Source organism: Psammomys obesus, unplaced genomic scaffold, assembly GCF_907164565.1.
Source record: "Psammomys obesus unplaced genomic scaffold, mPsaObe1.curated_primary_1811, whole genome shotgun sequence".
In the NCBI taxonomy this organism is placed as follows: Eukaryota; Metazoa; Chordata; class Mammalia; order Rodentia; family Muridae; genus Psammomys; species Psammomys obesus.
In genome coordinates, this window is record NW_026596079.1 from 2,172,464 (window position 1) to 2,242,988 (window position 70,525).

The 70,525-nt window shown below is 50.3% G+C and overlaps 2 long non-coding RNA genes across 2 annotated transcripts in view; both read left to right on the top strand.

Annotated features, from left to right (window-relative positions):
* The first annotated feature begins 18,668 nt into the window (after positions 1–18,668).
* On the top strand, positions 18,669–59,272 carry LOC129690706 (uncharacterized). Its single transcript, XR_008722357.1, has 3 exons — positions 18,669–18,703; positions 19,146–19,325; positions 56,950–59,272. It is a non-coding gene; the product is annotated as an uncharacterized LOC129690706 (long non-coding RNA).
* A 7,651-nt stretch (positions 59,273–66,923) lies between these two features.
* LOC129690704 (uncharacterized) overlaps positions 66,924–70,525 on the top strand; it is an 18,673-nt gene continuing 15,071 nt past the window's right edge. The window contains exons 1-2 of the long non-coding RNA XR_008722356.1: positions 66,924–66,973; positions 67,530–67,620. This is a non-coding gene — a long non-coding RNA (uncharacterized LOC129690704). The remainder of the gene's footprint in view (positions 66,974–67,529; positions 67,621–70,525) is intronic.

A 70,525-nucleotide genomic window follows, 5' to 3' on the forward strand; every position in this document is an offset into this window, starting at 1 on the left:
CAGCTCGGACATCTGAAGACAGCTGATAGTCCAAGTGCCCTTTATTTCCTCCTACGACATCTCCAACCCAGTCCCTCACAACACATTCTACCAAAGGCAGGGCAGCCCATTCCAAAGGACTTTGCTGATCTCTCAAAGGACTACAGAGAATTTGCATGTTCATTTGCATACTGTTTTCATTCCAGTCAAAGGCAGAATCTTCCAGGTTCAGAGGTTGATTCCTGGAACCACAGCCTCCCAAGTCCCACAATGGTGTAAGTGCTAGGAGGGGCTGAGGAAAGATGTGGCTGGGAAAGGTCCTCACTGGGAGCAGCGAAAAGCCAGAGCCTTGGCACCCCATTTTAGAACTCACAGAACACATTCAAACAATTCCAGTTATTCCACTCTCAGAACATGGGAAGTAGAGAGGGGTTGGGGAGCATAATTTCCTCTTAAAAGTAGAGAAACTGGGGTTCAGAAGTAACAGATCTGTGCACAAGGTCATATGGGGATCAGCTAGCCAAGCAACCCTTTCATGTGCTTCTAGAGTAGTTCTTGTCAAGCCATGGGTCCTGGCCCCCCACAGGGGTCAACGATCAGATATTTGCACCACAATTCATAAGGGTAGCAAAATTACAGGTATGAAATGGCATATAATAACTTTATGATTGGGGGGTCACCACAACATGAGGAGCTGTATTAAAGGATTGCAGCATTAGGAAGATTGAGAGTCACTGCTCTAGATTAAGCTGCCAACACAGACCTCCAGGGAGTCTGTGCAGTTCTCCGTGCATAATTTTCTGGGGAACATTGGTGGTGGTGGTGGTCATGGTGGTAGAAGTGATGACGTTAGTGATGGTAATGATGATGGTAATGGTGGTGGTGATGGTGGTGTTTGTGGTGACGCTGAGAGTGATAATGGGAGTGGTCATGGTGACAGTGTGGTGATGCAGGTGGTGATACTGTGGTGATCGTGGTGATGGTGGTAGTTTTGATTGTGATAGTGGCGATAGATGGTAGTGATAGTCATGGCAATAGTGGTGGTGGTGGTGAAAGTAGTGGGGATGATGACATTGGTCTTGAGAATGTTAAAACAATGGCCCTTCCTGGTTTGAATGAGCCAGGAGTCTGATGATCTTCTACCTGCTTACAGAGATACCTTTTTAATGCCTTTGTCAGTCTGCTTGTGGCCATCTCAGCATATTTGTGGTGGTTTGAATAGGAATCGCCCCATAGGCTCCTGAGTTTAGATGTGTGGCTCATAGGGAGTGGCACTATTAGGAGGTGTATTGTTGGAGTAGGTGTGGCCTTGTTGGAGTAGGTGTGCCCCTGTGGGGAAGGGTCTGATGTCTCAGATGCTTTAGCCCAGGCTCAGTGGCACACAGTTCTTTCCCTGCTACCTGTGGATCAAGATGTAGAATTCTCAGCTCCTTCTCCAGCACCATGTCTGCCTGAATGCTTCCCTGCTTCCCACCATGATGATAATGGACTAAACCTCTGAAATTTAAGCCAGCCCCAATTAAATGTTTCCCTTTATAAGAGTTTCCATGATCATGGTGTCTCTTCACAGCAACAGAAACCCATACTAAGACCATATTCTTCCACAGTCTGAAGTACCAGGCCCCGCAAGCCCTTGGCAGTCCCCTAGCTGGTCAAGAGTACACTTACTTCTGCATTTATCACAGTCCTTGACACAGAGATGGTCCAGGTCATCTGATTTAGCAACTGTAGAGAAGTTGGCACATAGATGAGAACAGATATAAGTAGACAGGACAAACCCTTAGATCTTCCACTGCTCTGCAGCCACTTTCCACTGTTCCACAGCTATGGCCCAGAGCCAAGGCCTTCCATTTCTCTCCATTCTCAACTAAAACTGAGCCCAAGCAGCTGAGCTGGGTTCCACAGGTCCTTAGAGCCTATGGTTATCTGCCTGCACTTGGCCCACTCTGAGCTGAAACTCCCACAGCCTAGATTCAGGGATGTTCATACGTACAAAAGCATGCAAAGGTGCACACAACAGCTCACATGCATTCATATATGTACACAAATCCTTATGCAGGTGGGAGGATGGCTTGGATCATACAAGTCTTCTCCTGCCCTACACGGTCCTGCACACGCACCATACCTTACGTGTCTTGAATACTTTCCATCTCTGAATGGCCCAAATGGGGCCTGCCTTGGCCTATGATTCCCAGAAAGGGAGCTCTGGATGCAGCAGGGTCTTGTTGAGGCTGAGGTACCCAAGTTCTGTGGGCAGTCAGAGACTCAGCAGCACAAGGAGCAAAACAAGGCTGTTGTCCTTTCAAGGGGCTGTGATGGAGAGACAGGACATCCCTGGGCACCGTCTGCCTGAGTCATTTGACCAAGCCCAGGAAGATGACCTTCTGGATTTCCCACTACTGGGTGGTAAGGCTTCTTAGGATCTCAGGAACTTCTTCAGGGCAACCGTATATATCCACTTGCCAAGGCTCAGGTGCGTGCTGGGCGTTACAGGATGTGGTCCTCCAGATGAAACAGCTGCTGTCTTCACCAGACCATGAAGATGTGCCTGCTTGCCAAGGGTCTGTTCCCATCAGACTTACTGGCTGTCAGCAAACCTCCTAGAAGAAAGCGGGGTCCAATTGGACCCTCACCTCAATTTCCAGTTGTTCTTCTAAGTTACTTGTATGCAATTCTTCCTGACCTGCAGGTGGCCTGAGTCTGTGGAGGCTTTAGAGTATTTAGGCTAGGGGAGGTTAATCGAGAAGGGGTTCCATCGATGTGGCTATGAGGAAGCCATCATCCATGCTGGGTGAAGACTCTCCATAGCTGCTGCTTTATCATCACCCATGCATCTGCAAGTATCCTCTCACCCATATTTGGTAAGTGAGCCCAGTAACTTAAGGGTAAATTTGGGTGGAATTGTTCTTTCGTTGCTTGTTGGAATCTTATAAGGAGGGAGTAGACATTTGTGTCTCTCCAGGGAAGAAATTCTCACAACTCCGGATCACTGAGTACAAGCTTTCTTTTGAAGTTTACATAACATTTCAACTCTACTGAAAAGCAAGTGGGTTGCATGGCCCACCTCCCACTTTCTAATCCAGCCTCAGGATTTACCGTGTTCAGGTCTCTCTTCCTGCTGTCTTTGACTAAGGCTTTGGGACATTCCTTGCCTCCTTCTTTGCATCTTCCTTAAGCTGCATCTCAGTCAGAACAGCACAAGGAGAAGTCCTAGAGTTCCTGAGAATCACTGCTATAGTGTGTTTCCAGATCACACTTCTTCCACATGAGGCTTTTCTAGTATCTGCTTTGTAGGAAGACAATTTCCAGCAAAGTTTTGGTTCTGTGCTTATTCATTCTTGTGGCTGAATAGTAATCCACTGTAAGAATGCATACCAATTCTTTCACCCAGCTCAGCCCCTGAATGTCATTCTTGCATGGTCAACTTAACCAATTCTTCCATAAACACAGTAAATTATCCTATGTGGCACACTGAGAATGGACGAATTTGTTTTGCCAGGTTCCACATCTGTCTTGCTCCCTAGAACTCACAGCACCATATCCTCATCTACCTCTCATTTATATGGGGTTCTCTGACATCCTGGGAATAAGGGTTTGTGCACCCCGAATTTGTAGAGGTTGCCAACACTTCATCAGGAGGGCACATGACTATCACTCCACATCCGGCAATTGCTGCATCCCATTTTAGCCAACCCTTCCAGGGGGTGTGGACACACATCTTGTTGCCATTTTCATCAGTTTTTGCCCATCTGATATTCTTATTGGTCTCAGAGGCTGAGAGGGAGAGGAAGCAGGCTCAGGTAAGCAGAACCTGATGTCTATGCTATGAAAAAAAAAAAGGTGCAAATAGTGGAAGTCAGGGCCCGGCCTGAGTGTAACTTGATGCAAGATATACCAATGCGCACCGGTTGAATGAACAGCAGCCCTGTTCATTCAGAGAGAAGGATGCTCCCATGCTCCCCGGCCCAAGCTCTTGGGAGTTGGAGATGTTAGATGACTACCATCCTCCATGTTTCATTTCTGAACTTCAAAGGCACTTCTCGCTTGGCCAGGCCTACCCAGAGAAAGTAAATGAACTGTCTGAATGAGGAACACAAGAATGAAAAGGTCAGTCATCAGAGACTCTACTTCAAGGTGAGCCTTCACCTAGTTGGGTGGTTCACGTCAGCCATTAGGTAAGGTGGGTGAATGCAGGAGCGTGGCAGGTGGAGTCCCGGGACTCCCCTAGAGAAGCCTTCTCAGGGTTTCAGAGCCAGGCTTGCCCAGGTGGCACAGGATGAGAGATTCCACTTCCCTTGTCCCTGCAGGTATCTTAGTCCCTAAGTAGGCTGGGTGGCAGGCCTGGGACTTCAATTCTCCAGCCTGTCTATTAGAGCTCATGTCCGGTCCAAGGATCGGTGTGATGTGTGTGTGTGTATCTGTCTGTGGCAGGAGGGACATGGTCTCTAAGGAAGATGTGGCTGTCAGCAGTGACCTCTGGGATAGCACGAGGGACAGTTCCCTGCGTCCACCCTGTTGGGGAAAACAAGGGGGTTAGGAGGACATTCTAGTACCTGAATCGCCTGATCACTCTGCTATAGAGCTTTGGTAATTCATGGGAAGTGCTTTCTGCCTATACAAACCAGAACCTAGATACAGGAAGGAAAGAAAGAACAGACCAGCTGGGGTCCAGGGCTCAGGCCAGAGACCATCTGCCTCAGGTCCGTGGTCTCAGGCTTCTCTCTGCCTGTGTCCACTGGCAGAACAGCAGAAGGAGAGTGGGTCTGGAGATGGGTGTTGCAACTCACACCCAGAGGGGCCTGTTGGAGAGCAGGGACTGCTGTCTGCCAGACTGAATTAGGCGCCTTGAAATTAAAACACATATTTATCTTAACAGGTTGGGATGTTTGGAGGAAGAAGAAAGGAAGGGTAGATGGAATATTACAAATTAGATAATTAAGCAGCAGAGTAGAGCCAAAAGGGGAGTGGGGAGGGGGTGAATTATGAATTCCCCACACCATGCCAGTTTAGGGGGGGAGAGAAGAAATTCATAGCAAAGAAGAAAAAAAAAACAAATAAACAACCCACAAGGCCAACTCAGCTATCCTGAGCAGCTCCCATTACTATTTATTTAGAGAATTAGCAAGGAGTTGCTAGATCCTGTGTAGCCTGGGGTGGGGACAATATGCCCACTTGCATCCCTGGAGCTGGGAGGCCAAGCCCCTCCCTAGGCAGGGCCATCACAGGTCCCGAGAGCTTCCAGGCCAGCTGCAGGCAGCTGAGTTCGAGCCTGTGATGCTCATGGAGGCCATAAGAATACATGGAGGCGGGCAGAGATGGCGATGCCACGGCCTTTGGTCTGGTCCTGTTGCTTGAGGGTAACAGACTTCAGCTCTGGTGTTCCCTGATTCCAGCTGGACAATTAAAGAAAAATGAAGGTGGCTGGGCTGTTGGGAAGTGTCCAGCCGTGGTGAGGAAGTTATAGTGATCAGGCATAGACGTACATCCAAGGCATGCAGCTGTGGGAAGTGTCACTACGCCATGCTATCTGTCCGGTTCTGGTTGTAACCCTTCAAGGTCAGAGGCTGGGCTGATCCCCACAATTCTCTGGGCATCTCTTCCCTTAAGGTCTCACTCTCAGTAAGTCCAATTTGGGGATGGATACAAGGATCTGTGGGTGGTGGGGATGTGGCAGGCTGACTCAGGAGGGAAGTGAGGTGGGGAGTTGTATGGGAGTTTAGGGGGAACGAAAGAGGGTGATGTGTGGAGGATGTCTGGGGAATCTGTGTTGTGCCTAGAGCACCAGGAACCTGGTAGGAAGGATAAAGCCTCTAAGGACAGCATGTCAGGGACCATGTGTGCCCCTGTGTACAAAACACACAGTCTCACACACCCACACATTCCCTGCAAGCCCAGCATCTCACCCTGCCTGTGTGCACTTCCTGCAGAACCTGGAGGGGACAGGGAGGAAATGTGGGTCAGGATCTGGGGCTCAGCTTGTATAACTAGGCCCCCCTGGGCTGACCTCTTTAGTGCCTGTAGTGGTGGAGACCTGTGGGCCCCAGATTTAGATGGCGTGAAGAGCACCAGCTCTCCAACCCTTAGAAGGTGGGAAAGGCCACCTTCTACAAAGAAAAGGAGAACAGGACATGAGGCAGGATTCACCCATTTTCATCCCCTGTCTATGGCCGTGGAGGAAGGGCAGCTGTGGAAACCTGAACATTCTGTTTTTTAAGGCCGAGCTGAGACTGCTTGCTTTAACCCTCACTCCCCACCCAGCACAACTGATCTCCCTCAGCTGTCACATGATCTGAGTAGTAGGGTACCTGGGAAATAACCTGATCAAGATGGATCTGGCTTTCATTAGAGAGATCTTTTCAAGAGATCCACACAGGGGTTGAGTCCCCCTGGGCTCCAGAAGGAGCCATCTGATCTCTTTTAGAGACAAGATAGGTAATCAAGTTCCTGACAGACTACCACACCAGAGTCTCCAGGACTTTGACAAGACAGTTAGGCTATTGTAAGGTCCCAGGAATGCCTGTGGTCTACCTTGACACATCAGCTCAGGGGTCTGGATGTCTTGGGTCTGGATCAAACACAGGAGAAGGGCAACTCCTCAGAAGTGAGTGGGGTGAGGGCTGGATAGCACTCTGAACTGAGGACACACCCCTAATCACCCTCATGCACCTCCAGTGACCTCTGGTCTTCCTAGAGCCTGAAAGGGAGGCAGGAGAAAAGTTGAGTTAGAATGGTGGCTGGAGGCCAAGGCAGGATAGAGGGCCTTTGCTGCAGGCCTTAAAGTCTCCTCTCTCTCTCCATTCAGCTAGTCTCCATCCATCTACCTGAGCTCTCACTCATCTCATGCCCCTAGCCCCAGTGCTTTAGTCTTTGATGAATTTCTAGAGAAGCTTGTACTGCCATGTATGGAGGAATTTTAATTCAGAACATGGCTGTTCTGGCAAGAGATTACATCCAAAGACCTTCTAGGTCTGTGTGATCTGGCTGGAATGCAAACACGCCTTTAATCCAGGAGACAGAGGCAAGCCAGCCTGATGTAGAGCAAGTTTCAGGTCAAGAAAAGCTTAGGTCCAGGCATGGTGTTTAATTCCAAACAAAGAAGGTAAAGTTAGTTTGTAGAAGGAAGCACTCATTTTTGAAAGTGATGTTTGAGTGGTAGAAAAAGTGATGAATCAAAGACAGATTTGACAGAATAGAATATGTCAAACTCTCAGGAGAAGAGAGAGGAAGGGAAGCCGCTTAAGGGGCAATACAGAGAGTGAGAGAGAAGAGGCAATTTTACTGGGAGAATTTTACAGAGAGAGGTTGAGTGAGAGAACAAGCTAGACACAGGTGAAGACAGAATGAGCCAGAGATTTAGAAGGAGCCAGGAGATTAGAGCAGATTGTTGGCGTTAGTCTGAGGCCAAGCAGAGCAATTCAGAGGCTGAGAGAAAAGCCAGTTTGAATAAGTCAGTTGGCAGAGGAGTCTGAGCCAGAACTGCTGAGTTGAACCAGCCAGCCCAGGGCTCAGTGAGAACAAGAAAGAGTGAGCATATTCAGCAGTACATCTCAGAGGCTAAAAACATTCTAGGCCTAGGTTAGTTTGTATGGAGTCTAGAAGCTTCCAGGACTAGGCCTAGGCTAGTAGACAAAGGCAATAAGCCTTCCAGATACCAACTGAAGTAGGCAAATAAGAGTGCCTTTTTCAGCCATGTGGCTTCACATGCACCCTGTGTGTGTGTGTGTGTGTGTGTGTGTGTGTGTATCACATGTGGGATCACACATGAACATTCACAGTTATGTGCCACTCATGAGCGTACATGAACCCTACTGTAGATGAGCACATAAATGTGTTTTTGGGTGTGTGTAGACCACATGGGCACACATGTATGTGTGCATAAACACATGTCATGCATATAGTGTACACATGGGTCATACAGATGCACATTGATATGCATTATGTACCATGGGTCTGGATATCCTTTGTGTATGAACTTAGCATGTGTATATACAGAGAGGCTGGAGGCAGGATTATGGAAGTAGTCCCAAGGATTATAAGGGCCACACTCACAGCTTCAGGGTAGAAGCAAGTAAGCAGCCACCTGAGCCTATTAAATTGGGCAAAAGGGGAGAAGTAAGGTACCCCAGCTTGGGACTCTGGGGCCTCCAGGTACTCAGTTCTGTTCCAGGACTGAGGACATGCCCACGACCTGCCTGGCCAAACCTTGCCCCAATGACATGGAGGCCCCCGCTGTCATCCACTTAGCCTATCTCCTCTGTCATCTCTTTGTGTCCAGGCTCTTTTCCCTCCCGAGGTCCCTCACATGATGACAGGACCACAGGGCAAGACAAAACACGTGTGTCTTCAGCCTGTGAAAGAAACCCAGAGCAAGGAAGCTCGCCACCAAGGGAGAAGACTGGCCCTGAAAACAGACTGACCAGGCTGCTGTAGCCTTCAGGCGATGAATCCTGTCAGATCTCTGACTCTGTTGCTTGGGGTCTCTCCTGGCTCTGCACTATCTTCACGTTTTGACTTGTCTGCATGATGGCTCTCTTCTTGGAGCAAAATGACTTCCGTCAGTGCCTTGTCTTTCCCCAGCAGGCCGTGGCCTTTACTCATCCTGTGTCTTGTGCCTCCTGGTTCAGCGAGACTTCTGGAGCTCCAGCTGTCCAGTTTCTCCTTTGACCATCAGGAAGCAGCAGGGAATAGAAAAGGTTCATGCTGTTCTTGAAGCTTACTTCCCATTTTCACTGGTCAGCTTCAAGGGAGGCTGGGAGGCAATGTATTCATTCTACAAGTTTCTTGCCCAATTCTACCCCTGACAAGGAGAACCTCCAGGTAGTGAGTTTGAACAGTTCTTGCTGAAAGACAGGGAGGCCTTAGTAGATGTCTTCAACTTGCAGCTGGGTCTCGGCACCCCACTCTAGTGTCTGCTGAGAGTGGCAGCTTCTGGGGTGACCCAAACATCTTCTATCTATGTCAACACAGTCTGGTGAGGTGAAGATGAGCTTACATGTGGGGCAGAGGACAGTGAGAAGCTCAGGGACAGGGGGATGTGGAATTAACGCTGAGGATGCTGACAGTCACTGTGGATTCTTGGGGTCACTGTGGATGTTTGGGTTCACTGAAGATGAACACTCAGGACCACTGAGAAAGCTCAAGGTCACTGTGGATGTTTGGAATTGTTATAGACACTTGGGGTCACTGAAGATAGTTGAGGTTGGAGGAGGTCATGGGCACAGTGGGTGCTCAGGGTCACTGAGGAAGAATGGGCTTGGATTCTCTGCAAGTCAGTGTCACTGTGAAAACTCAGGGGTACTGTGGGTACTCACGGTCACTGTGAACTCTCTGGGTCACTCTAGACGCCCATGGTGAAGGCAGATGCTCTGGACAGGAGCAGCAGGCAGAGAGCACCAGGGTGGGAAGAATCTGTGTTTGATCCAGGCTGTGCCTAGCGGATCAGCTGACTTTCAAGTGTGGTGCAAGGCAGATTGTTCAGAGGAGGAGACAGTGGCCTGCAGCAGACAGGGAGCACAAAGCATGCAGGATGGCCCAGCTGCCTGCCAGGTGGCCATAAAACCAACAGGAAGGGACAGGAACAGCCCCTCTCATCCCCCAGCCTGCGGCCCTCCACACTGCTAAATCCTGCCCTCTGTCCCCAGCCTGTGGTCACCCACATTGCAGACTTCTGCCTTCTGTCTTGCCCTAGATCCCTGGGTGCTGCCCCAGATCCCTGGAAGCAGCAGGGCCATTCACACTCACTGGCCACGAAGGTGGTGCTCAAGTGTTATTAACTAATTAGCAAGTCTCTGACTCTAACACTTGAGGGATTTTAGCACAACCTAGTTAGCCTTCTACACCTGGCCTCCTCTGGCAGACAGGAGCTTTCCTACTTTCCCAGTGATGGAGGGACCTCCGCCTTGGTTTCTAGCTCCCACCAATCTCGCTGGCCCTGCTCCAGCTTTCTGTGACCTCCCACAGTGACCCCCTAGCCCAAGTGTCTACAACAACCCCAAGCTTCCTCAGTGACCCTGAGCATCCACAGTGCTCTGATGTGGTCAGAGTAGATGACTGTAGATGACTAAGTCAGCGGAAGACTGACTTAGGAGAGGAGAGATACAATACTAGGCCAATACTAGGTTCAAACACCAGTCAGATGCTGCCATACTCTGGCTGCCTCCTCCATCTGGGAGGCCTGATGACGTTCACCTCAAGGTGTGTGTGGGTTAGAATCCTTGGGAGGTAATCCAGTCTCATGATCATAGAGGAGCCAGGGTAACCTGGGAGGGTGCAGAGGTGAAGGCTGAGAGCAGTACCGTAGGGCCATGTAGTGTCAGCACCTATGGGATTATAACAATGACAACCTCAGGGCTTCCCCAGCACCTCTAAAGAGGCTTCCTGGGCTTTGGAGGCTTTCCTGGTCTGGGGCCATCAACTCTGGCAGCCGAACAATTTGATTCCCTTGTGGGCCTTGTTAGAAGTTTTTCATAGCTGTAACCAATAGATAATAACTTGAGGCTGGAAGGATTCTGCTTACGGAGGCTTCAGTGTGTGCTGCTTCCATGACAGAGCATCAGGGTGGTGGTGACAGTGCATGTGTGTGTGTGTGTGTGTGTTGGAGCAAACTGATCACCTCATGGTAGGCAGGAGGCAGGGGCAGGCAAGGCGGACAGACAGGAAGGGACCAGGGACAAAGTATATCCCTCAAAGGCATGACCCCATAATGGTCCACTTAATGGTTCATCTATCTCTGAGTGACACGGCAGAAATGAAGATATTCTGGGTTTTGTTTGTTTTGAGGCAAGGTCTCCCTATGTAGACATGACTATGTATTCAAATGCGCAGAGATCTGCCTGTCTCTGTTTGTCTCCCAAGTGCTGTGATTAAAGGTGTATATCACTATGCCCAACTTGTTAGAAATGAAGATGCTTGAAAGAAACGCTTGTGTCTCTCAATGTGACTCTCAGATTATTAAAGCAATGGACCCCAAATAAATGGGAATTTCCCCAGAAATCTCTGCTGAGAAGGAAAGGGTGCTAATAGGACAGGAACTTGTTTCCTGGGAAGAGATATAACAGTTCTAATTACTTTTCAGACCAACCGATAGGATGAGGCTGAAGCTCAGAAAATGATGGGTCAGTGGTGGGCAGGACCATACTTTGCCTGCTTAGATGCTTAGATGTGCACATCCTTCATTCTCTATTTAAATTCTCATCTTACTTCAGGATCCAGAAGATGGACTTGAGGTAGTCACTGGATCTCTTTGTCCCTTTTCTGATGGGTTAACCTCTTACTAGGTTAACAATTTTTGATCCAGCCAGCTGTCAACAGCACCACCACCTAGGGACCAAACCATCAACACAAACCTTTCTGAGGGACATCTCACATTCAATCACTAACAAGGGGTTCTATGATCTCCTCATACTTTTATGTATAATGATGAGTATATTCAGGACAGTGAAGACCTCTGTTGCCCCAACCTTCCCTGCCACTCACTTTCCCAGCCTTGCCTGACAGAAACAAAGATACTCCTTTGTTCTTCTGGGCTAGGTTCATTACTCTGAGACTATCAGACCAAAGGAAGGTGCGGAGGGCCACCTTCTGAGATGGCTTCCTGTTCCACTGAAAGCCACCATCTTCCTCATGCTTCTCTGTCACTGATGTACTTCTACACTGGTGCATGGCACAGATGGGCTGACATCGGCTCAGCCACCCACCTGCATAGAGGTCCTGGCAATTCTGAGCTCAGGCTATTGCAGATGAAGGCTCTGTGAAGGTCCCTGTGTGAGTTTCTGTGAACACAGATGTCATTTCACGCAGAAGAGTGCCTCAAATGGGATTCCTGGGCACTGCAATCTAACTTGGTGAGGAACCACCAGGCCACCCAGAGTGACTGGGCCATGTTGCTTTCCCATGGGAGTGTGGGAGCCTACAGCTTGGCTGTTTTCACTTTACCTTTTCTAAACGTGTTAGATGGTTACTGATTGTGGCTGAAATCTTGAGGCCTTAATGACTGAAGGTGTCAAATATCACACCAGTATCCCTTTTGGTAAAGTGTCTTTCTATGACTTTTGTTCGCCTTTTCTTCTTATTTTAAAGTGATAATTGTCCTACAGAAAATTGCAAAAAAACATTAGTGTTCTCTCTTATTGTGCAGGGGAGGGGCGTGTGTTCCAGGTGCATGGGTGGGGGTCAGTTCTCTCTGTCCACCTTTACATGGCTTCAGTCCCAAGGACTGAACTCAGCTTGTTAAGCATCAAGCATCTTTACATTGGCATCATATTGTTTGCCTCAGTAGTGAGGTCTCTTGGAAGCCTGACCAGGTTAGAGAGCATCAGGAAGAAACCATGAAAGGGCCCAGCAGGAAAAAGGGGCTCCTATCAGGAGGCAAGTGCCGAGGGCATAGTTTACTGGTCGCTCACTGGGAATGCTGAAAAGGCGGAGGAAGACACTGAAAGGCTAGTTCTGGGGTCCTGAGGTCTCTGCCAACCTGAGAGGATCCTGAGAACCTGGGATAGCCCTGTCATCTGGGGTTAGCAGTCCTGGGGTGGGGTCGTCCTGTGGCTAGCAAGTGGGTTCCTTTCATCACAAGTCAAGTGCAGTGACGATCCACGATGACTGTGAGCTGGGAACACTTGCAGGTGCTGGGAAGAGATTCCTTAGCCTAATGGGGATCAGTAGTTCCTATGAAAACACCTTAAGCCCCGAGGCCAAGGAAGGGACAGGATTGGGACCAGAAGCAGGAAACTGCACTCCTAGGAGGCAGTTTTAGTAGAGAGACTCAGCTTAGCTGGATCCACTGGGCAGTTCCAGGTACAGGAAGAGAGCAGGGCTATGTGGGTGAAACACAACAGGAAGGCCTGAGAGGGTAAGGCACATCCGCTGACGGCACAGCTTCTTGATGGTGAACTAATCCTTCCTAACAACCCGGTGACACGAAAGCCTATGTACACTGTGGGGGAGGGGATAGACACTTCAAGGCTAGGTAGGCTCTGAGAACCTGGGAACCATCCCACGTGGGGTTCAGTGTTGCAGCACTGTCTCCTACTCATGGATTAAGCTAAGCCTTCATCCTGACCACACATTGAGCCCTGGTCCTAGTCATACACTGAGCCCCAACCCTAGTCACACTGGGTACTGAGCCTGCTCACTTACTAAACCCCATCTCATGAGGCTTCCCATTGACACAGACCTTGAATCTGAGAAGCAGACGTTGTGGCTGTGGAGACCTGGCTCTGGGCTTGGTGGAGTGCTTGCTATGGGTGCCCAAGGAACACATCGCTGCCTGGATGCAACAGCAGGTCCAACAGCAGGTCCTCTTCTCTTGCACTCTCACACATCCTGGCCAAGGCTCGGCATCAGGCGAAAAGCAGAGACCACACTGCGAATGCTGCTGTGACTCAGCGGGCTCCTCCTCACTTTATTTTTATCCCCTCCAAACCCTATAAATACAGCAACGATCACCCAATACCGTCAATACTCCCCAACGCCTCCCGCCTCCCGCCCCGGTGCTGGCCCACTGTCATGGGGGTGGTACAGAGGGAGGCTGCTGAGCAGACTTGAGGCAGACATCATGGCGGGGTGTCGGGGGGGGGGGGGGTGTTCGGTCCTCAGCCCTGATCCTTGTGCTTTCCTTGGCTGGCAGTCTGCACCTGTTCTTTGCCATCCATGGTGGAGCAAAACAAAACAGCTTGATTCTTTCTTTCTTTCTTTCTTTCTTTCTTTCTTTCTTTCTTTCTTTCTTTCTTTCTTTCTTCCTTCCTTTCTCTCTCTCTCTCTCTCTCTCTCTCTCTCTCTCTTTCTGTTTGTTATTTTTTTATTTTTTATTTTTGTCCTGGAGATTTAGGGTCCCAGTCCTTTTGCCTGAGACACAGAGGGTTCATGTCTGGGTATGTGCAACATAGCCCTCATTGCAGTATCTGCTTAAGGAGAGGTTAGGGATCTGATGGAGGCTTGCAGATACCTGACAAGTGAGTGAGGAGACAGCTAGATTGGAGCCTGGTGCTGCAGGGCAAAATGTGAAGGAATGCGGAGGTGACACCATGAGGCTATCTGGAGGCTTTCTTCTCTCTGTCATCCAGGATGAGACATAGAGGGCCCTAGCCCACCTTGTAGATGGAAAGGCCCCACACTGCCATCATGGCATGGATGGGAGACGGACCCTCAGGGAAAAAAAAACAACCTGTAGGGCTGTGGGATGAGATGGGGGTGGGTGGGTCATGAAACCTACCAGCCAACCTTGTATGGCACTTACCACAATGCCAGGCTTCTTGGAAGCACCTTCCCATTCTGCTCTCAGGTATGTGCTTCTCCTGCTTGGAGCTGAGGCCCACCCAGCAAGAGTAGCAAGTGCCCTAGAGTTGCACAGCAATACAAAACAAGGATGGCCAGTGTTTACCTCAGGCCAGGCTGGGCTGGGCAGTGGGACCAACTGGTCATATCAGAGCTAAGACTTCATAGGCCACTGAGCTGTCATCATGATGATATTGTAGCTGGGGTCTCCCTCAAGCCACCCCAAGCTCTCTTCACAGTGTTGGGTGAGAAGCTGGTGATACAGGGTGCCAGTTGGAGGACTCCAATGCCAGAGGGAGGGGTTTCTAAGTGATCCTCTTGTCTTGAGGCTACCCGTCCCCTGCAGCTCTAGGAGGGTAGCCAAGTCTGCAGCACACCTGAGGTCTGAGCTCTGGCCTCCAGGATGAAGCCAGCAGCAGCGGGTTCTTCCTTGATTCCAACAAGGAACTGGCTATGCAAGTAACCTCCCTCCCTTCTGTACACGTGTGATCCCATTGTAGGCATACACATGTTGGGGTACAGGTCAGGGAGCTCCAGCAAGGTTTGATGGCACCTTAGATTTTTGCAAATACTGAAGAGATGCTCTGGGTCAGAGAGAGGAAGCTGAGGGTGAGGCAGAGATGCAAAGGATGGGACCCAGCAATATAGTTTGCGGGCAGAGAAAGCTTGGCCCTCCTGTATGGGTTCCCTGAACAGAGACAGGCTGAGAAGCCCAACAACCTTTTCAGGTTGGTTCTGGGAGCTCCTTGGCACTATCCTCTCTCATGGCCTCTTGCCTGAAGGCTCTTCCTCTCACTCTGCCTGCAGCATAGGTATTGAGTGTGAATCTACTCAGGAGAGCCTCCCGCCTTCACAGGGGTAGGATCCCAGGAGGCAGAAGCCATCAGGTTCTGGAAGTACAGTGTATAGACTTGTCCTTGGGAGACTGGAGTGGGACCTACAGGGATGAGCCCAAAAGGATCTGCTTTTCAAGGATCTGTGGGACACTCAGCAAGGGGACCAGAGACCAGCCAGGATAGCCTCCTCAGCACTCCCCACCCAAGAGCAGAATGAAGACCCAACTTCTTTCCTTTGAGGGGGAGGAATACGAGGGGTACCCTTGCCCAGGACCCAGGGAGACTTGGTGTTCCAGCTTAAGCCTCCCACCTTTTGACTTGTTACCCAACATCAGCAAGGCCTGACTTTTCTAGGGTAGGGAACAGAATTGCCACAGTGGCTGTGAGGCTACAGCCTGGGGTCTAGGTGCCCATTACTGCTCCACCTGTCCTGGTTCCCCACCTTCTGTTAACCCGTGGCTTCTCTTATATGTAATTCTTGTGGCCAAAGAGCACAGCTCAATGGCTGATGGGATCACTAATACCAGGACAGCCTCCAGTCATACCCACTACTGTGGGCCTTAAGGCCCTAGGAGTTACTCATAAGTGGTACAGGGGCATAGACAGTTATGATCTAACCTGGGTTACCTTCTTACTGCTCCCGAGATACCTGATGGCTCTGTTTATGTATACATCCTGGCCTCTCCACAGGTCTCATTGAACTGGTAAGATGATGGTGCTTGGGCTCCGGGGCCATGCCCCAGTGCTCTCAGCCCTTGCTTACTTGTTCTTCATTCAGAAACAAGTGTCAGGATGGAGAAGAACAGCTGGAATCTTGGGCTGCCCACCCAGGTGGCGCCCTACCTGGGTGGTGTGAGGAGGCACCCTACCTGGGTGGTGTGGAGGATGGAGTTCTGTGGCCCTGGAGCCCCTTCCCTAGTTTTAGCCCGTTTTCTCTAGAATATTCTCAGCAAACACACCATGAAAAAGACTCACACACGATGGCCACCAAACAAGGAGCTTCACTTTGGGGTAGGGAGGCCATAGGGTTGGTGTTGTGCTAGAGGAGGGTAGGCACTTATATAACTTGGAGGATATAAGGAAGGCTGCCTGGCCTGGTGCCTGAGTAGGTATGGAGGCAAAGCTCTGAGTGGGAGGCACTTCCAGGCAGGAGGTCCAGGCTGGAAGATGGGACATAGATGTTGGCTGAGTGTGACAAGGTGCTGTCCTCATCCCACGGCCCTTACCTGTGACTGCTCAATACTTGGCATGATGGCTGTGGTACCTACATTTCAGATTAGAGGAGAGAAAGAGGCAGTGAGGTGGTCTAGCCAGCTACCTCTGTCCTTCTGAAGGGTTTGAAGACTCTGTATTTCTCTGCTGTCACTCCTGGCCATGACTGAGTCATACAGCCAGCTAAGCTGGGCACCTGTCAGAATGGAGAAAAAGTGTGGTTCTATTGACAAGGGGACCTAAGGTAAAGGATTTAATGAGTGAATGAAGGCTGTTGAGGGAACAGAGTGAGAGGCTCAAACACCTTACACTTGGGAGTAGGACAGGACAGTGTATGTTGAAGGGACAGTAGGAGGAGAGACCCTTACTCAGTAGCTTCCTGAGTACTGGGTTTGGAGATACAGTCTAAGCCAGGGCCACTCATGTGGGTGGGGTCCTCATGAGCTTCTCAAGCAGGTGAAGTTGCCGAGCCCAGCATCCCTCCAAAGATCTTGGAACTATTCCAATCTGTTGTCCCCAACCGAAGGTGCCAGAAGCCAATCCTGGCCCCCAAGTATCAGAGTCCATCCTGCAGAGGATAGTCTCAGACACTAGCTCTGTGGTGTCTGTGGTCTGAGGGGATGGGATCTAGACCTGCTGGAGACCTTGTGTCAACTCTGCCCAAGGGAACTCTGATCCTGCGCCTACTCCCCAAGCCTTGGGCAGGCTGCCTCCCTCCCTTCTGTTCGAGTCTTTGCTGTGCTTGAGCTGTAGGAGTGAGTACCCTGCCTCTTTGCAGGAGGCAAGATGGCCTCACCGCAGACTTGAAAGGAGGCATTGAGCCCTTCTTCTGGTAGCTCTTGTTCAAGGTAGATTCGTTCACAGGCCCCAGAGACCACATAGCCCATGACAAAGGAGAGGAGGCCACTCTGGAGGGGTCACTCCATGGAAAGCACACTTCATTTTCCTCTTTTTCTGTGGTATTGGGGATGGAACTCAGGACTGGACAACTGAACACACACCCAGCCCTCCCCTCCCTCTTCTTCATCTTGGAAGAGACAGGAGATTCAGGGCCAGAGTGACTACCCATCCCTCAGACAGGCGTTGGCCTTTGGTGGCCCTTCCTCCCAAATGTCTGAGTCTAGCCCAGCACAGGCAGAGCTGGGCGTGTGTTCATCTTAGCCCCAGTCTCCTCTGTCCTCCTCATGCATGATGGTACCATGAACAACTGTTCCCATGAATGTGCCTGGACACAAACTTATGCCAATGTGTGCTGAAATCCACATTCACACCCAGTGCCCGCAGGGACACTCATCTCCTGCTCCCTCACATGGCCACACTGTCTGCTCACATACCCTTTCATGGTGGACACACACATTAGTGCCTCAGTGTCCAGAACTCATGACGGTATCTGGGTTCCTATGCGAAGCGCTCCTTCACACACCTCTCTGGTACCCACTTGGGTTCAAAAGCCGCCTGGCACTCAGCACTGTTCACATGCTCAGTCTCCAGCACACACATTACTAACTATAGGATCAGGAGCCAGGGGTTGCTTCACAAATCTCAGATGACATTGAGATCTACAGACGGGTGTCCGGATGCACACAGACCCTTCAACAAAAAGTTTTTGGTGTGTGGTCCTATTTCCGATTCTGCTAGTCCAGGTAATCCCCCATGTCTTCTGAGGTTGCAAAGGGCGAGCTCAGTGCCTGGCAGCTCAGCAGCCTATGCAGATCATGACGGCAGGTGTTTGACCCTGCTGAGAATGGACTCAAAGAAGGATTCACTAGGTCGGACCACATGATTAGCAAGGGCCAGGGCAAGTCATATGCTTCCGATGCCCATGCATGACCTGGGCTCCTCAGTGATCAGCAGGTGGCACATCGTGACCCACGCTCCTCCCCAGTCTGTCTGGCCCTTCTTCCCGTGTACCCACTGGAGAATGAAGGGGATGCCCAGTGCCAGGCCGAGATTGAATATCCAGGTAGGATCCCCAAAGGGCCACCCGGAGTCAATCCGCAGCTCCCAGGCACAGTCCTTGCTAGGGTACTTCAACTGCACTCATCCTCAGATTTCCGGTCTGTGTCCCTGTGGGAAGTTCATGCCCAAGCTTCCGCTAACCAAGCTGCCCCGGCTAAGCACACCTGAGGCAGGGTCCCACTTCCTCCTCTCACTTCACCCTCAATCTTGTTGGACTTGACTCCCTGCTGGCGTCTTTTGGCCGCTCCAGCCACCGTCACCTTGCTTCACCCCAACGGGGCACGCTGGGACTCGTAGTCCACCGGCCGGCGTGTAGAGGGCCGCCCACCATTGGCTGGTTTCCTCATCACGTGATGTTTGGAGGGCTAGCTTGCGGCTTGCTGCCCTCCTTCCGCGAAGATTAGAGCACGCCCCAGAGGTGAGGCAGGTGAAAGCAGGTGGAGCAGGTGATGCAGCCGGCGCGCTCGCCGGCACCCGGGCGATCTTGGGGGAGAAGGGAGCGGCTCGGGCAGGCGCGCGGGGCGGAGCCTGGAGGCGCGGAGTGGGCGGGGCCGGGTGTAAAACCAGCTTGCGGGGCACGGGATGGGGATTTGTATGCCCGATGCGGCGCTAGGGTGCGTGGCTTGGGCATTGCGTGGGCAAGGACGGCCCTGGCGGCCAGAGTGGCTCCGGGTCTGGCTAGGATCCTTGCTGCCCACCCTCGAGGACCGCGCTTTACCTGGAGCGCCCGCGAACTCACTTGTTAGCTGCAAGAGGTGTCCCTGAGGCTCTGAGGGAGGATCAGCCCTTGAGCCCTTGAGCTGGAGATCACGATCTTATGTGTCTTGCCTTATTCTGTTCTTCAAGTTGTACACGGTGCCTCACCGGGATCCCTTTTGGGGCTTTCAGGTGGTCTGGAGCTGCAGTATCCCCGCGGAATCCCCCACCCGGGGCCACCTGTTGTTGGTAGAATCCTGTCTCAGCCTTCTCTCCACCGGGAAGCTTTGTGTCAGAGGTCCAAGGTGGCAGTTACTAGTCACCTGTAACTAAATAAGCCTCGAAGCCACTCCTGCAGGTTGGACAGCGAAGGTAGGGACCTTTACAGTCTTCCCAGGAAGTTCCCTGGGCCGTGGTGCAGCTCCTCCACCCCTCATCCCGCCATGCATCTTTCCACTCACACTGTGGCACCCCTTTCTTCTACCCCTTCCTTCCACCCTTGCCTGCCTGCCTGCTTTTCTCTTAGGCCCTGGCCTGGAGCCAGCTGGCTTAAAGTCACTTCCTGACCTCTCCTTGGATATTTCCCTGCTCCTCCTTTTCTTCCCGGTACCTGCTATTTTCACACTGCCATTGCTTGCTCTCTGTGTTACCTCTCATGTCCAGGAGGCAGGGATTGGATTTGCTGCATGGCCTGTACTTGCACTATGGCTGTACTCTTAGGCTGGAGGCGAAGGTACAATCTGCTAGTGGTAAAGGTCCAGGGGTAACATTGTACTCTCCAGCGACACAGCTTCTTCCACTGTAAGCTTGCGGGAATCTCACACACCAGGTCCTGGGACCCAGGGTGTGGGAGGTCAAGAGCAAGTTGTGACTGTGGATGGCTGGGGGAGGGCCCTTAAAAGGCCAGGAGGATTCTTACAGGAGGTTGAGTTTTAGCTGGGTCATTTGTGTTCCTGACTAATGATAGCTGGCATTCACATCTTCTCACTTTGTCCAGTCATGTTTCCTCAGGCATTTCCCTGTATGGCCATATGTAGATGTTCGGACAACAACCTAGACCACAGCACTGTGTCTGGAGGCACATGTGCAGGCAGATGTCATTATATCCCTTCCACAGCCCCCTGTTTGCAGGTTGAAGCTCTGCATCTGGCTTGAATGTAAGGCTCTAGCCAGTGTTTTTGGTTCTTTCATTATGCTCACGGGTCCTTGTTTCTTGCGTACCCTGTGCCTTCTTTACTCATCTGAATGCGCATGCCAATTCTCTTTCTTGGAATGCCCTTCACTCCCTCATGCTCTTCTGAGTCCATGGTGTAGGCGCCTCTGCCTGCTTGTCCCCCAGGACCCAGCACAGCATCGAAAGCTGAGTGAGCAATGTCAAGTTTGGATAAAGGAGTAGGCTGTAGAAGAAGGGCCTGGAGGGGAGTACAGATGCTGAAGCATACAAGTTGGAAGGTTACAGGCAGGGATTTGAGGAGTAAACTATGACTATAGCTGTAGCCAGTCATTCACAGATATGTGACGGGAGCCCCAAAGGGTAAGGGGTTTGAGTTGGGTCAGGTATGGAGTTGGGTAGGATATGGGGAAGATTGGGGAAGATGGGAGCATTCTACAGGAGTAACACCAGCCACACCTATCCTCTAGGTCAGGGCCAACCTCTGCTAGGGGTACTCAGTGGCCCCAAGGAGAGGGCCTGCTGTGATTTCATCCCAAAGGTGAAAAGCTGGGGGCCCAGGAAGAGAAATCGTGTTAGTCCCCTACTTGAAGTTCTGAGGTGCTTTTCTCTAGAGTCCAGACACACACAGTCTGAGGTGGCTGGACATTTTATCATTCTGCAGTTTTGGGGAAGTGTGTGTTGCGGTGTAAAGGTGCCAGCTTCTGTTGCTTCTCTTTCCAGGTCACGTGTGGTGGGTGGGCTCGGGGCTAGGAAATCCATTTTGATCTTATGGGTGGAATTTTGCCCATGGCTCCATCCTGCTGCCATTCATTTCTGTTCTTCAAATTCTGACTGTGCGCTTATCAGTAACAGTGAGTATGAAGGTAGACATCAGATTCATCTGTATACGGTCCCTACTCAGCACTGCTTGGTTCCTGAGTGGCCGCTGCATCTGTGCATGGGGAACTGGGTGACAGAGAGACTGCAGGACAGAAAGGAAGGAGGTGCAGTCACCGCTGTCTCCTCCAGGACAGGATGCCTTCACTTGTTCACTGTGAAATCTGTTTGGGTTTACACTCTGTACGTGGACTGTTCTGGTCCTGCCTCCTTTGGTGTGCCAAGGCAGGTGGGGAGGAGATCTAGTTTATATTCTCAGGAGAGAAACTTGCAGACTTAAGTTGCTGGCAGCCAACTGCAATCACTCTCTGCCTGCCACCGCACTCACAGCCAGCTGTAGCCCTGGGACAGGGAATCTATGGGTTCCTGGCCAAGTTTGCTAAAGAAGTGGAGGATGTGATAGAGCTGACCCTGAGCTTGAACTATTTGTTCTTCTTTCTCTGTGCTTTCTGTCAGTGCCACACTGAGCTCTCTATTCTGCAGGGTTGCCTTGGCCAGGCCCTCTAGCATAGCAGGTGGCACCTGTCAACAAACCAGGTGTCTTGAACAGTTTTCCAACCCTTTGCATGTCTAGAGTACCTTGCCTGGGTAGTTGAGGCCATGGTTCCCTGTCTGATATCTAGGGCTGCCCTCTGGTGCTTGTCATTTCAGACTGTCCTACTTTGTTCTAGCCATCAGATTTTTCCCATCAGCCCCTAGGCTTTCTGAGTTGAGGGTGGGTGGAGATATGCTTTGCTTGGCTTCTTACCCAGAGCACATGGATGAGGGGCAGAGCATGGGTGCAACCTGTTAGGACTTGGGTCAGCTTTGTGGCTGTCGCAGGCAGGCTGGTCACTTGCTGGGGTGGATTGCCCACCTAAATAGGGCCAAACAAGGCCTTCACCATGGGCTCTGTAGTCAGGGCCCTTGTCTCTGTGTTCTGTGGGGGCTCTGCAGTGGTCAGGCCTTTGTTGGAGGCTCAGGACATGGCGTCCAAGAGAAAGGGGCTGCCTTCAGGCTGTGTTCCTCACAGAGTACATGGGGAGTGACCCTGGAAGCTTGGGCAGGAAGGGAGGCCTGGACTTGGCAGTAACTGCTGGTGCTTTTCAAGAAAGGCCTGTGGAGTCTTGTTGAGCTTTGTTGGACAGGGTCTCATGGCCGGAGCTGAAAGGTCTAGGTTGGTCTGCTTCGGGGCTCCATGCTGTGTGGCTGGACTCCCCTTGGTGCAGTGGCACTGTGTGCCCTTTGGTGGATCTGGGACAGTTAGGTCCTTCCTGGACTGATGGCAGGGGCTGCTCATTATCTTGGCAACCACAGGCTCTGCTCTGACTCCTGGAAACAGCGGCCCTTCCTGACTGGAAATGAGCAAGCAGGGCCAAGTGGTCACGCTGGCCCGAGAGACCCTGGCCAAATGCTCTGGCCCAATAAACCTTTATGATTTTCTTCCACTGGATCGATGGGAGATTGTCTTGTTTTCTGACTCTGATTTCCCCTGAGACAAGGTTGGATCCCAGGCCTGACTTATTCCACATTCTGGTGTGAGCCCAGTATTTCAGCTCCTTAGCTATGGGATATTAACCATGTCACTTTCTAGAGCTCCCAAACCTTGCCTTCTCATACTGCTGACATGATCACAGCTTCCAGGGGTCCATGAAGCCCATTCCAGAAATGCAGAGGCTCCAGCTCTTTGGGATAGCACTCGAGAGTTCTGAAGTGTGAAGAAGGGGCTGCGGTGGCCCGCAGAGGAATGCAGTCCCCAGGCAGTGGGGGCCGCCTTTTTTTTTGAGCCATCTTCCGAGCTGCGCCACTTTCCATTTCCCGCTCCAGACAACCTTCTGTCCGGGTGGCTGAGGGCATGGCCTGTTCTCAAGTGGATTATATCATCACTGTGGTCATTAAGTGGTTAGCATCACTGTCTTTTACCCCTTCATCGTCTGTTGTCTCCTGTCTGTTGACTACCATACGTCTGCCGGGATCTGCTGGCTTCCTAACACAAGGCAGGCCTGCACACTTCCTGTGTTTGAGTAAGTTATCACACTCTCACGGGGCTGTAAAGACTACCCTGGCATTCTGACTCTAGAGATGAGCCTGCTCATTGTTCTGCCCCTCTGCCTGCTGGGAACTCCAAAGAGAAAGAAGTTTGACCTAAAGAAGCTGGAAGCGGCCTGTGAACCAGAGATGGTGTTGATAGTGGCAGTGTTGGTAGGGTGACTGTCCTGGCTCTTCTGCCCCACAAGGGGGACATTCTCAGGGTGAACGTGGTATAAGTTTGAGGGCCATAAGGAGCTGTGTATGCTGCTCTTCTGATGGAGAGGGGAGGCCAGGGCAGAACTCAGGATTCTTGTTCCCATGAACGAGCTTACTGGCAGGGTGGCTGGTGCCCGGGAAGGTGTCATTGCAGGGTCATGCATCACCAGAGCTTGTGGGGCAGATGCCAGGCTTAAGGAATATGTCCGTGTGTGCCTGTGTGTGTTATCCTGCACCTGTACAATCTCCTGGGTATAGTCTGACGGATTCAGGTGAGTCCGTACCAGTGGAATGTGGGACACGGGTAGGATAGAGTATGAAGGTATTCCAGGAGAGCTGGAAGTTTCAGGGCTATGTTTAGGGACTCATGGGCACCAGGGACTGTAGAGAATCTGCTGGAAAACGCTGTCAAGCAGGAGAAAGGGTGCGGTGCCTCGCCTGCCCACGCCTGCTGACTGCACACTACCTCATTATCCATTCTCGCCAATTCTTTGGAAAAAGGACACATTTTTAAGTTGGAAGCCCAGAATTTGTCTCCCAACATTAACAAACACACAGCCCAGCAGCCCCTTCCTGGCTTGGCCACCCACTCAGCATACACTTTTAGAGGCACCAATTAATGAGGAGCTGGGTTCATTTCTAAGCTTGGCCTTCTTTCCTGGGCTGCTCCCCCACCCCCCTTAACAGCCAGGGTGCTAAGGGGCATAGATTGATGTCTGGTGGTGGCTGCAGAGGACGACAATTCTGTTTTTCCTGGTCTGGGGTACAGAATGGCTGCAGCTGTGAGTCTCTTCCATCTGGTCTGTGGCCTCCAGCCTGGCCTTACTGGTGTTGGCTCCTCTGGGCACCTCTGGCCTGTTGGTTGTAGCTAGGAGTCATTGTAGGTACCCTGGCCCTGCTGTAGAAAGACTGGCTTTCACTTAGCATTGCAACATTTTTTTTTTTAATGTCCTTCTAGCCTTGGAGATGAAGGGCCCACTTCTCTAACCTGTGCCCGGTGTCTTTCCTGAGCCTACCCATTCAGTGTCCCCATCTGGGGACCCCTTCCTGCCTTTCTAAGCATGGCACAAGGCTGTTGTGAGCAAAACCCTCGGCTTGTTTCTGCCACTTGATTCTGAGTGGGTGAGTGTGTGTGTGTGTGTGTGTGTGTGTGTGTGTGTGTGTTCTTCTGTGCTGCCCTCCTCTAGGACTTTGGAGAGTTTTGCCTGTCTCCATGGTCTCAGCATAATAAAATGCATGGTTAGGCACCCAGTGAAACTTGTTTTGACATGAGCTGACCATTGGGAAGAGCATGCATCTTTGCATTTCAGTTTATGATGCCCCCAGGGCACCCACCCCTCCACATGGCAGGATGTAGTGGGGGTCAGTGACACCAGGCCCTTCAAAACCAGGCCCTCATCCATACCTTACAGAGGGAGGCCGTGACTTGCAGAGGGCGCACCAACCACAACACTGCAATGAGGAAGCTCATCTTCAGGCTCCTGCTGCTCTTTGTGCACCTTGCTGTGTTCACACCCTGGATGGCACGAGCAGGCAAGCCATACCGATAGGTGGGGTGTGGCTGTGCTGTGGTGGCTGGGGGGAGCATGCCACAGCTCAAGATGGTGCCAGGGGAGAGCAGAACAGTGGGGGGTTGTTCTCTCTCTGACCCGGGAGGTTCTAAGACCTCAGAGCAGATGAAGAATGGAGCTGGGAGTTGAATCCAGTTGGGTCTAACCGTTATGTCTACTGTCTGTTTTTTTTTTTTTTTTTTTTTTTTTCCATACTGCCCCTCTGGAGTTCGAGCTCTGGCTGAGAAATTGCTTTTAGGTAGAGAGTGGGTTTGAGTTGTTCCCCAGGGCTGTGAGGCTCCACGCACCCCTGCTGCCAGCACCATCCCCTTCTAAGGCTGAGGCAACTCTGGCTGATCTGTTCCATTGTTCATCTTTAAGGATGAGCAGTTGCGGAGCGCAGAATATGTCTGTACCCTATCTGGCTGAGGATATCGGGGGCCACAGCTATTCGCCCCTTCTGTTGTGAGTTGTACCCCCTGCCTTCTTGGGTCGGACAGGATTTCTGTGCCTCGGCTCCTTGCATGTGCCATCTGCACACTACCTGTGCAAGAGGGTGTGGAGGAGAGCGCAGGAGAGCTGTGTTGGCGTGTGGGCCCACAAAAGCCAGAGGGCCTCCGTTAGCAAGGGGTGAAGTCAGGAGCCAGCTGGAGGTCAAGCCATAGCGGACGGGTGGAGCATGAGCTTATTGAAGACAGGTAATAACAGTCCCTGAGTTTCCACATTCTGAAAGCAAAGGCGTATGTTGGTGACCAACAGACAGAAATAACCACGGAGCTCTACCCTATGGAGGACAGGTAGAGCACTGAGCCACACTTTCCTGAGGGAGGAGAGCTGACTAAGCAGTGTTGAGTTTCAGACAGGCTCCTTGTGTTCTCCCCTTCTCCCTTTGGGGACCCTGTCTGCACAAGTACAGGTTTTATCCTGTGAGAGTTCGCCTACCTTCTGACCTTGATCTACAAGGCTGAAGATGGCTTTGCTCTTTGTCAATGTGGAGCCTTGGCAGGGACACTTTTGCCTGACATTTAGTGTCTGTCTGTCTGTCTATTTTCTTCTTTCATATATTACATCCCCACTGCAGTTTACCTTCCCTCCGCTTCCCCAGCCTCTCCGTGTGCCCACCTCTCTTTTCCCCAAGATCCCCCTTCCTCCGCCTCTCCTCAGAAAGAGACATCAACTAAATACAGTATAACAAGCTACAACAAGACTAGGCAGCTGGGCGTGGTGGCGCATGCCTGTAACCCCAGCACCTGGGGAGGCAGAGGCAGGCAGATTTCTGTGAGTTTGAGGTCATCCTGGTCTACATAGCAAGTCCAGGATTGCCAAGGCTACTCACAGACAGACCCTGTCTTGGAAAAAAACAAAAACAAAAACAGGCCAGGCATATACTATCACATTAAGGCTGGGCAATCCGGTAGATGGAAAAGGGTCCCACAGGTAGACAAAAGAGGCAGGGATAGCCCTGGCTTGCGGTGACAATTTTAGAATTTTGGTTTCTTAAAAAAAACAAAACACATATATAATATAAGACCATTTTTTCATTTTAATCCCAGGTGTGGGGATATGGGGCTGCCTCAGACTGTCCACAGCAGCTGGCTATGATTTGCTTCGTGCTCTAGTAGAGGCATGGGTATTGCTGGCTGCAGATCATTTCAGCGATTGTGGATGTTTGGAATTCTGGGAACTTTTCAGAGGCTATGTAAATGTGAGAGCCCTTATAGGCAGGGTTGATGTTTGTTTGTTGCTCATTCAGGGGAGTTGGTTGTGGTTTGTTAGTAGTTGTGTGCTCAAAGAAGAAACAAAAGGAAAGATTAGATTCAGGGCTCTCTCTCTCTCTCTCTCTCTCTCTCTCTCTCTTCTATCCTTGTTTCTCATCTATCTAGTGTTAGATGGTGAAACGGGGAGATTGGTGAGGAGAATAAAGAGTGGAAAAAAGAAGAACCCACAAAGTAGCAAAGGCCAGCTATATGCCCTCTCCCATTGTTAGGTTTTCCACAAGAACAACAAGCTTCTCAGCTGTAACATATATATAGAGGACCTAGGTCAGACCCCCACAGCTTCCCTGACCTCTCACGTTCAGTTGATTCTGTGGGCTGAGTTCTCCTGCTGTGTCCTTGACCCCTCTGGTTCCTCCAGTCCTCCTCTTCAGCAGCTTTCCATGAGCTCCGCCTAATGCTTGGCTCTGGTACTCTGCACCTGCTCCCATTGGTTGCTGGATCATACTTCTCTGGTATCTTTGATAACGATTTCGTGAGGCTGGTCCCAGCACATTCTGTAGGCAGAACAAATTGTAGGTGGAAGGTTTTGTGACTGGGTTGGTGTCCCAGTCCCTCCATTTGAGGCCTTGCCTGGTTACAGAAGATGATATGTTCAGACCCTGAACATATTTATTAGGATCTTTGCTACAGTTACAGATAGAGTCTATAGAGTTTCCATTGCATTAGGTTTCTGCCCGCCGTGGATATGACCCACAATTCCAGTTTTTTTTCTCCCACTATCTTCTTCCTCTCACTTTTCCACTTGGTTTCTCCTGTTCCCAATTCCACCCAACCCTAGTCCACCTATGAAATCTATTCTATTTACCCATCCTGGGGAGATCCTTGCATCTCCCCATAAGCCCCCCTTGTTACTTAGCCTCTTTGGGTTTGTGGAACATAGTGTGATTGTCTTTTACTTTACTTTATTTACACTTATAAGTGAGTACATACCATGTTTGTCTTCTGGATTACCTCACTCAGGATGATTTTTTTTTCTGGTTCCGTCCATTTGCCTACAAATTTCATGATGTCATTGTTTTTTAACAGCTGAGTAGTACTCCATTGTATGAATGTACCACATTTTCTATATCCATTCTTTGGTTGAGGGACATCGTTGCTTCCAGTTTCTGGCTAATACAAATAAAGCTGCTGTGAACATAGTTGAGCAAGTGTCTTTTGAGAGGATGGAGCATCTTTTGGGTATATGCCCAGGAGTGGTATAGCTGGGTCTTGAGGTGGATGGATTTTCAATTTTCTAGGAAACCTCCAGATTGACTTCCAAAGTGGCTGTACAAGTTTGCACTCCCACCAGCAGTGGAGGAGTGTTCCCCTTGCTCCACATTATCACCAGCATGTCTGTCACTTATGTTTTTTTATCTTAGACATCTTGACTGGTGTAAGATGGAATCTCAAAGTTGTTTTGATTAACATTTCTCTGATGGCTAAGGATGTTGAGCATTTCTTTTAAGTGTTTCTCGGCTATTTGAGATTCCTTTGTTGAGAATTCTCTGTTTAGATCTGTACCCCATTTTTAAATTGGATTATTTCTATGTTGCTGTCCAGTTTCTTAAGTTCTTTATGTATTTTGGATATTAGTCCTCTGTTGGATGTGGAGTTGATGAAGTTATTTTACTATTCTGTGGGCTGCCATTGTGTCCTATTGACAGTGACTTATAGGGCCTGAGTGATCAGGAGTGAGGGAACTCTTCTGTTTAGGTACCTCTTCCCTCTCTTCCTTCTTTCCTCAGCCCCTCTCCCCACCTCACACCTCCTTTTCTTTACAGAAGCTTTTCAGTTTTATGAGGTCCCATTTATTAATTGTTGATCTTAGAGCCTGTGCTGTTGGTGTTCTGTTCAGGAAGTTGTCTCCTGTACCAATGTATTCAAGGCTTTTCCCTATTTTCTCTTCTGTCAGGTTCAATGTATCTGGTTTTATGTTGAGGTCTTTGATCCACTTGGACTTTTTGTGCAGGGTGATAGGTATGGATCTGTTTGCATTCTTCTACACACTGACATTCGGTAAGACCAGCACCATTTGTTGAAGGTGCTTTCTTTCTCTATTGTATAGTTCTGTCTTCTTTATAAAAAATTAGGTGTCCAGTTTAAACTTCTTATAGGCTAGCTGTGAATTCATGTCCAGTTAGAAGAGAGAGAATTTGGGTACCCACTCTTCTATTCCCCCAGGGATAGCTTCTTGCAGAACCAATAGTACTGAGGGCAACTTATGAAGCCGGGACCCTCTATCCCAGAGAGGTGGTATCTTTTAGCAACACCCTGTTTGCTTCCGCCATTCTCTTCCTGTATGTTCAGGAGCCCCTGTCTGCTCCCTGCTCCCAGGAGCCTTTGGGGCAGGTGCTGTTACTTCCTTTCTGTGACAGAAGGGAATACTGAGTGTGTCTTGGGGGGAAATGGGCAGAGAGAATAACAGCCTGGGCTGGGTGGGGAGTAGGGTGCTGCTGAGGCCTCAGACAGATCCCCTGATGATAGGGAAAGGCCACCCAGGCCCTCACCAGGCAGCCCGAAGCAGTGCCCACAGTAGGCTGATAGAGGCACTGGCCCATAGAGCCCCGAGGCTCCTGGTCAGACCTGAGGCAGCGCTGCGGTTGCACTGGCTGCCCTGGCAGCAGGAGACAGAGAGGGCGCGGCCATCTGAAGACATGGTGCTGTTGGGGCAGGTTGGGGCGCAGGACTTCATGACCAGGATGCCAGCAGGGTTGGCCATGGAAACAGGAGGAATGGCCATGGGTATCTGGCCACAGTCACCTCAGCTGTCACCATCCAGTCAGCTCTCAGGGAACCTTCAGCCATTTTAAGATAACCTGAGGTCATCTTAAGCTTTCTGTGGCATGGCATCATGTAGTCTGTGGCTTGTCTGCTTCCCAGTAGTTCCTGGAGGGTTCCAGAAGTTGCTGTGACTGTGGAGTCCTGTTTCACAGTATGGGCAGTCTGCATCTGAACGACTCTGATGCCATCTTGTTTTAGGATTCTCATTGTTTATACAGTCCGATAGCGGTGTGTGAGGAAGCTGCAATTGGGCAGTTGAGCATCTACCACCTGCTGGGCTGACTTTCTGACACATTCCTCTGAATCCCCATGCAGTTCATCAGGCAAACACCAACATATATCATTATGTTTCCTTTTGTTTTACAAGACCTCTCCTGACAAATTCTGGCACCTTGTGGCCTCTTCTGCCCTGGGATGTGAGTGCTGCTGTGGGGTAGAGAGGGACTCAGCGGTTACCACTGTTTCCTCTCTGACAGCTTCTCAGTGCTTTGTGATGTGCCCTGCCATGCGGTGGCATCAGCCATCTGTTGTTGGCAATAGGCGCTTAGTGTTTCCTGTGGAGAATGGTGACCTTGCCCTAGACCCCCTCGTTAGTGTCTCAGGGCAGCATGCGAGGACAAGCAAGGGTTGGATCCCAGGTGTGCACCTCTGAAGCCGTGACACACATTGTTAGATCACCTTCCTAGGTGGACATGGAGGTCAGTGGCCGTGTCATCTAATTTGGTCTTGTGTCCCAGGGGGCACACCTGTATTTCCCTACAGGAATGAGCTTGGAAGATGTTTAGAAAACCTGTTTTGTGCTTTTTGTGTGTGTGCATTTCTGTGATGCTTTGGTGACCTGCAGCCTTTCCTCTGTGTAATTATGAAGGCATCATGCTGGACTTCCTGTTACCGAGAATTATTGCTGTTGCTTGTTGTTAGGATATTTTTTTTTCTCTGTCCATTCCAGATTACTTTTACACATGAGCCTTGAATTTACATTTTAAAATCTAATCCTTCCATGGAAGGATTTTATATATATATATATATATATGCAAAGCAAACCCCAAACCTGGTTTTCTTTGGCTTGAGGTTTGACCAGATTTATAAACTAATTATAATTATATATATATATATATATATACACATATATATAAATTGTTAAATTATAAAATTAAAAATAATTTAATAATTATATAATAATTACATATCGTTATATTAGTAAATCTATACTTAGTTCGAAGCAACCGAGTCTTCCATTTTTAGAACATGTCTTATCTTTCTGGTTGCTGAATCTCATGTTGCTTTTGTAGCTTTTAAAGAATAGCAGTAATTTTTAAAAGCTCATGATGTAGGGTGGCTCCGAACTTACTATCCTCCTGCTCTTGAAATGCCGGGAGTACTGGTATGCCACATGCCAAGGTTACGTTTTCTTTTCTTCAGATACTGGGTGCTAGAGCCTTGCCCACGCTGGGCAAACCCGACACCACTGAGCCGTGCCTCATTCCTTAACTGTTTTGACTGACAAGCTGTGGATCTTGATGGTGTGACATGTTTTCATGGAGAGAACATTTCCAGCCTGTCTCTTACTGATTACACATGACCTGTAGTCACATAGATTTCTTGAGCCCCTTACATCTCCTGTTTCTCCTGGGACTGACTGGCATTTGCTCTCCACCCCCAGATCACCATCCCAAAGTTCTACTCTGCTTCTATGATTTTAGCCATTGGATTCCATATGGGGTGAAGTCATGCCAGTTTGCTCTTTGCACTTAACCTGATGCCCTCTGGGGTCCCTCCTGTTGTCACATGTGGCAAGATTTCATCCTTTTTGAAAGCTGAGTGGTGTTGTTATGCCACTTTTTCTTTATTTGTTCATCGCCCGGTGGACATAGCTTGATTCTGTTTCTTGGCTGCTGGGATCAGTACTGCTCTGAACACAGGACATAGATGCCTCTATACCCCTTTGGTTTTCCTTGGCTCGGCGCTGGGGATTGCTGGAACTTATGGTGTCCTGTGCTTAATTGTTGGGGGGGATTACTATACCATTTTCCAAAATGTTTAGACAAGATTGCCACATCCACATTTGCACAAAGATTCTCTTTGGTTTATACCCTTGCCAGCCCTAGTCATCTCTTTTCATCTTAGTAGTAGCTGGTCTAGCAAGCATGGGGAATAGCTCATTTGTGACTTGCATTTATATTTTCCTGGTGACAGCAGTGTTTCCGTGTGTTGGCCACTTCCATTTGTTTTGAGAAATGTCTCTTTCAGTCCTCTGCCCATTTTGCAATAATGTATTTGGTGTTGTCACTACTGAATAGTTGAGTTTCCTATAGGTATGATTTTTTTTTTAAACTTCTGTGATATATGGTGTTTTCTCCCATTCTTTCTACTCTGTTTATTGTTTCCTTTACTTCGCAGGATGTTTTAATTTGATATGATCTCATTTCCATGTTCTTCCTCTATGCTATCTTCCACTGGTTTTATAGTTTCATGCCTACTCTTTCTGTCTTTACTGCCCTTGAGTTGATTTTTGCATGTGGCATAAGATCAGGGCTCAGTCTCTCTTGGAGGTGCAGTAGCCCCAGCAGTAGTTTTGGAGAGACTGCCCCTTCCCAATAGGGATCTTGGCGCTCTGTCCAAAGTCATGTGACTGGGAACACACTGGTTTAGTTCTGGGCTGTATTTGATTCCTTAGTTTGTGTCTTCTGCGGGCACTGGGCTGTTTTGGATGCAGTTGTTTCTCAAGCTGGAATCACAGTTTCCTTGGTCTCAGGGTTTTTGTCCTTTTACTGTTAGGAGGATTTTTTTGGTTGCATTTTCTTGTGTATTTATTAGTGGGATTATATTTGGGTTCTAGATACTAGTCTTGTCTCTTGTTAGCTGTTTTCATGGTATAGAGTCTCATCAGCAGCAGAGAGTAGTGGTTAAAACCACTTCCCCAATTCTAGTCCTTATGGACAAAGACCTTCAGCAAGGACCTTTAACACAGTGTTGATATCCTTTGGTAATGCCACTGCTGTTACCCTACTAAGCAACATGTGTCTTTGAATTGAGGTAGGTATGTTAAGATAGAGCCTATATGTCTGTCTTCCTTCCTTCCTTCCTTCCTTCCTTCCTTCCTTCCTTCCTTCCTCTTTTCTTTTCTTTTCTTTTCTTTTCTTTTCTTTTCTTTTCTTTTCTTTCCTTTTCTTTTCTTTCTTTCCTTCTTTCTTCTTTCTGGGTCAGGGTCTTTTGTAGCCCAGATTGGTGTCAAACTTGCTGTGTACCTGAGGATGATCTAGAAGTCCTACCTCTATCCTACAAGACTGTACCTCCCCAAAGTTCCACGACCTCTAACATGTGCCACCAGCTGGAGACAGTGTTCAAATGCATGAACAATGGGGGACATCTCACATTCACACTACAGTGCCCACCTGATCATAGTCCCTTTTTCCAAGCGTTTGAAAGCATTCTGAATTTTAGTTTGACTCTTGTTATAAGGAATTCCCCTAGGCATGGTTTCTCTGAACAGCGCCCTAACACAGCAGGGAGAGGTTTTTGTTTTGTTTTGTTTTCCTTTTGGCCACTGGCTGTGGTGGTTTCTGACTGCAGGGTTTGGTTTCTAGCTTCTGCCATTTTCTGGGTTTAATAGCATCCGGTTGAGCCTGTTGGTTGTTCTCTGTGCACATTTGGCTCTCAGGAGATTCCCTTGTGGCCCATTGTGATGTCTGTTTCCTTGCAGCCCTGACAGGGTTTGGAAGAAAGGTGGCGTTCAATTCTGTCTTGCAGAGGCTGGGTGTGCCCAGCCACTCAGTTCCCTCCCTTACCTGTAAGCTCTGTGGGCCTCTCGGCCTCTATTATGGAAAGAGATGGTTCGTCTGCACCATCTGTCTTACTTTCTGGTCCCCAAGAAAGAGGCCTGCAGTATTATTGAGAGACAGTTGTTTAAGCTCCTACAGAACCTCACATTGCCCTCTGTGTGTCTGCATGTCTGGCCAAGAGGCCATGACTGTAATCCCCTGGGTAAAGTGTGGTGGGAATACTCTGACTGGACTGGCCCCTGCCAGCCATTTCCCCAGTCGCAGGGCTGGGGAAGGTTGGCTCCATTCCCAGAGCTTAAAGGAGGAGTGCAGCCCAGTGACCCAGCTGATTTGGTGTTTCAGGCTGCTGAGTTTGTGGTAATTGTGGTATGGCAGCAGCAGGAAGCCGGCACACCTTCTGTGGGTGATTATCACATTAGCCTGCTTTCCCTTTTTTCTCCCAGCGCTTCATTCTAGTCAACAGTAGTACTTTGTCTGTCTTCGCCTTTGTACTGTTACATCGCCTTATACTTCTGCTAGTGAACTGTCAGCTTTAAATACATCCTTTGACTCCAGTCCTTGATGATGAGCCAGTGAGCTAATGGCTCTTTCCCTCTGCCTTGCTCCTGTTTTCCCGGTTTTTATTACTCGTGACTCCTTAGCAGAGCACTGCCTTATCTGTGTCCCACTCGGTCATCGTAACCTTCATGCTAGGCTTGAGTCTCCAGGTAACCGTTCCCAGCCGTACTCCTTGACCATCCTTTCAGAGCATTTCTTAGGCCCCATGGGAATTGGGGTCTCCAAGTGCTGCAGTTCCCAGGGCAGCAGAGGGACAGTATGGCTGGGGTGGAGTCCTCAGTCGCTGCCCATCATGTAGGTGTCACTTGTCGTCATCTGACTGTAGAGGTTGCTCTGGAGACGTCTGAGAAATCTGCCTGGTTCCCTTCCCTGGATAAGTGCTTTAATTTCTTTCTTTTCACCTCATTTTCTTTACTCACCTCATATTTGTAATACTTTTAAAAATAGGATTGATTTTTTTTTGGTTGAGTTTAAACTGGCATATTCTGTGTAGTCAGCTCTCAAGGGTACATCTTTGCAGACGCTTCCTCCTGCGTGGGGAGCTGCCTCTTCCCTGTTGGTAATGTGCTTTGATGCACATTCTTGGTTTTGATAGAGTTCCATCTGTCTGATTTTTCTTTTGTTTTCTGTGTGTTTGATGTCATAGTTAAGAAACCATTGCCAAATTCAATGTCATGAAGTTCCCCCAGTGTTGCCTTATAATTTTAGCATGTACATTTAGTTCTGTGACACATTTTGTGCTAATTTCTGCAGCGGTTTAAGGTAAAAACCCAATAGCATTGTGTGTGTGGATGTGTGCTTTTCTAACACCATCTGTCGGTTCCTTGTGGGATGGCTTTGACACCCTGATGGCGATCACATGGCTGTCCACATGAGAGTTCACTCTTGGGCTCTCTGTTCAGTCTTCTGGTCTATATTCTGTCTTTAGGCCACTGCCACACTGTTTTGATGACCAGAGCTTTGTGAATGTTTTCAAATCTGGAAATCTAAACTCTTGTTACCTGTCACTCTGTTTTCAAGATAGTTTTGATTTTCTGGGTTGGCTGTTCATTATGGAATGAATTGTTTTTGTTCTGGGTCAGCTCTCTTTAAGAGCCCCAGGATCCTTCCAGAGCAGTTGGGGGCATGGCTGGTAGCTCTGCCAAGGCCCTTTCTGGGTGCTGCTCAGGCCTAGAGACTTCTTAGGAGGCTTTGCTGCTCCATGGATACACAGCTCCCATTGGGTTGTCGTTTCAGAGAGAGATGGTAGAGGGTTGTAGAGTGAGGTGGTGGAGGGTCAGAAGGGTAGAAGGAACTATCTTACTGAGGTTGCCCCTACAATCCTGGTGTTCCCTCCTTCAGCCCTGCAGCTTCCCATTGTGCCTTTATAGTCCTGCCATGTTCCTCCACCCATGTCTCATCCCTGAGGCCCTGAAGCATCTCCATGACCCTGTGGTGCTGCTGCCCCCAGTCACCCCCACCCCCACCCTGCAGCCCTGAATTTCCTTACAGGCATGCCCCTCTCCACATGATGGCAGGGCTTTGTTCTCTCCCTACTCTGGTGGAAGTTCTCGTCTGACTCGGGGCCTAAAGATGTTGTTTCTTGTTGTCTATAAACACGAAGTATAGATTTGTAAACCTTTTCTCTGTTAGTTCGTGGGCTTCCTCCTTGTTGTTTTAGCCTGGTTTCTAGAGAGAAGTGGGGAAAAACGTGCTGATGTAGAAAGGGGTTTGTACTTGTCATCAGTGTCTCTTTAATGACCTCGTAGATTATTAACTTTTAGAGTTCATGTGCCTGTCCTGGAGGCTGTACACAGGAGGTGCTTAACAAAGACTCAGCTACACTCTTGTCCCCTTGTGTGATAGTTGTGGGGAGGGGAGAAGCTGAGCTTGAGCCTGGGAGAGAGGTGACACCAGTCAGGCTGCAAGAGCAACAAGGTAGTCGTGGGCCAAGGCAGCATTGTTCCAGGCTTGATGCTCCCAGGACCTTGGATAGCAACTGGCTGGGGTAAGTGATGTCTTTGCTCACTGGCTGGTGCCTGTATCTGGCTACCACTGGTCTGATCTACCTGACCCTCCTTTCTGAAGGTCACTGGGTGAATGGTGGAGGCACAGAGCTGTCCTGATATCTCATCCTTTGTCCTGTCCTACTGCCTATTATCTGCTGGTTGGGGCATGCATCCAGGATGGCAAAAAGTATTGGGAGTGATTGCCGGGCTGTAGGAGATGGGAGGGAAGACAAGAAAGAGAGAGAAGTGAGGGCCCGGCTGTGTGAGCGACAGCCATTATACGGGTGATGATGTAGCAGTCTCTCCAGTGTCATTGCCTCATCTGGAGGGATCAGAACAGGCCTGTTGTTTGCTTTTTATGGAAGGGGACAGGGTTTTGGGAAGTTAAGAGAACAGTGTGGGTTCTCGAGGGTAGAAGGTGCATATCTTGACTTGCTGTTGGTTCATATGCTTTTGTGGCTGAGCCTGCCTCTAGAACTACCTCTGTCCAAATGTTTGCCCAGTGCATGAGCTATGCTGTCTTCTCAGTGGTGTGCCCTTCATCCTAAGGGAGAACAGTGTCTCCTGCTGAGACACTGTTGAGAACCTTTGAAATTCTCTGAACTGTCCTTATTTTCGCATTTTTTGTCTGGGTTCCTGGTGGAGTGTGGCACCAGGGTTCTGTTACTGGGCAGACTTTTTCCTCCTGCCTCTGGTGGGTTGGCCTTGTTGTGAGCATCCTGTGGACTGCCAGGCTGGCCTCCTATCCCCATGTCTCCCTGTCCTAGCATTTCCCTCATGAAGCTTCAGGACCTGGCTGAGTCTGCTGAGAAGGTTCTGGCTTTGAGCTGATGTCTCTGTGGACAGTAGCCGTGGTCAGGGTTGGCCTGTCTCTCTCCAGCCTGGCTGCACAGCCTGGCACCTGGTTGTAACCTCCTCTGAGCCTCATGCAGATGGCACACTGCCTCTCTCAGGAGCCCCACTCCAGACATTGAGAGTGGCTTTGGGCATGGCAAGTACACAGCAGCCTTCCCATCAGGCCATATCTTACTAAGTTGAACTTGTGCCCAGCTTTGCTGACCTCATGGGAATCTGGATCTGGCACACACAGTTGCTTGTTCTGTAGCCTTGCAGGCTTCCAGCTCCATGGCCATGGCTGCACGCAAACTTAGCCAAAGCCTGTCCAGTGCCAGTGCAGCTTGGCGGGAGAGGGAGAGGGACCTGGGTCTGGATTCCATCTTGGCCTCTCACCAGCTAGATGGCTTAGGTCAGGCTTAGACCTCTCTGAGACTCAGCTTGTAGGCTAGGATGTGGTGACATAGATTCTCCATCCACTCAGGCCTGAGGTTTACATCGTGGCTACAGGCATAAAGCTCACTGGCTAAGTTGTCTCCTGGCAGGCTTGGGCCACCTGGTTAAAGGAGTAGGTTTTCCCTGTGAGTGGGATGTCCCCAAGGGAAGGAGAGCCACACCTCCCTCTTCCCCTGTGGTCCCTTCAGCCCTAGCCAGACCCTTGCTAGCTGTGCTAACGGGGCTCTCTACCTGTGTCTTTGTGACATAGGCACTGTTAGTTCTCTGCAGCTGCCATCCTAGGGAGAAGGGACTCATCCCTGGAGCAGGCAGCTGGGCTGTGGGCAGAGCTAGAACAGATGCCTGGCCTCTTGTGGTCCTCCTGAGGGTAGGAGGGAGGGAGGCTGTGATGAAGACAGCTTTGGCAGGTGGAGTTGGGGAAGGAGGAATGCACACTGCTGGCATTTTGACCGCCCTTTCACGATGGTAGTTATCCAGCTTCTCCACTGCTGAGTCTAGGCATCATTTTGCAAAGGTGCCTGGGGGGTGCCTGGCTGCATTCTATTTGACTCAGAGTTGAAGTTGCTATAACAACACTGATTCATGTAATTGTAGATCCCTCGTCAGGGCCCTTCTCTGGTTCTGTGTTGCACATACAGGCACACATGCTTATGATCAGGTACATGCATATGATCAGGAGATTGCAGAGGGCCAGGGGCCGTGTATGGGTAAGCCTCCCATCTTACCATAGCGCTGTGCCTCAGAGCATGCTGTCTTGGTTTGAGGGGCATCAGGTGCCAGAGGAGTAGGAAATGGTCTGTTCCCAATTGGAGGACTCCACATCCACGATGAGGTGCTAGTGTGAGTTGTGCTCTGTCTCAGTGTCTTGGGCACGAACAGCCCTGGTTACATTAGTGCTTTCAAGATTTCAGTGCTTGCTTGGATGTGAGGCAGAGCCAGGTCCTGGGTGCTGGCTGGGCTGGTGTGTGTGTGTGTATTGGTATGAGGTTGGGAAGAAAGCACATTGGAAAGTTTTGGCACATTTTTACCCTTTATTTTAAAAAGAGAGGGCTGGGAAAAGAACTAAATTGATAAAGTGCTTGCTATGCAGACTTGAGGACTTGAGTTGGATCCCCAGAACTCATGTAAAACGAGCTGGGCATGGCAGTGAAAATCTGTAATTCAAGTGCTAAGGAGGAAATGAGCTGGGAGGAACCTTTGGGCTTGCTGGCTAGCCATTGTAGCCTTCCTGATGAGCCCCAGGCCAGAAAGACCCTGTCTCAAAACAACAACAACACAAGACAGATGAGTTCTGAGGAATGGCACCCCAGGTTGTCGTCTGGCCTCTACATGCATGCACGCATGTATGTTCACCCATAGACAGATTGTACCCGCATGCATTCATGCGCACGCCCTCCACTCTCCCACTCCTCACATACACACATACGCTAAAAAGAGAGGACTTCCTTTCAGTTTCTCCAGAGTAGGACTTCTTCCTTATTGAACATTCATAAGTGAATGAAGGAGGCATACCCCATGTCCTCATGTCCTGGTGGCAATCACTCACACTCTTCTCCAGAACTTTCTTCCCAGTCTTTTTCTTCCTTGTGGTTGTCTGCCATGCAGCTTATTGCAAACAGCTTGCTGTTTCTCTGCGTGGTAGGCAGGACCTTCTTATGTTTGAGTGGCTTGCAGAAATGGCACTGAGCAGAGGTGAGAGCCTGTGAGATGGCCACTTTCTGAAGTGGGGGTAGCCTGGGATAGGAGAGCTTAAGGCTTAAGGCTGTAGACAGGTAGAGCAGGGTACGGATTTCTGCTTATATTGACGTCAGGGAGGGGGTCTTCTTGGCCTAAGGTTGTCTTCTTAATAACTTCTGGAATAGTTTGGCAGCATGAGACTCTATGATGCTTCATGTGAAGCCCAGGCCCATAAGCATCCTTGAGTTTCACCTCTACCCTCACACCCCATTGTGTGACATCTGTAGCTGCAGCTTCCATTTTCTGGATGGCTTGCTTCAGAGCCAGGCTGGACCACACTGCTGATATCCTGGGGCCTTGAGCCTATTGTTTTCTCTGTGTAACCTCATTTTCTGTAGCTCTGTGGAAGTGTCTTAGTGTGTCTCATTTTCTCATCTGTATGTTAGTGTGTCTCATCTCTTCTGTATGCTGGTATGCACAAGTGTGTTCGTGCTTCTGAATTCTAGGAAGAACACTTGGCATCAGGTGAGTATGCCACCATGGCTGGAAGATGGAGTATCCTTTCTTGTCATCTTCAGCATGTTCTTCTTCATCATTGTTCCTGTGATCTGCAAACTTCCAGTGTAGAGTGGACAGAAGTAGGTACATGGAACACTGAGTTTCATTCCTCCTGGGTGATGCCACAGGGGCTGCTCAAGCCTGGGAAGACAGAAGTAGACAGGACCACATGGTTCTTTCTGGGGCTCATACACCTGCAGAGGTCCTTTTTCAGTAGATCTTGTTGGGTCAGAGTGAGTATCCCCAGAGGCTGACTGTAGTCGTTGAACTGCTCCTGGGGGACACCCTAGCATGGGAAAGCACGTTGCCAAATGAGGCCCATGGTGATTGTGGCACTGGAGGCCTGATGCCAGCCTCTGCACTGCCCTGTCCACTCTTCTCTCAGGCCAGGGGCAGCTGCTGGCATGTTCCCCTGTGGGAGAAAAGGGCTTTAAAGGGTTTGGGGGAACCTGTTTTATGTGGCGCCCAGAGTGTAATCCTGGGTGTATCTTCCTGCCTTCCTGGAGGGAGCTGTGTAGGTACATAGGTGGTATGAGCCATTTTTTCTTTGCTCATCTTCCTGATCCGTGGGCTCTGTGGGGCATTATTCTCCTTGACACCAGTCTCCCTGTTCGGTGGCTCCAAGCATAAACATGTCCTATCTGGATGTGTAAGATGCTGTTCCTGGCTAGGAAGAGCAGGGTGGGACCTTCAGGGCTGGGTTGTGGACAGTGGCAAGGGAATTGACCTATGCTTATAGCCATGGGGACACTTACTGTCTAGCATGATGCTGGCTCTGAGCTGGATGCGTGCTTAAGCCCATTGCACACTTGGGGTGAAGTCCTGGCCCTGAGGCAAGCGTGGAGGGAGGTAGGGAGAGCATGGAGTGGTGTGTGTGTGTGTGTGTTGACCTTTTTAGTCATTTGTCCTGCAGATAGACAGCTGCCCTTGGTAGTTGCCACCCCAGGTCTGGGAACCCAGTGGCTTGGGTGCAGGGTCAGGATGACTTGGGAACATCCGCCTGTAAATGTGCAGTGCCACCTGCTGTGTGTTGCTGTTGCGTGTTGCAGGCTCTAGGGCCATAGGAACAGCCTAGACTGTGTTTGAGTTCACCCCCACCTAATTTCCAATGGTAGACAGTGATACCTGCAGCTGGCAGAGAGGCTTGGAGCACCTCAGGAGCAACATCGGGCTGCCTCTTGGAGGGGGGTGGGGGCAGGGACCTGAGTGACCATCCAACAAAGCATCCTCCTGCAGCCCATGTTTTTTCCCCACTTGCCGCACCCCCCCCCCCCAGTCACTCTGGCTGGTGTGTCAGAGCTCTGAGCTCTAACTTACACACCAGTGAGATCCCTCTCACAGTGTCCGCTTCAGTGTTTTTCGTACTCTAAAATGGGCGACCACCAATACCTTCTAACTCCAGAACAGTCCCATCGACCCAGAGTGAAACCCTTTGTCCACAAGCATTTACTTTCTGGCCCCACTTCTGAGCAGCCTGGCAGCTGTGGCTAGCTCTGTGGAGTTTCCCATTCCAAACATCTATAAAAGGAACCTGACTTCCCAGCATCCTTTAGGCCTGGCTTTGTACGCGGATCTCCATGTAAGACTCCAGTATGGTGTCTGTCAGCTCCTCCTTGGCACCGGAACACCCTTCCTTCTGGTTGTCTTGGACAGTGCACAGTTTTGACAGTGCTAGTGCAGTGAGCAGACGTTTGGCTCTCTGGTGTTCAGCATGCTGAGTCGTGGCAACTGTATGGCCTTGCTGTACCTGCAAACATGAGCTGCTTCCTAGAACATCTCCGTGCCCCCTCCAGCCTGTCCCCACGTAGAGTTGACCTGACTGGGCCTTTTCCTGCAGTTCATGTCACGGGGCCCGCACATTTCTTTATGTCTGGTATGATAGGCATCCTTTGCTCTGCCCTGTTGCTTCAGTGGTACTCATGAGACCTGTGTGTGGTTATGCAACCCGTGCACTCCTCCCTCTGTGGTCTGTCTCTGGTGTTCGGGATGGATGGTTGTGTCAAGGTTACTCTGAACACGAAGAGGAATTCACGGGATACATGTTTCCAACTCTGTTGGTGAATGCCAGTATGCCTGGCAGGTCAGATGGTCTTTATTAGAGGCTGCCAGACGGCTCTGTGGCATGGTGACCCCCACCATGTACCTGCTGGCCAGACACAAGCTTCCCACGCGTCTTGTGGGCTGACTGATGTTTTTCTGGCTGTGTTTTCGCTCTGGCATCCTCCAGCAGTTCTCCCTTAACTATGTGAATCTCAACGTGAGGCGGAGTCACTAGGCTTAATGCAGATACGTGGCTTCATGTCGTTCTCTAGCTTTCTCCTTTTCACTGTGTTGCCTAGGCTGCCCTGGCGCTCTGTGTCACACCAAGGCTATCCTCAGACTCTTGATCCTCCTTCCTCGGTTTCCGGGTGTGGGGACTGCAGGTGCACACCGCCCCGCCTGGCTGCTTATCATCTTTTTTTCAGTGCTCTGCCTTCTGATGATTTCTGCTGGGATTTCTTGGTGCGGAGGTCTTGAGTGGGAGAGGGAGGAAGGCAGTGGGCAGAGTGAGTCCCTCAGCTGATCATCTGCTGGGGGCATCCACTGCACTGGTCAGGTGGGCAGAGATAGCCTTTGTGACTTGTCCCTTTCTCTTCAGCTGTGGGCTGCTGGCCATGCCTGTTCTATTCCTGGCTCCAATGTCCATAATCATCATATTATTGGAAATATTTTTGCTTTAGCTTTTGCCTTTTAATTTTCATAGATTGTATTTTGATTTATAGAATTTTATTAAAAATGTGACACCAAATCTCTCCCTCTGTGTATGTGTGTGTGTGTGTGTGTGTGTGTGTGTGTGAGTGTGTTTGCAACATTACTTTCATACTTATTTTCTTTAGGTTCTGAATGATTTATTTTACAATTATTTTTTTCCATTATTTAACCCCTTATTCCACCTGGAACTTACCTGGATGTAAATTATGAAATGGAGAACAGGCTGCCATTTTCCCAAACCAGTCACTGGTATGTCTGGCCTTTTAATTTGAACGAGGAGTCTGCTGAGGAGTGGATGAAGGGTGCACTAGAGATGTGAATGCAGAGGTTGGGTTTCCTGACCCTCCTTTGGCCAGGAGCAGAACTGGGGTGGGAAGCCATCAGAAGAGAGGGGAAGGTAGGCCTGAGTGTTGCTGCAGGTGTGTGGGGGCTCTCTGCAGCAGCAGCAGCAGCAGCAGCAGCACAGCAGCCATCATCTCTGCCAGTATGTTTCCCTCTCCTGAATCAGCATGGCAGTTTAGCTGAGGCCGTGTGGAAGTCTGCTGGAAGTGTGGTCAGCTGGAGTAGGGCAGGCCTTTCCGATTGGCGTCTAAGTCAGGCGCCTGCAGGGCTGGGTGCCATGCCGCTGGCCGCAGTGACATCTGCGTTTCTACATGGTAGAGGCAGAGAGAAGCGAGCTATCTGGTACCCAAAGGGTGCCCATCCCGTCGTGGCAACATTCTCTAGATCCAGTCACATCTCAGGGCTCCTCCTACCATTGTCCTGGGAGTTGATTTCAGTGTGTGAATTTGGGGCCAGAGCTACCGGGCACTATGTTGTCCTCTGAGTTCTGGTTGCCCTTGAGGGGAATAGGAGACAAGGTGCCTGTGTTCCATTTGCGGAAGGTGTCCCTGCCTTCTTCCGGGAACTCCACAGGGTGGGCTTTGTGTGTGGGGTGATCAGGAAATGTGAGGGGACTTTTTAAAGGTCGCCTGCTTGTCAAGTCTACATCCAGATGATATTGTGGTGTTGGGGGTTTGGGGGTGTGGTCACTTCAGAGAGCAGAGATAGGGTTTCTTTGCTATTGGCACAGTGTGGGGTCGTGACCTTATATGCCAGGCCACTGCTAGGAGGGCACCCTAGCATCTGCCTGCCTCCTGCTCTCAGGGCGCCACCAGTCCATCCTGTGCTCATGCTGTGTCTGGGCCCATGTAGCAGCTTCAGTCAGGAGACCAGGGAGGACTGTAGTGAGTAGTAGGTAGGAGTCCCTGGAAAAGAGCAGCCGTCTCCTCCCAGTGGTCTGCCCAGTGCTTTTAGAGCCTGGGTCCTGGCTTCCTGAGCCATGGTGGAGGTCGATGGCACATTGAGAATGTCTGCCTTACCACTTCCCTCCTAGTGGATGAGGCCCAGCTGGGCTAGGTTATGGTCTCAGGAGCCTTTATGACCATCCCAGCTGTCCTTTGAAGGTGGCCAGTCCCAAGACAGCTCCCATGGCCTCAGCCCAGGTCTGTGCCCTGTGGTGTCTTCAAAGACCAGATGGCTTGCTTCCCAAGGGATTGGGGCTCTCACTGGGCTAGGATCATGTGCTTATTGGCCAATCCTGGGAGCTGCCCCACTCTTCCCAAGTCCAAGAGAATCTTTGGGGGCAGGGCGCAGAGGCAGCCTGATAGGGGAGGATCAAGAGGGAAGGCAAGACATAGACAGGACCAGAAAGGAGCCTAGAGGCCTAGGAGGGTGTCCCGCTGTCCTCTTGGCTTTCCTTTTCTCTCTCCTGAAACTTAACCATTGTTTTTCTTATCCACCCAACAAACAGTTGCAGAGGAACCCCCAGCTCTGGCGCCAGGTGCTCAGTGCCGACAGCTAAGGCTTGCAGTGAGCCACTGCCGAACTTCCTCCTGGCCACCTGCTGCCCCTTCTGCCCAGCATCTGTGCTCTGGAGGCCCTGCTGGCACCCAGCCTTCAGAGTGTCTGTCAGTGTGGACTGATCCCTGGGTCCCAGCTCTGCATTTCCAGTGAGGTGGTTTCCCGGCCTTTGCGGTTACCCCATCCTGCACCCATCCTTCGTCCCACAGCCTTTGTCCTCCCCGCTGCTCCCCTTTCAGCTCTGTGACTGAACCCTGTGCCTTGTGCAGGGTTAGTACTCTACCACTGAACTACATCCACAGCCCGCCCTTGTCCTCTTAATGGTAGCATTGCCAGTGAGGAGACTGCAGTGCCTGTGTGCCATCACAGATAAGGCTGTTGACATGAAATAGGCACAGCGAAATCTCTCTTCTAAGTGTTCGGGGACTGTGAGATTTATCGTCTGGCAGGACAGGACTGTTTGCCCTCCTGTTCTTGGGTAGGCCTGACCCGGTGTCTTACAAGGGATTTGTTGACTTTCTCTAAGCTGGTCGTCTCACAGGCATAATCATAGCCGGAGTATTTGTGATTGCTAGTTAACACTGTCACATCATCCTTTGGGTATCCCTAGATCCTGACAGTGATGTCCCGGAGTGCTTGCTGGGAGCAGCACTCCACTGTGGCTCCATCTTGTGCCTGACACTTACAGTGAGAACACTTTCCTGGAAGTGCTTAGTCAACACTTTCATCCCGCCTGGCTTCTTCAGAGTGTTGTCAGTGGATGGAATAGGGTTCCAGCCTGGTATCCTTATCTTACCTCCTTAGAGAGGCCACTGCACTGGCTAACCGAGTTCCTGAGAGAGACATCTGTTGTTACTCTCACTGTGTTCCTGGTACAAGGTCATGAGGAATTCTTCTCTGTCAACTTCTAGGCCTTTATAATTTTTGATTTTTTTTAAAAAACATTTATTTAACTGTCTAATTATTATTTCTTGCTTGGTTATCTCTTTCCTTGCATCTGTTACTCTTGTAAGTGTTATTGAGGCCCCTGTGGTCTGAGAGCTCTAGCATCTGTCTGCCTGGTCACCTTCTCTTTGTCCATGTGCTTCCCTGTGGGGGAATCCAGCACCTTGTCTCCTGGCTGTGTCGACTGCTGACCAGCTCCTCACAGGCACCCTTCATTTCTGCTGTTGGTGTTTATTACTTCTGGCATTCGTGATTCTCAGAGTTCTTACCTCTCTGTAGAGTTTTCCATGGTTCCAGCCTGTGGTCTGCTCCCTTGGAGCCTGTGATGTGTCACAGTCGTTTTAGGGTCTTAGTCTGAGATCGAGACCTGGCTGGCGTCATGCTCTCAAATACCTCGTGGTATAGGGTTGCGGACTCCTGGGATGTCAGAGGTCAGCAGCATTCACGTTCAGAGATAGGCGCATCCTGCTTGCTCGGTGTATTGTGTGGGACTGAATCCTGCCTGTGGCGAGGGTTGCTTTGCCTGGGTGCTGCAGTGGCTATCCTCAGCCTCCCTCAAATTCACAGTCTTCTGCGGTCGCCTTGTGTTTGGGTTGGGCATGTTGGTGATAACTTTTCTGGGGACCTCAGCCTCAGAGGTGGGTAGTCTCTTTCCACCCTCGTGGCCTCTTTCCGCTCTCTGCTCTGCCTGGCTATCCCTGTTCATGTTCCTGGTTCCCATTGCAGCCTCAGTCATGGCAGGCATGGTCCAGGAGTGGGCTTTCTAGGAACCCTTGCCCCTGCAGCTGTCCAGTTGTGCTATGGCTCTTGCTGGTGTTATGAAGCGATTTTTTTCCCACCACCCATGAAGAACTCCTGCTTTCTTTCCAGGGGCAGAGGGTATTTTATTGCTCTTATTGTCTGGTGTCTGTGGATATCCTGCTTGTCTAGGGATCAGCAACTGATGCTTTCAGACCTCTAGCTTGGCCTTGGTGCTGTAGGGAAGAGGGGACTCCCACCCCAACAGGGCTACCACAGTCCTTGTCCCTGCACCCTAGGGGTCCTGTCCCATCTGCTTATGGAGAGGAGGGTGGAGTCACTGTGGTACCCAGGCTGTTCCACTGTCTGAGAACAGGTTCTGGTGATGCTCAGAAAATGACTGTGTGGCTCACCATTTCTGCCCATAGCACTGCTCATTATGCCTGGTCTGTGCTTGCTTTTTATTTTGTGGGCTGTCCCATTTTTCCTCTGGTGGCCTCTTCCCTAGCAAACTTCCCCTTTCCCACAGGAATATTTTCTTTCTGTGCTTGCACATTCGTGTTTCGCCTTTTACAGTGACAGCCATGATCTGTTGGAAGATACTCCTTTTCATTATGTGAGGCATGAATCGATTTTTATTTTTCCACATGGCTGGCCAGATGTCCCAGAACCACTTAGGGAAAACTCGTCTTTGATCCTGGGTGCTTCGTTTATCTCACACTGCATTTCCATAGTTGCTGGGACCTATTTTTAGACCTCCCCTCCCTATTCCCTGGTCTGTTTGTGTTTTCATGCACAGCGTTTTAATTATAGGGGCTTTCTAGCATTTTTAATAACAGCTCTGTTGTCATGTCATCCAGATACCAAGGCTCACCCCTTTCAAATGTACAATTCAGTGGGTTTGGCCTATTCATAGAGTGGTGTACCCGTGCTACCACTAAAATCTAGAACATTCTCCACCCTGGTTAGCAGCTTCTCCCTGGCCCTCTCCAGCTCCCCGCCGTGTCTCAGGTTTGCACACCATGGCCATTTCATGCAGGCAGAACGAGGCTGTTGGTGCCTGGCTGTGGAATGCATTCAGGATCCACCCACGCTGTGGCATGTGCCAGTACTCTGCTCTAGGATCTGCTCGAGTCTGCCAGTTCTAGGCCTTTCTGTTTGTTTGGTGTCTTCCTGTATGTTCTCATACATTTGTTTTCCCACATGAACTTCCCTGTCAATTTGTCTAGCTCCATAAAGATGCTGTTGGCGCACTCCCTCCGTGTGGTGGGAGAATGAGTGTCTTTGAGAAACAGAGCTGTTGCATCCAGAGACTGGAACACGTCTCGACAGAGCTATGTTTGGGGCTCCCTCTTAGGCCCTTTTCCAGTCTCGTGTTTCACTTCCTCTCAGGTCCACTGCTGTGTTGCTGCTGGAGCTGGGATTTCTCCATTCTCTCCTCAGCCTGGCAATTTGTGTGAGAAGGCTGTTGATTTCTTCTTCTTTAGGACTTTTTATTTTTACTTATGCATATGCCTATGTATCTGTGAGTATAGGCAGGTGCTGTTGGGGGCCAGAAGAAGGTTTTTAATTCCAAGGAGCTGGGTTATTGGGTGGTTGTGAGATGTGCAAGGTGGGGGCTGGGAGCTGAACCCCAGTCAAATGTTGTTAACCACTGAGTCATCTCTCCCGTCCCAAGCTGTTGGTTTCTGCATATTAATATTTCATCCCAGTGTTTGGATGTTAACTTGTATCTCTAGGGTCTCACGCAGACTGTGGTGCTACTTGCAGAGACAGAGTTTCATTTTGGCTATGTGACTTCTTTCTTCCTCGTTTCAGTGGCTCTAGCTGGCCCACCCAGAAGATGTTGGATCTTCCAGAGAAAATCCATACATCTTCCCAAGCTTTGCAAGCAGTTCGTGGTGTCTCCTTGTTAACTAAGACGCTTTGTTTAAGGGTAGACAGGTATTTATCACCAAAGATGCCTTCTTGAGCCATTTACTAGCAACAGGTGTTGAGTTTTGTGCGTATATTTGTAGCATCCGTGGAGAACCCCAGGAGCACTCTCTTGTAGGTCCGTTAATAAAGGATGCCACGTTGAACCAGCTGTGCATCCCTAGGGGGAAAAAATTCAGCCAACAAGGCCTTGAATCTTGTTTGTTAATGTTAAACTTACTGTTTTCCAGTTGATATTTACACTGATTTGTGGTTTTCTTTTGGTTTCGGACTGTGTATCAGGTTTAAATATCACTGTTACATGAGAATCATAAAAGCAGTTAGAACCAGGGCCAGTGAGATGGTTCAGTAGGCACTTGCTTCCCACCCTGCACTTGATCCCTGGGACAGAACCGGTGCTTGCAAGTCATCTTCTATGTCCTACTCTCCTACCCCTTCCCCCAAACATGCAAAAACAAACAAACAAACAAAAAACATTTCATAGAATTAAAAAAAAGTAGTTAACAAATTCCCGAATAATCAGAATTTTTTTCATATTTCTGGTGGTCTGGATCCATTTTCAGAGCAGGGAGAAGCTGTCTTGTGTCCCTGCAGCATTGTCTCGGAGCTCCTCGGGGCAAGTTTTGATCCTTTGCCTGTCCTTTCCCTAGCAAAAGCTTTGTTCTTCCATAGGTCCCAGGGCAAACATCCTTGCCTGGGTGCATTTCCCTTTCCTGTGAACCTTGTTTGCTCAAGTGTAGAGGTGGGAGGGCTGCTGAGTCCATATTCTGCGCTGGGTTCTCTTTCAGCTTCTATGTGGGCCTGCTTGTGTTTCTGTCCATTTTCTTTTCATTTAGAAACAAGGCCTTATGTAGCCCAGGCTGGCCTCGAACTTGCTGCGTAGCTAAAGGAGCTCTTGAGCTCCTAATTCTTCTGCCTTCGTCTTCTGAGTTCTGGGACTGAAGGACTGAAGGCGTGGGCTATTGAACCCAGTTTAACATAGTGCTAGGGGTCAAACCTGGGGCCTGTGCACACTAATCAAACTTGCTACTAAGTGAGTCACATCCTAGCCCCTCCCAGTTTTCTTGATTAAGTTGGTTGTTGGATGTCTATCTGTTAATTTTTTTCAGAAACAGCATTTTGATTTATTAATTAGGTTTCATGTTTTCTATTTTCTGCCTCATTGGTTTTTGCTTTTATTTGCATTATTTCTTTCCTTGTGGCTATTTTTGAATTATTTTGTTGTTCTTTTTTTTTTTTTAACCTTTTGAGCTAAAAACTAGTTCATCTGTTCTCAGTTTTTCACAAAACGTTGTTTAGACTTAGCCATTCCCTCCTATTCCTTCTTTAAAGGTGTCTGACTGATTTCTAAATGTAGTAGTTTCCTTATCAGTGTGTTAGTTTCTTCCCTTCTGTTCATCTTGTGGAGGGGTATCTCCTGCCCCTCCTCGCACAAAGGCTTTTTACTGATCCCCTTTCCAGAGGCTCAGGGGGCCTTCTCTGTTCTCCCTCACATCTGTGGGTACCCTGCATGTCTCAGGCCATGCACGGGTCAACAGTTACCCTCAATCACCTGCTTGACCTTGACCTTGGTGCCTTAGGGAGAGGGGCACCTCTCTTTCTCTTTCTCTGTTTATATTTTTCCTTTTCCCCCAAGGGTTGTTTATTAGATGATTTTTGTGTGGAAAGGGCTTCTTGGTTTGGTAAATACCCGAGTGTACATCCGTTTAATTTTGTTCCTGTCTCTGAGGTAGGTGGGATCTTCAAAGCCCTACCCTGACTGGGATGGAGTCTTGCCATGGAGGCCAGACCTAGCAAACTTCCTGCCTCAGCCTCTCAAGTCTGGTTGTTAACCTAAAGTTTTAAAGAAAAGACAGCTTGGCGAATGGATTTGGAGAACTTTTAAGTATCCTGTTTATTAGCCTTTCTCTCACTGGCTGTAGTGCTCAGGGGACATTATTCTTCCCAAGTCAGGTCTCCTCATGATAGCTGTGGCTCTGCCTTCCTTTACTTGGGGGAAGTCATCTCAGTTCTTTTCTGAGTCTGGGGCAGTGAGTTACACTTCTTTTCCCCTGTCTGTGCTCACCTCACAAGTTAGAATTCTTTTTAAAAGACGTATTGATTTACTTATTGTTTGTTTGTTTATTACGTAGGCAGTGTAGTTAGCATTCTGCCTGCGTGTACACCTGTATACCAGAAGAGGGCACCAGATCTCATTATAGATGGTTGTGAGTTACCATGTGGTTGGTGGGAATTGAACTCCTGACCTTTGGAAGAGCAGCCAGTGCCCTTAAACTCTGAGCCATCTCTCCAGCTCCCTCAAGTTAGAATTCTTGCTGGCTGTAGTGGCTTAATGTTGCCAGCAGAAGACTCCATAGATGGATCCGTACTTGGATGGCATTATTAGGAGGTAGGAGGACACTCAGAAGTGGAGCTTGGTTCCTGGGTACACTGGAAGGATGTATTACAACCCCAGCTTCTTTCTCTGTCTTCTCTCTACCTCCACTGTGAGGTGAGCAGCTTTGCTCTTGTATATCCTCCTTTCCAGAAATAACAGCATGGAGCAACTGTGTTCTGACACCTCGCAAACCATGAGTAGAAAGGAATCCTGTGTTCTTTAGTTTGTTTCTCTTAGGGATTTTGTCAGAGTTGTGGAAAGCCACTATTTCACCATCACCTATTTTCATGCTACCTGTCCTGGCTGATTGTGTCCTTATGTCCTCCTGAGATGCCCTGATCTTGTCTGAGTCTCCTTCCCATGCTCCTGTGTGAGAAGCATGGGACTTGTCTTTCCCCTTTCCCTGGGGATAGCCGCTCCTCTCGGGAGCCTCAGTTCCTCTTATTCCTTTATCGAAGAACAGTTTTTAGGAGCTAAGATGGATGTGCTGGTTAAAGCCTCAGAAGCGGCAGTGTTGACACAGCTTAATCAGAGAGTGTGCAGACATGTGCAGGGGGCTATGTAATTCCCACAGCCTATGCCCATGTTTCTCTGTGCATATTACAAATGATGAATACATGCCAGTTCCTCTAGATGCTGAGCTCCTCAAAGGTAGATGAGCAAGGGATTGGCCAGAGAGATGTGGCAAGGGAAAGGGTGCTGCCCTCTTTCTCTGTAGCTTCTGGGCCAGATGGAAGGCCAGACCTTCATGTCTGGTGTCGAGAGCACTGAAATGAGCCGCACGGAGTGGAGGAGACACTGCAGCCTGTGCCACTGTGGTACACTTGGACCTTGTTCCAGGTCCCTTCCTTCTTTGTTTCTCTGCCCCTTTCTCTCCTAGATCCACTCTGCTTACCTGAAATACTGGGCTTTGAACTGCTTTGGCAAATCCCTAGCATGGGTGCCCCTGCTTCTGCACTAGGCCCACGGGGCATATCTGCTGTCACTCAAGACCCCTTTTGAGTCTAGAGCAGACATTTTCTCCACATTTACAGTGCAGTCTCGGGAGTAAGCATGTGTGGATTCAAGGTTTGGCCTTTGGTTGAGTTAGGGCTTACAGTGGCAGGTCACCAAGACTTGTGTGAGGTTGTGGCCTTTTTATAAAGTCTGTTTGTGTGGCTTTATGTCCCAAAGATGCATTCATGTGGCCGAGGAGGTAGTGGCCGGTGGAGGATGGCAGAGGTCCAGATGGCATTAGTCAAAGCTTGGAGGCTCTGGTATGGGCTGACTCATGACATCCTGCCTGGCTTGGGAGATCATCATCACCTGGACCATCCTAGGAGGAGCAAGGCAGCCATGCCTCCCAACACTGCCTTCACTGGGGGAAGCAGCGCAGCCTGGGGCCTCAAGCCTCTCTTCCTGCACTATAGCATGCCAGGGTGGAACACAGTGCAGGAGAGTCCCCCTCCCCCCAACCATCTCTCTACTGTTAGAGGCCCCTCGGGATGTGGTAACACTGCCATAAGGTGGCAGCTAGGAGATTGGTCCGTTATTTTGAATTGTGAGCTGCTTGGGACCAGGAGCCCTTTCTAAATTTCAGAGTTGAGTAGGGGCTGGAACATGAAGTTGGGGGTAGCCAGCGTCTGGAGCTCCTGTCTGGGGATTGACTGCGCCTCATGCTTTATTGTTGATGTGCATGTCCACCCTGTGATGTCCCCTCTGACTACCGTTTTGCAAAAGGGGAACAGGTTTTGGGGCCGTTGGATTGACTGAGACATTGTCTGCTGGAGTCCAAGTGGAAACCTGACCCAAGTTTCTACTCCTAGGCTGGAACTTTTTCCTCTGCCTTAAGCTGATCCCCGGGCAGGCACTGTGTGGAGAAGTCCAGAGAGGGTGGGAGCATCTTGGGCAGTGCAGGACACATGGTATTATCAGCAGGCTCCATGAGGCTGCAGAAAAAATCAGGAAGCAGCAAGTTTTGCTTGGGGAGCTGGTGGGGTTCTTTACAGTGTGATTGTTGTTCACTCCCTCCTTGACCTGCGGGGTCATGTGTTGGGTGTAGGGTGGTCCGTAGTAGCAAGTAGAGAGCTGTGCCAGTGAGCCTTGGCGTGGCTGTCTGTGGAGGTGCCCTGCACAGCCAGCCTCTGAGCTACAGATTTGGGGGCTCTGACAAACCTCATTAAGTTTTTCTTCTTTATCTTTTAGTTTTGTTTTGCCAAGAAAATAATTTTTCCTGCCAGGGCAGGCTTTGGGAGAAGGCTTTTCTAGGGCTTGGGTCCAGTGTGTGTCTCCTCTGTGTGTAAGGCAGGACCTGGGGTGCAGGCCATGTGCAGTAGTGGTGGCATTAATCCAGCTACTGACCATGGCTTTGGTGCTAATCCTAGTCCCACTCCTTGCACTTGGGACTCCTAAGGTACAGGTGTGTCCCTGTAGGCTAGACAAGCTGAGCTTCTGGGAGACTGAATTCTACCCTAGGCCACCATTTATGCCTGAAATACAAGGGGAGGACAGGTACCAGAAAGGCCATAAAGCTGGCCTGCCTACCTTGTGACAGGGAGGTCATGTTGAAGGAAAGGGACATACACAGACCCTTTGGAAAGTCTAAAGTCATATCCATAGAGTAGTGATACGGAATTAACATGGAGTCCTCCCAGGGTTCACCTAATGATCCATGGCTTGAATTCTCAGGATTATGTGTCCTTACCTATGTGGTGTTTTCTGTTAGCAGCAACCCATCTGTGTGACAACTGTGGCACCATTCTCTGCTTGTCCCTGAGTAAGAGAGTCCACCAAGGAGAGGACATGCCTGGCTGACCTTTTCTTCTGTGTGTGATTCCTTCCTCCAGTCCTAGGAGGGAGGCCACTACTCACTGATGAGTGACAAAGCATGGGTCAGGGGATGTGGCAAGCCTCATTTACTAGGGAGCCCCTCAGCTCACAGAAGAGGAGAGCCCCGTCCTAGGGATTATGATTTCTTGTCAGCCGTTGAGAAGGGTAGCCCCAGCTTGGGGGTTCTCCATGGGAATGGGTTCTGGAAGGGCTGGAAGCCAGGACATGGAAATTGAAGTCAGAGCCTGGCCTAGGGTCCAGGCCCTGGGACCCTAGCCTGGTACTGTAGATGGGAGTATTGGCAGGTGGCAGTCAATTGGCTGGGGTCTTCCTGTTTCTGGGTCTGGGTGCTTTGTCTTGGATTAGGGCTTAGCTACTGGGGCAGCAGCAGGCCTGAGGTAGGCGTTCCCTGGCACCCCCACTTCCTCTGGCACCCTGTAAACAGGATCTGGACAGTGCAAGGACAGATGGCTCCCTTCAGGCTGGCAGGGGCTTGGGGTCCCTGGGAAGAGGTGGCGCCAGCCTGGAGAGCCCAAGGCCGGAGGGGCTGGTAGCTGGCCTTGGCAGCAGTCACGGAAACCGCATGGTTGGAGGCCTCCTTGGGAGCAAGTGAACATTGTCTCAGTGGTTTCTCTTTAGCCTCAGTGGATCAGCCTCAGGGTTCTTGGGCACAACAGCCTAGCAGCTTCCGCCCACCCCTCTGGCCAGGCCCTGCTGGCAGCTTCCGCCTGCCTGGGCTGTGAACCTGGCCTCTGTTCAGCTTCTCTAGCTCATCGTTGCCCACTCCGACCTTACCACACCCCCTAGGGCCTCCTGGATTCCCACATGCCTGGCCCATCCCTTCCTGCCTTATCCTGTAGCCCTTGTCCTCCACTCTTGGCTCCTGCTAGATCCTCTTGCCTGCGTGTAGTCCCCAGTTCTGGCCTGCCTCCCTCTGGAGGCCTTAGGTACATTACAAGGTCCTGGACCCTTAGCACTCTGAGCCACCAAATGTACCATGACACTTCAGGAAAAGAGACAGGCCTCAGATCAGCCCTGAGGCCTGGTTCCTTCCCTTCCTTAGCTGAGTAGTGGCTGTGGTTTCCCCATCACCTTCTGCCTCCTGATGCTTTTGCCTCTGTGCTTCATGTCACCCAGTGTGGCTTCGGGAGGCTCTTATGTCTCAAGTCCTGTTGGAGCTCGCAAGAGCAGGGGTGCAAACTCATCCTGCTGGTGGCCATGGTGTCTGTGACGGGCAGTGTGCTTGCTTGGAAAAAGAGCTGCATAGTGCAGTGACACAGCCTCCTGCCGTGTCCCAAACTCTGCTGACTCGGCAGCTGACCTTGGACAAGTTGAGCCTTTAGCCTCCCTTTCTTCAAGTAGAGCTTGTGTTTCTTGCAAGGGAGCTGTGAGAATTAAGATGTCTGATACAGGTGAGGTGGATTTGACCTCCGGCCCCCTCTCCTGAGGTGTGGAGCCAGGTGTGTCTTATCTGCCTCTTGGCTCTCCTGGTTCCTCTGTAAATAGAACTCATTCAAGCACTGGCCTTGTGGAATTGGAGGGTGCCCTGTGACGTGAGCTGTGCTCAGTCCCTGAGGTCACCTTGTTTCCATGCCCCTACTCCCCTCAGTAAAGGATCAGGGATGAGTCTGTGGTGGACAAGTACTGGAATATCTGTGAACTGCAGCAGACGTGGTCCCCAGTTCACACAGGGTGGTTGGCTGAGGCACTTGAATGGGGCTGGCTCTGGGAAGGGTGACTCCACATGGCACTCAGTTTCCCCAAGGAAGGCCGTGTTTCCTTCAGCAGCAGGAATCAAACTTTAGAATGCAGGGATTCCTGGTAGATGAGGGCCCACGTGGGATTCTGAGGTGAGGCGTGGCAGGAGAAGGTGGGATAGGAGCTGGTTGCAGGATATGGGCAGAGACAGAGAGGAAGTTGGGGATATAGTGTGGGCAAAGGCACTGGGGTGGAAGATAGCCTTGGTGCTGACGAGTGGGATCCCAGAAAGCAGGCTAGAGCAGAGGAAACACTGGGGCTGAAGTGGCCCTGCTTCCACAGGCCAGTGAGGGCACTGATGCCTGCAGACCGTCAGAAGTCCTGGGCCAGTCAGGACTATCGACTTGGTCCACATTGGTTAACTATGGGAGGGCTCTTGTGGTAGAAGGCTCAAGTTTTGTCCCGAGGCTGTAACATGCCTGTAATTTCGCTTGGTGCAGCAGAGTGCCTGTGGGTCTTGGCGGTCTCCCAGAGACGGGCATGCATCTGCTGGATCCTAGCACCCACCCAGAGCCCAGAAGGGCTGGCTAGGAGGCAGAGGATGCACACTGCTATTTCCTGTTCTTAGACCTCAGCTCTCTGTGTTTCTATAAACGGCCTGCCTTCTTCTCAGCTTCTGAGCAAACACATTCAGCATGCAGCAAAATGAGATCTCAAGTCTGAGCGGGGGATCTGTCATGGCCTGTGCCTGTGTGTATGCCTTAGCCTGCCGCCACCTGAGACAGACCTTGCTTCTTCAAGGTCCTGGGCTGCTTTCCCCATTCCTTTTCCAGACATCCCACCTGTATTCAGGCCCTAGCTTTGGCATAGAAAGCCTGTCAGGAGCTCAGACACCTTCCCACCTCCCTGCAAAGGGTCATCTGCTTTTCAGGGACCCTTGTCAGCTCACTTTACCTTTTCAGGAACCTGTCAGACTGCCCTGCCCTCTGCAGTCCTACATAGTGACCATTCCTGCTGCTCCGGGCTTCTCCTGTTTGGACCTAGCTTGGTCTATTACTCTCCCCTGTAGCATCTCCCTTAGGTGGTGACTTTGACCATCCCCACTCTGTGTTCAGTCAGCTGTCCTCCCTGTGCACATGGCTGTTTACTTTCTGGTGTGAGGAGGTGACAGTACTGGCTACCTGCTTTCTCAGTAAGAGTCTATGACTGGTCCTCTACCCTTCCTGCTGACAGCCAGTTCCCTGGGTTCCCTCTACTCTTCCAGCCCTCGGCCCAGCTCTCTCTGAGGCTAGGGAATATTACATTATTAGCATGGTTCCTGGATGTGTTGGGCCAGTGTAGGGGATGGGTCCACACAGGCACCCAGAGCAGGGGACCCTTCTCAAGAACCTGAGGCCCTGGTCTCCCTCCTGGCTGCCTACCTGGCTCCCGTCTGCTTAGGTTCCTGTAGCTTCCGCTGTTTACAGACATATTTGTCTGACTGATGTTTTGTTGGAGTCTTGCGCACGCAGCTTAATACTTTAAAGTTATACATGCAGAGAGTTTAGGGAGTAAACGAGCTCTACAAGATTAATTAAGAACAGCGTAATCCCCAGTGCCTTTCTACTGCCTCCCCAGAGGAGCTCCTTTCAGGAGATTCCTTTGATATTTATCTTTTCTCTAAATGATGTGCTGTATTGCTACTTGATTTAAAAAAATCATTTAGGCATTATTTATTGACTTGCAAGATGAGAACTGCAGTTTCTATGTCTCTCACCGGCATGCCCACTCCCACACCCACTCCTTCACAGGCAAGTTCTCATGCAGTGCACGTGTGCATGCATGCGCGCGCGTGTACGCGTGTGCACACACTTAACATACAGCATGCAGAGACACACCTGTCTGCCATTCTCCAGCTTCTGTCTCACTTGTGGTCTTCCCCAGAGTTTGTAATGGCCTCTGTGTGTGCAGATTTTATGTTCTTCTCAGGGACTTAATGGAGTCCTTCTTCCAGTTCTTTCTGTCTCGTGTTCTTGCCCCTCAAGGGTCTGGTCCTCCTTTCATCTTCCTGAAATCCCTCCAGAAGCTTCTGCAGGACCTGTTCAGGAAGAGTCCACCTTGCTTAGACACTCGTTGCCCTGGTTTCCCTTCATCTGAGCCAGCCTTTTGTTAGCCACTGGATGAAACCTGCCACTAAGTCTCACGGGGTTAAAGGGCCCTGGTACATTTCTCTGGGGCTGAACACAATAGGACTACGTACAGCAGACAAAGCCCCTGGACCTGGCCATTTCTCTGGTGTGACATAATAGGGCTGGCTGCAGGGCCAAAGTGTCTGCACCCAAAACCTTTCTCTGCCGGTTTCCAGCTGTGCAACGTTATCCCTCCTGTGTGCACATTTGCCTGGTCAGAGCCGAGAGGCTGAGCCTGTGAGCAGCCAACTCAAAGGCCTGCATGTGCACTGTGTACTGACTCCTTCCTGCCACCATTCCTGCTTTCTTTAGTGAGCTAGTCTTTGCTCCACTTCTGGCACACACACCTCCCCTGCCACCCCATGTCAGGGGTCTCTCCCAAAGCAGTCCTGCCATAGGTACCACTCTGTGTCTTACTTCTCAACTGAGCTTCTGGGCTGTCTGGTCCCTTGTCCCTCACACCAACAGTCGTATCACTGTTTTCCATTGAGATTGTTTTCTGTCACTTCTCCAGAAACATCTAGAAAGCAAGGTTGGGAAGAAAACAAAGATGAAGGCAGCCACTGGCACCTGCCTCAGAGCTCTGAGGAGCCTGAGAAACCCAGGGAGGCTCCAGAGGATGATGTGGCGACTGACGAGGAGTCCGCAGAGCCTGCAGTAGTCCCAGAACAACAACAAAAAACAAAAATAAAAGGACAAGTCTTATGGGAGGATGCTCTTCAAAAGATGTTGGATCTCTTCCTTTCACTTCTGCATCTCAGCCAGTGGCCTTCAGGGTCAAAGGTCATGCCTGATGAGCCATGGGGCAGCCAGTGCTGATGACAAGGAGATGTGCATTGGCCTGGAGCTCCTGCAGAAACAGGTTGATACCGAATAGAGCCGGCTCTAGGCCTGCTGGCTGTCCCCCAGCATGGAGCTGTTGTAGATGCAGCCTGCCTGCTGTCTACAAGCACAGAAGTTGAGCCCGGCAAGCCTGGGGTGGCAGACATCGAGGGTGGAGAGGTATGTGGCAGCAAGAAACTCATATAGAACCTGCCCCCAGATGTCCTCCCTAGCTGCTGCATCACCCTGACTCCCAGCAGCAGCAGAATGTCCGAGACCCTGCAGTAATCCAGTATGTATGTGCTTCGGAAACCAGAACCCTTAAACCAGACCAATGGTTCATTACAAAGACTATTTGCATGTAAAGCTGTTGGAGAATTAAAAAAAAAAAAAACAACTGTGTGACACATTGCCGTTTCCAAAGCCTCTGCAAGGAACGGATATGCGATGGAGAGGTGAGAAAGATGGAGGAACAGAGCCATGAGTGTGTGGTGGAGAGAGGTGGAACTAGAGACTCGACAGCAGTGACAGGTGTGAGAGAAGATGCAAGTGGACGGGGGCGGGGTGATCATGTTGTCGCTGAGTAGCACTGACAGGGTGGTTGTGCAGCAGCCCGGAGCTTGCGCTCACTCAGCCCCCAAAAGCCTGCCAAACTGCAAGCTCGCCCTGATTCTGAGCAACGACAGGATGTTCTACATGAACAATGGTTCATTTTCTGGATTGGACCTCCTCAGAAGACCTCTGTGGTCTGTGCTGTCTCTGGAGACCATGTTGATATCTGTGGTCCCCTGTTATATTGAAGCCGAAGGGTCTTGTGAATGCCTGTGGTCTGGGCTGCCACTGGAGGCCATGTTGGCATGACTGTCCTGTGGTGCCATCTGAGGCTAGGTTGATGTCCATGATCTGTGCTGCTGCAGTGGGCCATGTCTGGGTCCATGGTCCTGCCGCAGCCGGGGGTTGGGTTGATGTCATGTGCCGCTGCCTGGAGTCATGCTAATGTCCATGAGGTGGGCTGCCTCCAGGGACTGTGCTGTTATGTCCCGCATTGAGCCAGAAGCCATGATGGTGCCTATGGCCTGTGCTGCAGAAGAGATCCGTGTTGATGTACGTGGTGTACTGCCACCAGAGACCATGCTGTGGCACATGCTGACGTCAGAGACCATGCGGATGATTGTGATCCCTACTATCACCAGAAACGATGTGGAAGTTCATGATCCATGTTCCCGCTGGCTTATAGGGCAAGGAATAGACATTTATAGTGGTATCAATGACTGTGGACTCACAGTTGAGAAAAAGGGCCATAGAAGGCTTTAACCCCCTTTACCCCTCATCTCCCCAAAAGTAACAGCCTAGACAGGGAACCATTGAAGAGAACTTTTAGAAACTGTGATAAAAATGCTGAAGTATAGCTCTCCAGAGTTGATGGCTTTTTGTGAGGGTATGGGTGGGAAGGACCCAGTTTTCTTTAAGGGGCTGGCCACTGGAAGTTTGATCATGCTTTAGTGAGTATATGGGCAACAAAAATTGGACTTCTTCCTTTCCCTCTCCATTCTCCTCCACCACCTCGTCCTCCTCTTCCTTTTCTTTCTTCCAGGAGTGAGTCCTCAAGGATAGAGGGCAGACCTGGGAGGACTCCGTGAGTGTGATGGGGTGCATGATATGAAATTTCCAGATAATCAATAAAAATGTTGTGTGGGGAACAAAAAAAGAAAGTAGAGGGAGACCTTATGACAACCTCACGTAGTTCTCAGGCTACAAGGCCTGAGGGGCCTATAGGGAGAGAGGAGTCCCGAGTGCTCTCGGGGGTCCTAAGCCCTTCCTCTGCCAACTGCCTCCCACCGTGGGGCCGTCTTTCTTCCTGGGCTGCAGGCAGAGCCGTGCAGCCTGCCCCGGGAGCAGATGGGAGTGCCTGCATATCCCGCTACTGTTGTCACGAGGTGCTGTACAGACAGCATACACACCGGGTGGTGTTAACAGTGATAGGCTTATTGTTATTTACTTCAAAATAAACTAATGTGCAGTTGAAAAGAAGCCTGTTTTAGTTTTGAACAGGGTAAATTCTGTAAGCCAGAGCTTTCGGGGTTTCTGATTCTCAGCACTGTCATGGGCCCCAGAAGCTGAAACGGTTGGAGCTTCTGCTGTGTACTTGTCTTGCTAGGCTGAGCCCAGGCCCGTGTATGTGGTGGATATAATGGGGGAGCCTGTGGAGACCTGGCAATCCAAAGTCTGACTTGAGAGGGCCTGCATGGGTAAGGAACAAGGAGAGCAGGGCTCCCAGTGTGGGTAATGTGTATATATGCTTACATTTATTTATTTTGTATAGAGGAGGAGGGGCTGTGAGCCACAGAATTTACGTGGAAGTTAGAGGAGAGCTTGCAGGAGTTGGTTCTTTCCTCCTCCTAAATCTATTCCGCCGTTTTAAATTACGAGTGTACGTGTTTGTGCATGCAGTGCAGGACGGACCCGTGCAGGACAGAAGAGGGCGTTGGGTCCCATGGAGCTGTTGTTACCGACAGTTGTGAGCCACCTGATGTGAGCGCTGGGTACTGGGTTTGAGTCCTTTGAAAGAGTAGCAAGTCAGCTTAGCTGCTGAACCATCTCTCCAGCCCCTTCTGCTCTGTCATCTTTGTAGAGGTAGCAGAGAGCTTCTTCCCAGAGTCCTTGAGAGAGAAAACAGGGCATACCCTCACCTTGGCCCTGTTTCACTGTTCCCATATGTTCACAGGTAGAACAAATAGCCACCTACAGTGACCATTTGGTGGACATCAAAGCTCTGGGGTTGTTGAGAAGCCTGAGATGGCCCTGAGAATGGGTACAGAGGAGCCAGGTGGGCCTGAATGGACCTGAGTGGGCCTGTGTTCCGAACCTGAACTCTTCCTTCCTTTCCTCTTTCCTCTCCCCATCTCTCTGGTATTTTGTGTTTTCCCAGTTTAGCAAGGAGGCTTCCTGCCTGCCCGGCCCATCAGAAGATGTCTTCCAAGTCCATCACAAGCAGAGGTGGCTTGGGGAGCCATGGCTCTTTTAAGGGACCCTCATGAAAAGGCTGCCAGGCCCTAGGCAATGGCACAGCAGACACCCAGAGGTGGGAAGGTGGTCTCAGTGTGTGGTCTCCATCAGGTCACACCCCTCAGAAGAGTGACAGACACCAGTGTCTACTGAGGCCAAGGTAGGTACTCTTGGACAGAAGGATAAGGGCTGCTCTGTGTGGGTGCACTGAAGAGTTGTCATTTCTATGAGGCATGGTACAGGTGTCCACTGTCACACTCCTGGAATGTTCAAGGTGTTTGGGGGTATGACTGAGTGACGGATGGTTTTGGCAGGACCTCCTGACAGCAGTGGAGCAAGCTGTGCTTTGCATGGCATAGACCTAGGAACACTGTGGCCCTTGGGTGATAGGCTGTTCTCAGGGGTTGCGTATTTGCAAAGCTAGGATCTCCCTGTAGATATGTGAGTTTGTGATTCAGAGTCCCATGCCTTTTCTGCCATCTTCCCCCTGCTGTGGGGCTGGCCTGGAAGTTGCCCTGCTCCATTTGGGTCTATATGAGGCTGTGTTATGGCTGCCTCATCTGGCAGAGTTCCCTCATCTGGCCCAGCCTCTGATGAGGGGAAGCTTCCTGTCTTGGAGTAGGAAGGACAATGAATTTGGGGTCTACTTGGGCTCAGCTTAGTGGCTGCTGCAAGTTAGGGGGTCCTGTGTCTATGTTGGGCCTGGCTCCATTGAGCTCAGGGTCCTTCTGGATTATCATCTCCCCTCAGCTCTCCCTAGGATCTCTGCAGCTAAGTGAGGACCCCCGCCCCACTGGACTATTCTACTTCCTTCTTTGTGCCTCCCTAGCTAAGGGTACCTGGTATCTACCTTGACTGTGCTGGGGTGAACAATGTGTCAGGGAGGACAATGGTTGCACGCACTCTCTTCATGGTGCTACTACCATTTAGGGCCCCCTCAACTGGGACGAAGTGTTGTCTGTGCACTGGCCACCCCAGGCTTTCCTTCCCACAAGATTACGGGGTACTTGGTCTCCTCCCACCTGGATGCCTTCTCTTTTTCTCTGATAGGTTTCTCTGTATTCCAGGCTGGTCTCTAGGTGTTGGGTCCTGAATAGAGAGGAAGCAGGTGAACCCTGGACCTAGGGGCTGTGTTGTTGGGTGGCTTTCTGAGATGGCATCACAAGCGTGTTGAGACCAGAGACAAAGACTGAGCTGCCTGGGTGGGAGGGGTCAGAAATGGGGAGGAGGGCCAGCGCTGAGTCCCATGCTTTCCTCCATGTGGCCAGGCAGCAGGTGAGGGCTTAAGCGGGATACAGGAGAGCTGGATCTCAGGGGTGTTAGGTTACTGTGGTCTTGGGCTGCTGAATGTCTAAAGGGAACATACATATATGCAGTATGTGCTCATTGGATGCTCACAGTTCACTTTCATGGTTTTAAAGATGGGTGAGCTGCACACCCTATCACTTGCCTTTTCCAGCCCAGCTCCTGCGTCCCTAGTCCTGAATCCTGTTTCCCCCTGCTTGCTTTTTTCTTAGTTTGTTTCCGTAATGGTGCCTGGCTGGATTTGGCATGCTTTACGGAAATGGGCTTGGCTACCACAAGGGTCTGATTTGCTGCCTTCATTCTTGTTCTGATGCCTGTTGGTATGATGTGGAACCTTCACGCTTTAGCTCTGTCTGTCCTCTGTTTGGCTGTGGGCATACTAGGGCCACTCTGCTCATTCCACACGCCGGGGACATTAAGTGGCTTTCTGTTCCCTGCCACTTCAGCTCCTATTGCCGAGCCCACAAAGGTGAGAAGGGATGCCCCTTGAAGTCCCCTCAGGCCATTGGTGGTGGGCTTGGGATTGTATGTCCACTGGTGAACACGGGGGAAATCAATGTTCTTGTCATTCTGTCTTCAGTCTTTGCATTGTCAGTCTTTTGTCAGGTCCTTCAATAAAGCCCTGTGCAGTGTTCCATAAAGATCTTATACATCATTTCTTAATTCAAAAATTTATAAAAGTGGTTTGTTTTTTTTTCTGTTATTAGTGGGAGGGTTCTGCATATCAAGTTTTTTCAAGTGTTTGTTGCTGGTATGCACACATATTTAGATTTTTTTGTGTGTGTGAAAAGCAAAATCTGGAGTTCTTTCTTAATTTAATGTTTTGTTTCTTAACTTTATAAATATGGTAACTCTCACATACAGAAAAGATTTACAGGGATGTAGCAACCCCCTAGTGCCCTCCCCCTTTGTCCCTTGTTACTGCCATCTACTCCTGATTACTTGGTCAGGTCTCATTTTCTCTCCTTCATCTCATCTGCCAACATCTCCGCATGTCTTTATGAGGTCAGTGCCAGCCAGCTCTGCTCAAAAGCCACTTGCTGAGGCAGGCACTGAGCTCCCAGGATTGCTGTGGGAGGCAGGCCCGTCAGACCACACATCTTGAGCTCTGGGTGTTCTTCCACATCTCCACGCTCGCCTCCATCTTTTTTTTCCTTTTGCCCTTGACGTTTATTTGTTGAAGGAACCAGCTTTTCCTGTGGAGTGTAATTGAGTTCATACCCAGCCATTTTGCTGAAGTCTTTTTTATGAATTGCAGTAATTTGTCTGTGAGATCTTTTGAGTTTGCTCTGAAGATGTTTGTGAACAGTGCGGTTTTCTCTTTCCTTCCAGCAGTTTCACCTGCTAATGCTTTCCTCTCTTCCTGAGCTGGCTGGGGACTGTTTTAGGATGCTGGACTGACACGGGGACCTCATGTGCCCCTTGATAAGCCAATAAGATACAGTGAGTGGACAGCGGTTGGTCTCATTGAGTCTTGCAGTGTAGCTGGCGGTGTTCCGAGTCCTTACTGGACAGCAGGTAGTGGGTAGGCTGTCTAACGCAGTTCCAGCTGTCCTCTGCACACATAGCTTGTGTAGACACAGGATATGCAAAGTTAATAGATGTTGGTCCTGCCAGTTCCCCTGGTGTGGCATCTGGGATCCACCCAGTGTGTGCTACCAGGGGTTGTGCCACACATTACCAGCCCAGAAAAGGTCACCATTCAAAATCCCAAGTGCATGAGAAAATGCTCTACCATGAATCCGTGTTTCAGCTGTGATGCCAGGCCGCCACGAGACACGTCACTATTGTAGCATAAACTCCTGCTGAGGACTGATTCTCCTCTGAATTCATGGAGGAAGGGATATGTGTTCCTTGGATCTTCCTGAGATTTTGCTCCTTAACTGTTTGCATATAGAAGCATTTGACTTCAGTCAGTCTTCTGTGACTGTGAGCTGTGAAAAGCCATTCACGTATTTTTGTTCCTTCTTGGGGCAGTTTCAAAATGTGTCTGTTTCACCCAGACATTCAGATTTATTGAAGTAAAAGTGTACACTGTGCCTCTCCTTGCCAGTGTCAAGAGGACAGCCCTGTGGACAGCAAGTGCATAGCCTTGACATACCTTGCTCAGATCCCAGTCCCTCTGCTATACCTCTTTGCAGCTTGGTTTCACCTAAAGACCCCTTTCCTGAGGCCTTGTAGGGCGTGGGTGAATTGCGCCCCTCCAAGCCACAGCAGCCAGGGCTTCAGAGAATAGGTTCATTCTCTGTTGGAACATTGGGACTGTGTGCTGGCTTGCTGTTTGTTGGCTTCCAAGGTCACTATTTCCCCCAGCTTCCTTCATGAGTCAGAGTTGAAGTTTTGTTGGTCTCTGCTTATGTTTCTTAGTTTCCCTCCTCCTGTCTGTTGCTTTTTTGACTCCCAGATTGGATGTTTACCTTATGCCTATTCAATGCATGGCTTTTATTCTTCGCTAATAAAAGCATTTAAAGTTATACATTTTCAAAGACTCGCTACTTTAGTTGAATACCACACGTTTTAAAAACATGTAACATTTTACATCTTTGTTCGGTAATAAATACTCCCTGATTCTTACTGTGATTTTTTTTCTTTGACCCAGGAATTATTTTGAAGTGGATTTCATCATATCTAAGAGTATTTGTCTTCTCAGCCATCTTTTAAAAAAATGATTTTTAAGGCAACTGACATGGTTGTGATTCCTTCAGCAAGGGGCTGCCATGTAGAGGAATTGTCATTTCCGTGTGTGTGTGTGTGTGTGTGTGTGTGTGTGTGTGTGTGTGTGTGTAAGGGGGGTTTGTTGGGATGTCTGGCACACCGGGATCCACATTCATGTGTGGCCTTCTGTCCTGGGCGGCCTGGGTAAGACCCCTGTAAGGCTGGCCCTAGATCTGGGGGAGGCCTTCCAGGTAGGAACATATACATGGATGGGAGGACAGCTCCATTCACTGCTGACACTGCAGCCCCTTCAGGCCCAGGTAATTACCTCAGAGTTCTCTCTCTGTGTCCTCCCCCCACCCCTACTTCTCGTGTGGAGTACCCTCAGACAGCAGGCTACAGACAGGGGCTTGTAGTCTCCACTAAGCAGCCTTGTTCCAGCGCACATCACCCTGTCAGCTGTGGTGAGCTGAAAGGCAGGTCTCTGGTTTAGAGAAGCTAAATGTAGACTTACACCAGGACCCAAGAGAGCTGGTGCCTGTGTCCAAAAATGCTGTTATCAGTAAAGTAAACTGAAGACACATCCTCTATATGGTCTGTATCTGTGTTGGGGCTACTGGGACTGGAGCTGGGGAAAACTGCCACTCCTCTGCATTGGGTACCTCACCCCTGCTGTTGGAAAAGTGAGGTTTTTCAGCAATTCTGTAGAATGTGTTGAGCCTGTGCTGGGGTGATGCTGGTTGCCATTAGATAGACTTCTCAGTTTTTGTGCTTTTGTCAGACTGGCAACACCCTGTCCCTGTCATACCTGAGGGTCTTGATCAAAGGTTTTGTTTCGCTCGGAGCCAACTTTTTGAAGAACTGTGGTTGAGGGACTAGTTTGGAGCATATGGTATTCGGAACTCAGTGCTAGCTTTGAGCCCAGTGAGGATGGGAGGCAGGGTGTCAGGGACAGCTTCCTGTAGGAGGAGGACCTAAGTGGAAGCCACTTGTACTGACAGGCTAGAAGTAACCATGGCTGTCCCTTGTCATCCAGCGTGTGCTAGATGTTGGACCGAGTAGGGAATCGGTCATTTTTTTTCTGCCTGCTCCTCCCATGGAAGGCCTGTGCAGGGAAGGATGGGGAAGGCAATCTGGGGCCTTGAGCATGGCCTGGAGTCCGAGGGACAGGGATCCAGGTACTTTCACTCAGATTCCAGCTGTGGAATGGTCTTGGGAAGGCTTCCAGAGATGTGATCAGAGGAGGGAGGCCCCCACTGTCAGGGCCAAGTCAGCTTGGCATCATTAGTCATGTGTAGGAGACTAGGTCAAGGACTGTGACCCATCTGCCTTTACCCAAGATCATCAGGTACCCAAGATTGGGCTGAAATCTGTGTGATGGCTGTCAGGGTCCAGGGTAAGGACTAAGAGAGAAGGATGCCTCTTCCTACATGCTTAGGCTAGTGTCCCGGCTCTTTGACTCCACAGTGAGGGCTGTTGGTGTGTGATTGGCGAGGCACAGGTGCAGTGAGTCCTGTAGAGGTAGTCTGGGTGGGCATCCCTCCTACTTGCGATCCACTCTCGGTGCCCCAGGGAGATTGGCACACAGGAAGGGCAGTCTTGAATGCTTCTTCTCAGTAGGGCTCCAAGTTGCCTCTGCTGTGCTCAAGGTCTTTCAGCGTTGGGTATGGGAGGGCTTTGCCCCTGACTTTGGGAAATCTTTGCCCCTTCTGAGCCATCCCTTGGTAACAGATTCCCTGCCTCCGGGAAGACATGGCGTGGTTAGGGAGGAAGCAACTGTGGGGGCGACAGGGAGTCCAGCTGGACCCCCGTTCTGTGAGTGGGCAGGCTGTGGGTTCTGGGTGGCAGTGAGCTGTGCTGTGCTGCTGAACACATTGTCTCCCAGCTGTCTGCCCTGCTCCCAAGAGCCAGAGAGGAGCCACAGCATTGCCCACCAGACACTTGACATACAGCTGGCAGGACTGTCAGGACAGCAGGCCTGTCTCTGCCAGTCTACTCTGATGGTAACTATGAAGGGCAGGCTGGGACAGTATAAAGCTTTATAAACTATAAAGCGCAGTGGCTGGGAAGTAAAGTGTCTTGCTGTCACCTAGCTAGAAGGTCTTGCACCCAGGTCTCTAGACAGGGGTGGGGAGGGGTGATGAGCAGGAGTGGGCAGCTGTGTACTGACCTGGAAGCTACCAAAGAGGCTTTCCAGGAATTCCCCCACTGCCCACGCCACAAACACCCACCGTTTGGTGCCTTTCCAGGGTCAGGGGTCTCCCCTGAAGGTAGCCAGACATCAGAGCCCACCTTGCCTTCCATGGGCCCAAGGAAAGACTCTGCCAGTGGGCCGTGTGGCTGGATGGCAGCGCCACTTGCGCAAAAAGGAGGAAACTCAACTTTCGCCTTCAGGAGACCGAGGTGTTGGTGTCCAAGGTCAGCAAGCACCCCAGCTGCTGCTTGACTTGGAGCTGCTGGAGGCTGAGCCCACCCACAGGCCCCACGTGTGGAACCCGATCCTACGGGTGAATGCCCTGGGCCACTGCCACCAAGATGCGGTGGAACCCAAAGCACAAGCGGCTGGACCTGCGTGCCATTCTGTGTCAAAAGCGAACCCCAGCAGGTGCCTCTTGGAGTGGGCTCTAGCCTCAGCTCCGGCTCTCACAAGCCGCAGGCCCTGGTGCTCACACTCATGGAGCAGGTGTTGCCCAAGATGTTCTGACGCCGGGCCCTGCTCCCCAAGGGATCCCACCTGGAGCTGCCCACAGGTGAGTCCCCAGGCAGCGCTTCTGCTGGGCCACCACTCTGGCCTCTAGATGGGAGGTGCCACCTTAGCTGCCTAGCTTGTACCTCCTTTCTGGGTGACTTGTTCTTGCTTTTTCTCCTTATTGCCCTCACTACCACTGTGGCCGTTCTCTGCTCCACTCATTTACCTTCTCACGTGTCCATCTGCTCATGATACTTTCAAGATCTGTGACACTTCATGAGTACACTGCCTGGCTAGCTTTTATCTCTTCTGTACCCAGCCCTGGACAGAGCTGAGTTGAGACAGAGTTCCCTCCCTAGGGTCATCAGCCAATCTCTTGGGCTCTGGTACAAGATATTGTATGGGCACAATTGTGAGACACACTCCCTTCAAACAGTGCTCGCTCATTCTAGCTCCTTCTCAGGTGCCGATGCTGTTCTGAGCTGCATCAGATGCTGTTCTGAGCTTGCATACAGACTGCTCAACATCTTGCTGATTTGTCCTCCTGACTTGGCCTCAGAGCTATGGGGAGAAACGTGTGCCGTGGCTTACTTTTTTTTTTTTTTCTTTTTTTAAAGAGATGGAGCCTCATAGTGTGCTGCAGGCTAGCTCAAGTTCCTGGGCTCAGGTGACCCTCTCTCTGCAGCCATCCAGGAGTGGGAGGAACAGGTATGAGAAATGCTGTTCTGGCTCTGCTTGCTTTTTATCCCCAGCAGAGATGTTCTTCCTGGCAGGTCCAGCACTAGAGCATTGGGTAAGTGCAAGTTGGGACCTGGAAGGGAGAGTGTCCTTGGAGCCAGTCTTATATCTTTTAGGCTGAGGGCTCTCTTGGCATCTGACAGGTTGATGAGGTCAACAGAGGTGCAGACTCAAGGCCCTGGGGCCCAGGCACTGGGGAGCCAGGCTGATGTGTGGACATAGATAGTCCCAGGGCTGTGGCAACATCAGGTAAGCTGGACAGAAGGTCCCTGTGTGGGATTCTGGAAGCAGGGGGGAAGGAGATGGTGGTCGTGTGGCAGCTGTCCAGACAGGTCGCAGCACAGGGCTAGACTGGTTCCCAGAATTCAGGGCTAGCTTGGGATGCCTGCTCACTTATCCTTCCACCCCCTGCCCAAGTGAGAGCACAGAGAGGATGGAGATATCCCATGCTGTTGGTTGCAGCAAAACTGGCAGTACTTGAAAGAGGGTCTGGGTGAGCTTGAGCCTGACCCCTTTGCAGGTACTGTAGCAGTCTATTTTATTTGTTTGTTTTTTTCCTCTCTCTCTTTCTGACTCTCTGTCTTCTCCCCTCCTCTCTCCCCCTTCCTCCCTGCCTCTTTCTATTTCTCCTGTATGTATATTTATTCAAGAGTGTGTGTGTGTGTGTGTGTGTGTGTGTGTGTGTATGTGTCCATGTGCATGTGGAGATCTGAGGTTAACCTAGGATGTCATTCTTCAGGAGCCAACCACCTTATTGTTTTTTTTTTTTGTTTGTTTGTTTGTTTGTTTGTTTGTTTTGAGACAAGGTCTCTCATTTGTCCCGGAGCTTGCTGGTTAGGCAGGTTGGCCACTGGTCAGTGAACTTAAGGACCCATCTGTCTCTACTTCCCCAGTGCTGGGATCACAAGTGCCCCACAATTACTGGCTTTTTTATGCGGGTTTTGGGAATGGAGCTCAGAGCCCTTGCGCTTGCACAGTAAGAGCTTTGCCCACTGAGCTGTCTCTCTTGCCTTTTGTTGCATGTCTTTGTTGCGATAATATTCATGTACCAAAACTCTCCACTCTACCCCTCCCTCCTACACTTCTCTTCCCTCCCAGCCTGTGAACGCTAGGCAAGTGCTGTAGCCCTGGGCTGCACCTCCAGCCCTTCCCCACCCCCTTTCCAAATCCAAGTTCTGTGGTTTTCAGTGTTTTCTTTCTTTTGTGTGTCTGTGACCCCTTCTAGCTCCAGCGCATCACTGTCACCCCTTTGGTCGCTGGTGGTAGTCTCTTCCTCTGCTCTAGCCCCCTGACAGCCTGTGGTTTGTCTGTCTTGTCTTTGCTTCTGGTAGTTCCTCTGAATAGTACCTTCCTGCTATGTGCGTGTGTCTCTTCTCTGCAACTCGGAGTTTTACTCTTCTGTCTGAGGAGACAGTGTGCTACAAGCTATGTGGTGGTGCCTTCCTCACTCTGAGTTGACTTATTCCTTTTAGAGTTTAAAGCTTGCTTGATCTTAGCATTATTCTTAGAATGCACCCCAACCTTCTTGCACACATCTTCCCTAATAGCTGTCTGCTTTCCCGGGGTGCATTGTGCCCTGAGTCTGGGCACAGGCTTAGTCCTACCCTCGCCATAGCCTGGGCCCTATACTAGTCATATGCTCTGGCACTCCTGTGGCATAAGTTGACTTGTGCCACCTCTCCATCCTCATTGTCTGCTCCACTCGGTAAGTTGTCCCCGGCCTTCTTTGGTCTTCAGTCCAGTATGCTTTGGAGGCTAGGCTCTCACCATGCCTGCTAGGGACATAAATGTTTGGTGGTAGCGTGCAATGGTCTGCTAGATCACAGGGAGGAGCAGAGCTTGTAAGGGCACGGCTACTGAGGTGCCCAGTGTCTCATGCCAGCGCATGAGCCCATGTAGCGTGAGGCCCTGCCCTATGGCATTCTTGTTTTTGGCTTTTCTTTTTAGCAGATCCCTCTGGGAGCTCACTTCCCGATCCCACAGGCATGAGAGCACCCTGGCACAGATAGCTCCTGAGTTTTGTACAAGGGCTTTTGAGCACTACCCTCTCTCCTCTGGGATACATAAGCATTCTCTCTCCCTGAAGACCGTCATCTGCTTTGCATGTGCTTGAGGCTTCTCAGCTTGGCTCAGGCCAAGAATCTTTCCTCATCTTGATCGCACAGATAGGACCGTGCACAGAGCCCATGTCAGCAGTCGCCTGGGCAAGTACCACTGAGAGCCAGTAGAATCATTTGGTGCCACTCCTTGGTGAAGCTGTTTATGCCTTTTGGAGGTGCGAGTTTGTCATGTGCCTCTGGAGAGCCGGGCATGCCTTGAAATGTGGATAGGGGAATTGCTGCATGCGGCAGCAGGTGGGGACCAGTCTTCAGGATGCTCAGTCACCACATGTTATTAAGCTACATCCCTTTCCTGCTGCAGGTGGAGCACGATGTGTGCTGTCGCGAGACCTGTGAGGGTACCGGACAGTTTTATGTCAACCTGACAGAAACTAAAGTCATCTGAGAGGAGGGAGCCTCAGTTAAGAAAATGCCCCCATAAGATCACATTGTAGGCGAGCCTGTGGGGTATTTTCTTGTGAGCGATGGGGGAGGGCACAGCCCATTGTGGGTGGTTTCATCCCTGGGCTGGTGGTTCTGGGTTCTAGAAGAATGAAGGCTAAGCAAGCCAGAAGGAGCAATCCAATGAGCAGCACCCCTCCACAGCCTCTGCATCAGTTTCTGCCTCCAGGATCTTGCCCTGTTTGATTTTTTTGTCCTGACTTCCTTCAGTGACGAACAGTGATTTAGAAGCATAAGCCAAATAAACCCTTTCCTTCCCAAGTTGCTTTGGTCATGCTGTTTCTTCGCAGCAATGTTAACCCTGACTAGGATAG